General features: G+C 43.5%; 1 protein-coding gene across 1 annotated transcript; it reads left to right on the forward strand.

Annotated features, from left to right (window-relative positions):
- The first annotated feature begins 47798 nt into the window (after nt 1-47798).
- On the forward strand, nt 47799-49016 carry LOC130042612 (transmembrane protein 184C-like). The gene has a single exon (XM_056134768.1). It carries the CDS (start codon nt 47799-47801, stop codon nt 49014-49016), a length of 1218 nt encoding a protein of 405 aa, XP_055990743.1.
- Nucleotides 49017-62578: the final 13562 nt, after the last annotated feature.

Below are 62578 nucleotides of genomic sequence, written 5' to 3' on the forward strand. Positions count from 1 at the left end.
TTCTGTTCACACTTCTTTCATGGTGATCTTCAGCATGAAATAAGCCAGATCTAAGTCAGCCCCTTAATTCATATCTGACAATGGAGGACAAAAACATGCATAAAAAAGAAATATAAAAAACCCCTACCCCAGCAAAACTCCTATGGATGCAGACTGTTAAATAAGCATAGATCACCTGACTGCAATGAATGCAGAATTATTGGTGTGGATAAGATACCTTGAAACTAGGATTTTGATGGAGGCCCTCTTCCTGAGTCTCTAGCCCTGCGGCGTCTCCCGTCCTGTGTGCACACACATTTCTCTTCGAGAGCCAACAGGCATTAGGATGCTGTCTGGAGTATAAAACAGCAGAAGGAACTGTTTATTTTAAATACCTAAGTGGGGGCCTGAAGAAATAGTACAGCACTTAGGACACTTACCGTGCACATGGTCAACCCAGGCTCCACTCCAGGTATCCTATGTGGCTCCCTGAGCACTGTCAGGAGTGACCTCTGAGCCAGGAGTAAACTCTGAGAACAACTGAGTGTGACTCCAAAACAAAACAAACAGTAAGAAATCGCCATTTATGTGAGTCTGAATCTGCACTCAGGGCAAGACTTTCATTCTTGGTGGGGCCTGGCTTGAGCCACTGCTTCTGGAGTCTCTTGAGAAACTGTGTTCTAAATCAGGCAGGTGATGGGGCTGCTTCCAGGGGGAAGTTCCCTAACAGCTCTGAGTAGGCATGTTCCAGCAGGCTGAATCATCAGTGTTTAAAGGTGTGTGCTTGGTGAGGAAGGGCTCTCTGCAAGGAGACAGCAAAGACCTTCTGAGGAAATAAAGAATCCTAATATAATCATGTATGAAAAAACATCAACGGCTAAGACCCAGAGACTATAAAAACCCAGCTCCCAGAAGCACATGGCCACAATCTTATTATCTCGTTCTTACTTCTGAGAACCTGGTAGGCTACTGAGGGTGTCCTGCTCGCATGGCAGAGTCTGGCAAACTTCCCGTGTCATGCTCAATATACCAAATCCCAGTAACAATGATAGGTCTCATTCTTCTAACACTAAAAGAGCATTGAATATGGCTCTTTTAAAATCTCAGGGCTAGAAAGAAGGAGACATTACTGGTGCCTGCTCGAGGCAATCGACGAGCAACAGGCTGATCATGATCCTGATCGTGATGGTCCTGGTACCTGTAGAACGGGTGTCTGAAAGCCATTCTTTATTTTCAGTGACAAGATATTTGAAACTCGGGATCTTATAGATTCTCAGGGAATTAAACTACTACATCACTGTATCACTGTCCTCCCGTTGTTCATGGATTTGCTCAAGCGGGCCCAGTAACGTCTTCATTGGAGACTTTGTTGTTACTGTGTTTGGCATATCAGTACAGTACGTCACGGGTAGCTTGCCAGGCTCTGGGTGCGCGTGAGATGCTCTAGGTAGCTTGCCGGGCTCTCGGGGAGGGGCAGAGGAATCGAACTCGGGTCGGCCATGTTGGCTGCGTGCAAGGCAAACGCCCTACCGCTGTGCTATCGCTCCAGACCAGACTACTACATAGTTTTTCAAAACTACTTACAACTCTAATAATTGAGAAACAGTAGGAAAACAACTCTTCAGTGTTAAACATTTTAATTATTTGCACTTATTACTATCAATGAGGGCTGGAGCGATAGCACAGCGGGTACGGTGTTTGCCTTGCATGCGGGCGACCCAGGTTTGATTCCTCTGCCCCTCTAGGAGAGCCCAACAAGCTACTGAGAGTATCTCGCCCTCACGGCAAAGCCTGGAAAGCTACCCGTGATGTGTTCAACATGCCAAAAACAGTAACAACAAACCTCACAATTAGTTATGAGACATTACTGGTGCCCACTCGAGCAAATCAATGAACAACGGGAGGACAGTGCTATAGTGCTACTATTTATGAAAAGTTAAGCATAAAATGTGTTTCTTAAAATATTTAGTGAATTTAAATTTATATAAAATTGCAAAGAGGGAAGGGACAGACGAGACAGGACAAAAATCAGTGGCGGAGGTGTTTGGACACATTAGTGTCGATGCAAGTGAATAACATATACCCCCATAGCAGAAATATTAAAACAATTTGGGGGCAGTCGAGTCACACCCAGAAGTGCTTGGGCTCCTCATGGCTCTGTACTGAGGAGTTACTCTTGACTGCTCCAGTGAACGTACACTGTGCCGGGGACCAAGCCTGTGAGATTACCCTACACTGCTGCTAAACCCTGGGAGACATCTGGAGCCTCCTGGGGCCTTATTGCCTCAGAAGGTGCCTGTCTGCTGCCCCATACAGGACTGCCCCTCTGGGGTGCTGCACCTGGGCAGAGGCCCGGGGCACCTCTGCTATGTTCCCCAGGAAGGCTATGTTGGCTGCTGGGCCTGCAAGAGGACAGGACACCCGCTGGCAGTGGTGCTGGGCTGGGCATGTGTCTGGCAGCACATGGCCTTTGCGCCCCTCAGTACGCATGTGCGACCACTGGGCTGGTTCCAGGGTCTCTCTTGAGGTTGGGGAGACTCCCCCATGGGATGCTCAGGAGATCTGGGGGCACCATGAGTGATTCTTTATATTTCTAAAAGATTTGGTACCATGATTTCTAATGCTATTGCGATAGGTTTCCATGGACAGAATGTCACTCTAGCACACCAGCACCAGAGTATCCACTGCACTCTGCTATAGTGATAGGGGCCCATAGACACAGACTCCTACACACCAGCACCAGAGCACCCACTGCCCACTGCTCACTGTCCACTGCTACAGTGAGAAGGGAACATGGACACAGTGTCCTACACACCAGACCAGAGCACCTGTCTGTCTGTCTGTATGTCTGTCTACCCCACCCCCTCTCATTTCCCTTGTAGGAAGTGTGGTTTGCAATACTGTTACTGAAAGGGTATCATACATATCCCTTTACCTCCTTTCAGCACTGCCCACTGCTACAGTGGTAGCGGTCCATGGACACAGTGTCCCTCCACCACACCAGCACCAGAGGGTCCACTGCCCACCCCAGAATTGACTCCAGTCCCCTCTCCCCAGCCAGTTCCTCTCCCCCAGATTCTCTTCCCCTGCCACCCAGGAAACTCCACTCTGTAGGTTAGTTCTTACTTTTTATAGTGTCTGGCATTTATTATTTCCTTATTATGTCTCTTTATATGTCACATATGAGGGATAGATCTATGCACACCTATGTAAACTTCATCAGTGGCAAGATTACAGCTGTCGAGGAACCGACCACAGGGGGATGGGGGCAGAATGTAGACACAACTGGGTGTGGGAATCGAAGAAACAACGGGTGAGGAGGAGGAGACCTAAAAAAGGTAGACAGAGAGAGGGAGGCAGCAGACCAGACACTGTACCTGCGCATCTGCTCTTGGCAAGGAAAGAGTGTTGTGAAGACTGAGGTGGAGAGCCTTTGTTCACCCAGATCAGACCACAGCAGTGGGGCACTGTGGGGGCGTGGAGAGAGGAAGATGCAGGGGTGAGGGGAGCAGAGATGAGGATATGAACATCAGTGACTGCCATCCCACTGCTCTGTGTTCTCAAGAAGAGGCAGCAAGCTCTCCAGATGAAAGGGAGAGGAGGAAGTGGATGTGCCTCTTTTCTAAATGGAATCACCATGAGATACTGTTACAAAACTTTCATGTTTGAGTTTCAGTCATACAATGATCGAACACCCATCCCTCCAGCAGTGCACATTTTCCACCACCAATGTCCCCATTATTCCCCGAGCCCAGCCTCCCCCTGCCACTTTGGCAGACAATTTCCCCCATACTCTCTCTCTAGTTCTGGGCATTATAGTTTAAAATATAAATACTGAGAAGCTATCACATTCGGTCCTTTATCTACCTTCAGCATTCCGATCGACCTCTCCAACCATCATTGACCTATTGATCCCTCCTCTATTCCAATTGCCTTCTCCCCCAGCTCACAAGTCAGGTTTCCAACTGTGGAGCAATACTTCCTGGCCCTTGTGTCTACTCTCCTTGGGTGTCAGCCTTGACGGAGCACACAACCTGAATAAGATGGTGCAAACAATGTGACAATGTAAGCATCGCCATCCCTGCACCAAGGGACACATACTTATCATGGCAAAGGGACTCCATGATGGAATTGAGGACCGGGAAATTGGAGATGTTCCTGGATCATGTCAGTGGGTCCTGTATCATCAAAGGGTCCTTCAACTGGAAGGAGGCAGGGGACTTAGGTGAGAGAACAGATGTAGTGAGAAAGACTCAGATATGTTCCCTGAGTGTGCCAGAAGGGGTACTGGGCCAGCAATGGGGGAAGCATCTGGAAGCTGGAATAGCCAAAGCGACCATGTGGCATACATCATCAAAAGAAACCAGAGGCTGCACCTCGATATCAGACTTTTACTTCCAGTGACATCATAATGCATTTTCAGGGGCTGGAGCGATAGTACAGCAGGTAGGGCTTTTGCCTTGCATGTGGCCAATCCGGGTTCGATTCCCACATACCATATCGTCCCATCAACACTGCCAGGAGTAATTCCTGAGTGCATTAGCCAAGAGTATCCCCAGTGCATCGCTGGGTGTGACCCAAAAAACATAATGAATTTCCACTATGTTAGTCACCTAATTTGAAGTGAGCTGTCACACCTTCCCTGGTGCCTGAGAGCTGGGCTAATCTTGGAGAGTGGGAATGTGCCAATCATACTTTTCCCTAAAAATCCCACCAGGAGTCCTTGTAACCTCCAACTCACTACCAGTCTCCGGCTCTCAAAGGACAGAGGAGGTTTTCGGCATTTCAGTTACTCCCCACCTCACTCTGCCACTCTCTAGCACTCCCAAAGAACAAGGTTTTTCAGCCCAGCTGAGCCTCAAGCACTGCCTCAGTCCCCTACCCACCAGCAAGAAAAGCCTCCTCCTATTTCCCTATGCCTCCTAAATTATCTTACTTTGTCTATCTCTCTCCCATAAATAAATATTCAACCCTCTTATTACACACACAAAAAGGCAAATTCCGCACCAACGCATTCAACTCACAGGGCAGAACCACTCACCAGCAGATATCCCCTTTCAGGATCCATTCATTCTCCAAAAGTCAGTTTTCTCCCATTCTTCCAGATCAGCAGTCACCCTTCCATTGGCCTCTCTCTCCTCATGTACATTCACTCACACACCCTCCTATCACTTGATTATTCATTCACCTTTGTCCATCTATTCATCCATTCTCCCATCATTCTCATAGAAATCCCCGATCAGCCAATATATCTTCCCGTTCCACCATCCAATGACAGACCCACCATCTTTCCTGTTACCCTCCCACCTGACTTCCAGTACCCATCTGCCATCGCAATAATACCTTTAGACAACAAAAATTCAGGAGAATATATTTAGTTCAGAGATAAAACGGTAAGAGAAATAAAGAGAATTATTTTAGAGCTAGACCTAATAAGTAATGTGAAGAAAACTCAGTAGGGAGATGAAATTATAGGGGGGAATATATTTAGCTGATATGAAAATTCAAGCTTCTTAGGAAAGGAGGAAAATGACAAACTCAAAGGAATGATGCACTATTTCTTGAATAAACAACAACTCAGGAACTTCGTAGACTCAAAACCAATCTTAAAAGGACTAAAGGGGCTACTGTAAGACAAGACAAATCCCTACAAGCACAACACACCTCTACAGAAAGATGGCACAAAACCTCATACGATAATCTCTCAATGTCAATTAAGAGACACAGAGTGGCAAAATGAATTAAAAACCTGAACCAATCATTCTGCTACCTACAGGAAACATATCTGAACAGCCAGAGCAAACACAGACTCAAAGTCAAAAGATAGAAAAGAATCCTTCAAGCAAACAAATCCCTCAAAGAAGCCACGGTGGCCATACTAATATCCAACAACAAAGATTTTAGGCTGAAAAAGATTATAGGGGACAACAAAGGACATTTTTTTAAGTAATCAAGGGATATGTACAGCAGGAAGAAAATCACACTCCTAAACATATACGCACCCAATGAGGGACCACCAAAACACTTAAAACAAATTCTAAGAAACTTCGAGGAGGATATTGGTAGCAAAACAATAGTAGTTAGAGAATTCAACACCATCTTATCACCTCTGGATAGATCAACAAAATTAAAACTTAGAAGGAAGTCATGGAAGAATGCCTTTGGAAGAAGAATGGCTTTGAAGAATGGCTTTGAAGGAAGAAATGGAAAAGAGAGATCTAATAGATGTATACAGGCCTTTCCATCCCCCCAAAATCTGAATACACATACTTTTCTGCAAATGTGCACATGGAACATTTTTCAAGATAGACTATGTGCTGGGTCCCAAAACATACCTCAATAGAATCAGGAAGATAGATAGATGTATACAGGCCTTTCCATCCCCCAAAATATGAATACACATACTTTTCTGCAAATGTGCACATGGAACATTTTTCAAGATAGACTATGTGCTGGGTCCCAAAACATACCTCAATAGAATCAGGAAGATAAAATTGTATCCACTAACTTTTCAGACCATGATGCATTGAAGTCTTACAGCAAACCTTCATAAAGTTGTGTGGACACTAAATCATATACAGCATGGGGCTGGGAGAACTGTCTGGAGATATTGCCTGTACATAAGGTTCTTGGGTCAGAGAGATTGTTGGGTCAAAGAGCTGAGCATATGTTCTGCATGCAGGAGTAAATATCACTATCCGACACTGCAGGTCCCCTTAATGCTGAAGGAGTGACAAACTCACCCCCAGAGTCAGAAATTTCCCTGAACACCTCTTGGTGTGGCCCAAACACACAGAGAAACACATACAGAGAGATGTTGTCTATAACATCATAAAACACACAGAAGAAAAGTTAGGGGTTATGTTCTGGGATTTCAACATTAGGGATACATTCAGACACATGTCCAATGGGGAGGGAAAAGCAATCAAGAATACATGAATAGTGTGAGTTTCCAAATAAAGGAGTGGGCACACATATGGGACTCAAGTGTTTGGTGGCCGAGAGCCACCTTTCAGGCTAGATAACAGCAAGAGATGGACAAAGGATTGAGGGAACAGGAGAACTGGACCCCAAACTTGTCAGTAGCCAGTTTCTCTCTCCTCCCCAATGTAGTCTGATCTCTCTCCTTACTGCACAACCATCGTTGTACTTTTGCTCGTAGTCCCAGTCATCATAGTTCCGTCATCCTAGTCTCGTCATAGATCTCAAAGTCCTCTACTTCCAGGCATTGTTCTTATATTCCTTGTCATCCTCCTAGTCCCCTCTTTCCCCTTACAGTATAGTAATATAGAAATCATGAAGGGCAGGGGTACCCATAGGTGGGGTTGAACAATATCAGAACAACAAACAGAGATAAAGCTAGTCATTCAGGGGAGGTTCTAGGAGATTAACTCAAGGACAAAATCTCATCTGAGGGTTCAGCACTCCAGATAACTAGGAGCACTCCAGATTACTAGGAGATCTGTACAAGGGCAGGATTGCATTTAGGGTGTATTGCTTTCTCCTTTCCTCAGCTAGTAAGTAATCCATTTGAACAGTCATAGTAACTTCTTATACAATTTCTAGTCATTTTTGTATGAACACAGTAAGAACTATATTAAGCTTAAAGGTTGGCTCTTCCTGGGACATCTTGCTATATATTCCAAACCACAGTCCTCAGGCCAGGCTAGTTGATCCTAACCTCAGCAGGGTCCTTATTCAGTAACTTCTTCTTGGGTCATGACAGAGTCTGTTCCATGATGATGCTCTTAACTTATTATACTTCATACACTTAGCTTGTCCCTTTCCGATGCCAGGATAGTTTTCAGCTTACCCTGGGCCTATTCAGTCCCTTCGTCAGGACCCTGCTTTTGGAGAGCTAGGAACTAAGGGAAACTGAGGCTTAAGTCAAGTAAATATGGATGCCCAGGAGTAAATATTATTTTGGAGCGAATTAACTTCCATGTTACAAAGCATAGCATCAACTGTCTTTCTTTGTCTATACAAAAAGGACAATGCTAAATAAGCTATGAAAATAACATAAAGGAAAGAGGAAAATAATATAGGATTATTAGTGCTTGATGGAATTGGGTGTGCTTCAGGGGCACTGTTGTGGGAGCAACTCAATAAACCTAAGCCTCTGCGGGAGGAGCAAGGAGAACCCATTGTTATCCAACGGATTGGGACAACATAAAATTAAAATGCATTTACAAAGAAAAGGAAACCACCATGGAAGCAAACAAACAAACGCAACTGAGTAACAGGCAAAAGCTATTTGATCATCTTTCAAAAGGAAGGATTAATATCCAGAATATATTAACTCATAAAACAAAAAAAGGAAAAAAACAACACAATAAAAATTATTCAAAATACATAAACAGACACTTCCTCAAAGATGGCGCACAGACACATTAAAAAAGTCAAAATTACTTATAATTAGGGAAATGGCTCATAGTTGGGAAAATGGTTCAAGAAGAAATGAGTGTTGGCAAGGATGTGGAGAAAAGGGCTCTGTTAGTGGGAATGAAATTAGTGTAGTTGCTAGGGATAATGATATGCAGTCCTTAAAAAAATTTACGGAAATTCTATATGATTCAAAAGTACCACTACTAATTAGTTATCCAAAGACAACAAATTTTGCTCAGATGTACGAGATGATTTATTAAAGCAAGCAATCACCAAGGAATGACAACACTAACTTGTAGACCCAGTGAAAACAAGGAAGCTTCTAGAGAGAAAGGAGAAGGGGAGAGGAAGTAATGGGCAGAAGGATGTTTGTGGAGGCGAGCTGGCATGGGAGCACTGGTCACATCTAAGCCCATAAAAGTCAGAAGATGATTGTCTGAAATTCTATAGGGTGACTAATGATAAGTCTGCTCCTGGACCTCAAGACAAACACAGTATAAGCTTGTATGAGTGTGTCTGTGCGTGTGTGTTTGTGTGTGTGTATGTGTGCATGTGCATGTATAGTTGGGGGCTGGTTATGAGGAAGGAAGTGTTCCTGCCACTGAGTCAGGCAAGAATATGGAATGCTGCTGTACCCCATTTCCAGAAGATATGGTCTCTCTGAAATGCCTGTAGCACCTTTGAAGAGAAACAGTGTACCAAATAATGACCTTAGAAATAAAGGCAGTTGGGGGGCTGGAGCAATAGCACAGCAGGTAAGGCGTTTATCTTCCATGTGGCCAACCCACGTTCGATTCCCAGCATCCCATATGGTCCCCCGGGCATCGCCAGGAATAATTCCTGAGTGCAGAGCCAGGAGCAGCCCCCTGAGAATTGCTGGGTGCGACCCAAAAAGCAAAAACCAAAAAAAGTAAGAAAGTAAGAGAAAAAGACAGAAAGACAGGAAGGAAGGGAGGAAGGAAGGAAGGAAGGAAGGAAGGAAGGAAGGAAGGAAGGAAGGAAGGAAGTTGGGGAAATTCAAAATAATGGTAGTGGGAAGGTGTATGGTGGTGGGATTGGTGTTGGAATCACTATCACTATCACCCCTTTGTTCATCGATTCGCTCGAGTGGGCCCAGTAACATCTCCATTTGTCCCTGTCACGTGCTAGTGTAGCCCGATGACATATTGGGGACTCTTTCCAGATCAGGGGAATGAGGACAATTCATTGTTACTGTTTTTGACATATTGAGTACACCACAGTTAGCTTGTCAGGCTCTGCTGTGCGGGCGGGATACTCTCAGTAGCTTGCCGGGCTCTCCAAGAGGGTGGAAGCTTTGGGGGCAGCCTCTAATCACTTTTACAGGTGTTCCTAGTCAGGCATATAGGCAAGTATGATATTCTCAGTAGCCTGCCAGGTTCTCTGAGAGTGAGAACTAGAGAATAAGAGGTCGTGCAGCTGGGAGCTTGGTTTGAGAGTCTCTGGATCCTGGCCATTGATGGGGTTACATGGCAGTTGGTGGCTGTCAACTGTCTAGCTACTTGAAGGTGGGGGAGCTGGGTGTAGGAAGCCCAGTCCCGAACTGAGCAGGCTTGGAGATCTCAGCCCCGGGTCCCGCATACCTGGGTTTCTCTGCCGGTTCCTCATCCAAGCGTGTGGAGAGTGGTCTCAGCATGGCTTTGGATGGGTCCCGGAGGTCTTCAGCTGTTGGGACTCTGCTCAGGGTGGAGAGAAAAACTCAATCCGCCACCCTCCAAGGGGCCCCGGTGAGGATGGTCAGACACGGGAGCAGGAGACTCAAGTGTTGGAATACTAAATGTAATAAATTATTGTGAACAACTTTATAAAAATAAAAAAATTAAAGGAAAATAAAATATTTTCTTTTCCCTAATCATTATGCCATCAACATTTCACTAAAGTATAAACACACTTCTCTGAACAAGTTCATGTTTATACTCAATGTTTATACTTCTCCTCATTTTACTGAAAACATCCACAAAGTTTTGCCCTGTATTCACCCTATTACTCCATTCACTTAACAAATCCAAGAGGTAGATAGGAGATACAGGTTAGGAGAAAAACAAAACTTAGGTAATGGAGCTGAGATCATTTCAGGCCATGATTGTTCTTCCCCAGGGTTCTCCAAGAGCGTTTTTCTTTCTTTTACGTGTTCCTTCTATGGCCATGGAAAAATCAAGGTATTTCAAAGTAGAAAGAGAAACACTCAGACAAATTGAGTTGACAAAGTCATGTCTGATCTACATCAAGTTGAAATATTAGAACCAAGGGGTTAGAAGAGAACAGAAGTGTGAAATACATGCTTCTCCCAAAATCGTTGCTAGTTATATCTCTGGCATGACATGTTCCCTAAGCATCAAGATAAAGACCTACAGGCCCTTGAGCACAACCAGATGTGGCCGAGAGGTTTCCCCAGCAGCACTGGGGTGGCATGGTTAACCCTGTCACTGCAGGACCTAACAACACTGTATCCTCAAACTGAGCAGGTGATCCATACTTCACTGAGAGGAGTTCTCAGGCCACCTAAACAGCATTTTTGAGAAACCCTACATCAATTCACTTAGTAGTTAAATTTTTACACCCAAGACAGAGAAACTTTGAGATCCAGATTCCTGACTCCAAAAAGCAAACGACCCCAGAATTTCAGTGTCTTTGACTTGAGTTACTTTGAAGCTTTCAGAAGGACACATTTTTTCACAAGAGAAACTAGAAGAGTCCAGTTCTCTGGAAATAAGGCACAGAGGCACAAGGTCCATAGGCCTCCACGCTAACTAGAGATTTTGATGAGCTAGAATCCCATTCCCCGTCTCCCACCCACACCCACACCATAGCCACTCACTGTCCTCAGTGAGCTTTCGCCAGCCAGTTATCCAACAAGATGTGCCAAGGGGAAGCTCCATGCCAGGGGTTGGAAAGTAGACAGGGATGATATAGGAGCTGAAGTTCACAGGTTGGTGCAGTTGTAACACTGCTGCAAAACGGTGGAGCTTCTTAAAGTCTGGATGTATGATAATGCAGCTCACAGCCACCCTCCTGGCCTATTGGGTGTCCTGGTAGAGCTGGGTACTTCCCCCAAACACCCAGTAATCCTCAGGGGTATGAGACTTCCTGCAGGAGGGAAGGTGACAGTCATCATCCATCTTCTGCATATGCCAGCTTGCGCCTCTCCATCATCATCTGACCCCCAGCACTGCCTTGTCTGCACCACCGCACAGAACTCTCCCTTTCTGTCATCCCTTCTCTCTGAAGACCAGGGGCGGTTTTAGTCACAGCTCAGCACACACCCACTATTAAAGGAAAGGATCACGGAGGGCTGGAGGCCCCTTGGGGCTGGACAATCCTGACTTTACATCGGCACATGCAGAGAGCTCTGGCTCCATCTTGGCTCTTGACAAGCCTTATGACCAAACTGCTCTCGCACCACTCCTTTCTCTCACTCCTTCTTGGTACTCACCTGTTCTAAAATGGCACAAAATCATTGGTCAAAAGAGACGATGCATGCAAAATGTCCTGTGTTCTGACCATGAGGGATGAAACATCCCACTTTCCCACTCACTCACCTGGAAATTCCTCCCCACACAGCCGGTGACCAAAATCTTGCTTTCACAAGCTGACCCATGCCCATGGGAGCCTGCCCATCTGACTTCCCCAATCCAATGGTGTCAGCCCTGCTCACCCACAGGGGAAACTTCTGCTCTGACTTAATGGAGACACAGTGAGGTTGGTCAAGCCAACCTAATCCACAGTGGGTCTCCAGTGGGACACAGCACAGAGCAGGTGCTTGTGGTCCTCTGTGTGTACCAAAGATCCAGCTCCTGGTTACTGCCCCCCAAAACCTCTCGGAACACCCAACCAGACCCAGGACAGAGTGCAACTCTGTTCTTCTTCAAGGTCAGGGACTCCATATCTAGTGTCCATGCAGCTGACCAATAGACATGTGGTGAGCAGAGACCCCAGGCCAGAGATGTGCAGAACACCAGCATCTGCCACTGCATCCCAGGTTCCAGCCTCCCTCTGACAACCAGGATTTCAGGGACATTGAGAGAAGCCGTGGTGTGAGGTGACACAGAACCAGCTGGAATTGCACCTGGGAGGCAGGATGAACACTGCCATCTCGGGTGCATACCTGTGTCTGGGAAATGCATAGGGATGAGGATGGAAGATGAGCAAAATCAGGTGAGGAGAGAGGACAATACAGGAGAGGACAGGTCACAGGCAGAAAGACTTGGACTAGAAGGACACAGATTGTCCCAGCACACAGCGTGAGGATGCAGGGGCTCTAATCTTTTAACCCTCTCCCCCTGCCAGCCCAGCTGCTAGGACCTGAGAAACAACTCACTTTGTAAAGCAGTGGGCGGTAGAGAACACCCAGTGGGAATGAACGAGCACAGCTCCACAGGGATGAATGCTCTGGTACTGCAGGCTGACCTGCCATGGCCACTGGCCTTCCACGGCCTCCTGGCCCCCAGAGATCATCCCTATGCACCTGGGCTTCCCACACACTGTGATGACCAGCCCGATGCCATGTGGTAAACAGGAGATCCCCGTTTCCTCTCCCATAGACCCTTGAGCACCTCTCAGTGGAAAAGCAGAAGCAGGGATCAACCAGTCCCAGAGCGACAGGGCAGCTTGGTGTCTGATGTCCCTGTCTGCTGCTAGGGAGCAAGAACTTGGACAGCAGAGAGCATGTGAGCAAGACCCGTGGGGTGACGTGGAAGTGATATGATTGCCACAGTTGGTCACAGCTGCATCCCGGCAACCCCATGACCGCAGCGCGCGCCACCACCACCCCTGGCCCAGAAACCAGCTTTGTGTGCAGGGCTGTACTAATATCCTGCCTCCACCTCCCCTCTGTCTCCAGGAGGGGTGGTGGGCCATGTGGCCTGGACAGGGTGGGCCAGGTGCCCCAACTGTGTGGACGCTGTGACCCTGTGACCGGCTGCCAGCATGAATACAGGGGAACACAGAGAGGAAAAAAGAGAAGATGGCTGGGCCAGTCCACCCCAGGCTGTTCCCCGCCCACACCCCATCTGCTCCTCTGTGCCTAGGATGCCCCAGGCACCTGCTGGGCACGAGGGCTCCGGGGGCGGGATTTCCTGCCAGGGGCTCTCAGGCTCATTGGCCAGGGCCAGAGTGTTATCAGCCCTGGCCCTGCCCCTCTGACCTCTGACCCCACCCTCTCACTGCCCCCTGACCCTAGTACATGACCTCTCTAATCCCATCCTCCCCATTGGACACAGCTCTCTCCTGAGCCCTCCTTGACCTAGGGCCTGCCCCTATGCTGTGCCTGCCCTGACCCTGCCCTGACCCTGCCCTGACCCCCTCTGACCCCAGCTCTCATACACCACGTTGGCCACACTCTGACCTGGTCAGGCCTTGGAGAGTTGGAGCAGGGTCCACAGAGCAGCTGAGTGCTTCTACTCACTCAAGGGAGGGACCTAGGAACTCCACTTGGCTTTTGGAAGTGATTTGGGCTGGAGAGGTCTACATCAGAGTTAAGTAAGGGCCGAAGGCGCAGCTGGAGCTCGGGGAGTGGATCTGTCCTTAGATGAGAACGTTGGAGCAGAACGGGAGACCCAAGGAGCCAGCCGAGAGGAGGGACCCAGGGAGGCAGGATAGTACCGGGGATGCTTAAACCCAGAGGCCTTACCCAGTTTAGGGAAGACAGATTGTAGAGTAGGTATATCTGCAGTGGCTTCTTGCAGCTCTGTCTTATTTCATTTCATTTCATTTATTTTGAGTTTGGGGTCACACGGTAGGGCTCAGGAACTACTCCCAGGGATCCATATGGTGCCATGATCAATCAGATCCTCACGGATGCAAAACGGAAGTATGAGCACCAGCCCTGTGAGCCAACTCCATTCTCCTGTAGCCCTCTTTTATGGGGGAGCGGGTGTTCTATCAAGTGGTACTCAAGAGGCCCTCGTGGTCCTCTTGGCAATTCTCCACCAACCATGCAGGACATCCAATGTAAGGGACCGTGGATGTGGTGCTTGCTGCTGGCTAGGGTGTGGGATGACCTAGGCCCCTGCACTTGTACTTGGGCCCTCCAGAGCTCCACCTGTAGAGTCTTGGGGCCACTTGGTGCCTGGGATCAAGCTGGGATCAACTATCTAAACCCTATACTAAATCTTTGGCTTCTACAGCCCTGTTTTAAAATTACTCCAGTTATATTACTCGTCACACCTCCCAGATACTACGGAAAGGTAGGGGGATATCTGTACAAGCAAAGGAAATCCCTTCACTAGCGCTGAACAAAGCCAAACACAAGTTGTCATTTCTTTTGTGTTTCTTTGGTTTTGGATCTCTTCCTGGGTTACTCCTGGAAGTAAGCTCAGGGGTTGCTCCTGGTGGTTCTGAGGATCAAACTGGGATCAGCCCTTGTGAGGTAAGAGTCTTATTATCTTCTCTGGCTAGCTGACATTTCTTTCAATGTTCATATTATAGACACACATATGTATATATATGGTCATTTCCTGAAGCTGCCTGGTCCCCAGGGAAAGGATAATTTTTATTTCTAGATTTCATGGTCGTTCCTCCTGTCTCCAATATACTCTTACCCACAGTTAACTGACTGAAACAACTGAGGAGCATGAGATGAACTTTAGAGTCAGGAGTAAACGCTGAGCACTTCCAGGTGTGGTGAGAAAGAGAAAGTAGAGAGAGCAAAAGGAGAGATGATGCTAACTCAAGAATAGAGAGGAGAGAAGAGAAGGGTGTGAGTGAAGAGGAATAGGGAGGGAGAGAGAGCAGAGAGGAAGAGGGAAAGAAAAGAAAGAGGATGGGGGAGAGACTGTGAGAGCGAGAGAGAAGTATAAAAGGTTAACTCCATGTGAAAGTGCTTCCACCTCTGCTTGACTCACCTTGGTCACCAGTGCTCATGGAAATGCCTGGTCTAGGTCAGGCCAGTTCCATTATCAGCATGGAAGTTCTGGGTCCATCACTTTTCTCTCACAGAAAAGAATTTCATGAGGAGGTTAAATGTGAAGCATGACAGTTTTTATTGAAACTTATCTAGAAAGATGTGAGGGTACAGATAGAGAGAAGTACACGTTCTAAAGAAAATGGGCTTCTCCAGAGTGGAAATAAACAAAGAGACAACTTAGTCAGGCATGTGCTCTAGGGCTTGAAGTATAAGCTCCCGTTGACTTTTAAACTTGTAAGTTTGTTCCCTTAAATGCCACCATTAGTGCTCTCCCATCTCCTAAGCACTCCCTTATTGTTTGCACATTATTTACAGTAGACAAGATAAGAAAACAACTGTGTCTATAACAGAGGAATGACTTTTGAACAATATAGATGAAGATCTAGGGTCTCATGTGAGGTAAAATAAGCCAGATAGAAAGAGACAAATACTGTTTGATGCCACTTACAAATGGAATCAGAAACAGCCAATCTCATAGAAATGGAACCTACAATGGTGGTTTCTAAGGGGTTGAAAATTGGGGAGACTTTTTTAGGGGTACACCCTCACTTGCAACTCATAGCTAAGTTTATTCTAGAGATCTAGTGCATAGTTTAGTGATTAAAGACAATATTGTTTTATAAATCTCAAAGTTATGAAGAGTTAATAGTTCTCAACACAAAAATGATACTTTTGTAGAGGGATAAAGCTATGTTGGCATTCACATTAATAATATTTCAATGTATTAAGCCAGGGTGCTATAAACCTAAATGTACACAGTCTTACATGTCAAGCACATTAAATTTTGTTTGTTTGGTTTTGAACCACACCAGACTTGTGATGAGGGATCACTCTTGGTGAGATCAGGGGACCATATGTCGTGCTGGCGATCAAACTTGGGTTGGCTGCCTGCAAGATAAGCACCCTGCCCACTCTACAGTCTCTCTAGCTCCACAATTTTTGTAAAGTCAATTTTAATAAAAACACTGTGATTTGCAAGGTTATCCATTATACCAAGTCCTGTTCCTTTGTCACTCTGCTTGCTGATGGCAGGGAATTTCTTGGACCTTGAGCACTTGATAAAGAAACAAAGAGAACTGAGGAGGAAAACCACTGCCCGTGGTGTTCCTCTTCTAGTAGCTGGTGGGGGTCATCCCCAGGGCAGGCGTGGCATTTCTGCTGTGCCTGGCGTAGAAGGCGAGCTGGAGGAGGTGGGTACAGAGGACAGGCAATGCACTGTGCCTCAGAAGAGCCTTCACTCAACTGTTTTCAGGTGCAGTATAAGGATGTGATGTGGGGTAAAAGTGAAGTGGAGTATGAAAGTGCCCGTGTCACCTGATGTGACACACACTAAAACTTGAGCTTCACCCAGTGTTGATAAAGACATGTTGATCGAAAAAAGCCAAAACCTAACTCTAGTGCATTTGCAAAAAAAAGCCAAGTGAGAGCCATGAATTAAACTGATCTTTCCTTCTCTCTTCACCAACCTCAGGTTAGAAGTAGCCATAGAAAGAATCATGGCAGCAGAAACTTTTTCCTTTTTGTTGTAGGCAGACTGGTAAGAGAATTTGGGAATGTGCTTTGGGCGAATAATACATTTTAAAATGAAGAGATCATCTAGCCCTGAAGGAACCCATGGACAGGAAGACCTCTTTGAAATACAAACCCTGAGCTCTTTGAAGAAGAGAAACTGAGACACTATAGGAGATGGAGAAATCCAAGGTTCCATCCAGAGAAGGGTGGAGCCCTCAGAAAAGGGGCAGCTGCAGAGGAATCTGTGAGATTAAAAAGACACTGTCAGCAGTTCAAAGGCCACAATTTCCAGATGATTAACAGTGCAAGGCTTTTCTGTGACAGCACTGAGGTTGGCCGCCTGCAAGATAAGCACCCTACTCAGTGTATTATTGCTCTAGCTCCAAAATTTTTTAAAAATAAATTATTAAATGCACCGTGATCTACAAAGTTGTTCATTATACAGTTGTTTCAAATATTTAGTGTTTCGTCACCACCAGTGTGTTCTTCCTCCACAAATATCCCTAGTTTCTCTCCCAATTTTTCCCCTTAGGCACATAACAAATTTACATTATGTTGCTTATTCCAAATAAAAAAACTTAACAGATGGCAAATAGAATGATCAGAAAATAAAACAGTAAGAACTAATTTGTGATTACTGTATGAATTTGACCTATGTAAATACAAGAATCAAAATCATTTAATACAATGTAATAAAATGCCTATTCTCATTTCCATGTGTCTGTTTCCAACTATGGAATCTACAGTATCACTGTATCACTATATTACTGTCCTCCCGTTGTTTATTGATTTGCTCAAGCAGGTGCCAGTAATGTCTCCATTCGTCTCTGACATGTGCTAGTGTAGCCCGATGGCATACTGGGGCTCTTTCAGGGTCAGGGGTATGAGGACCATCATTGCTACTATTTTTGACATATGGAGTATGCCACAGGTAGCTTGCCAGTCTCTGCCATGGGGGTAGGATTCTCTCAGTAGCTTGCCGGGCTCTCTGAGAGGGATGGAGACTTTTGGGTTAGCCTCTAATCACCTTTACAAGTGTTCCCAGTCAGGCATGTATGCGGGAAGGATACATACTTTCAGTAGCTCACTGGGTTCTCTGAGAGCGAAAACTAAACAATAAAAGGTCTAGCATCCGTGGCTGCACGCTTCTGGGAGCTTGGTTTTATAGTCTCCAGATCTTGGCCGTTGGTGGGACTACACAGCAGTTGGTGGGCACAACTGTCTAGCTACTGGAAGATGGGGGATCTGGGTGGACGAGGCCCAGTTCTGATCTGAGCAGGCTTGGAGATTGCATCCCCAGGTCCTATACACCTGGGTTCCTCTGCCAGTTCCTTCATGCATGAGGCTCAACCGAGCATGTGGAGAGTGGTCTCAGCATGGCTATGGCTGGGCCCTGGAGGTCTTCAGTTGCCAGGGCTCTGCTCGGGCCGGTAGGGAAACTCAAACCGCCCCACTCCAAAGGGCCCCGGTGATGATAGCCAGGTGCGGGGGCAGGAGAGTCTGCATTGTTCTCTTCCAGAAGCTTGGTTTTATAGTCTCTGGATCTTAACCGTTGGTGGGATTACAGGACAGTTGGTGAGCGAAACTGTCTAGCTACTGGAATCTAAAGTATATTACATTAAATTTCACTTTTTAACATGGATCTCACTATGGTAATAATCATCTCTCACCTGTCATTAATAAAACCTTTCATGTAATTCTGTATTAATATATTTTGGAGTTCGCGTGGAATATGTAAAGCCTACATATGTAAATTTTCCCCTACACTTTATGTAAACACTGTAGTTTACAAAGTTGTTCATGTTGGTTCGTTACAGGCATTGAACATTCCAACACAATACCATCACCATTATACTTTTCCTCCACCACTGTCTCCAATTTTCCCAACCACCCCTTAAGCCTGTCCCCATAGCAGGCCCTCAACGATTTATTTTATATTGCCTTTTATCAATAATTTGCTAACAATGATAACAAATATTTCTTTAGCAGAAAATTAGTATAAATTGTTGTATCTCATCATGGAGACATTAAGTCCTTGTATGAGAGATTATTAAGATGTTATTTCAGCTTAAGTCTTTTATGTTTATGTTTTATTAATTGAGATTGATTGCCTTCTATGTTACATCCCATCCAATCTGGTGGGCTACTACTGGTTAATCTGTGTTGTGGAGTTTGAGATGTCATTTGCATTCAAGGCTGCTCACTCCAGGAAGTTGGGAATTTTTAATAGGGTGGTGCGACTGGAGTTAAATTTTTAACTGGGTGGTGGCTTTAGGGTGTGTAAGTGACTTCTGGGGCTTATGGAAGTACAGGAAGCGGGGCAGAAGTAGCCCATCCTGACTCTGAGAAAACCTGGAAGATCTCAGTCACAAAACCCGCATGCCTGAGTTTTTCAGCAGACTAATTTCTCTATGAGGTTGAGTCCCAAGACAATGAAGTCCCGTAGGGAGCATGGTGGCTATTTTGAAGTGTGGGAGCAAGTGCGGGCTAGGGTTCTGTTTGGGTGGGTCAGCCCAGGACCCACCCCTCCTTCCAGGGTACCATGGACATCTCAATCATGTGTGAGTGTCTGGAAAAAATATCTTTTGTGTCTTGTTGTTCTCTTGAGATTTACTTATGAATCTCTGGAGCATGGTCTTACACGAGCTTACCTCTTGTTTTAGCTAATTGTTTTACCTACTTATTTTAGTTTTACCATTTACATTTAAATTTGTCACATAGGTAAGCTATGATTATTGTTTGAATTTATTGCTTTCAAAACATGCACCCAGAATAATATGCGTGGAATCTGTTATAAATTTTAATGTTACTGAGAATTAATTGGACATACTTGTGTGATTTCCTTTAAATAAAGCTGAGTTGTATAACTTAGAAATGCTGTGTGGTCCAAATATTCTCTGTTAAAAAGTCTGTGAAATTATACAGCTTATTAGGGGTTTAAAGGTACTTGAGAGCAGAAATGTTATCTCTCAGTTTCTTAAGTTTCTGACCAGATTTTTTTTTAATTGAATCACTGTGAGCTACAGTTACAAAGCTTTCACGTTTGAGTTCTGGTCATACAATGATCAAATACCCATCTCTCCACCAGTGCACATTTTCCACCACCAATGTCCCCAGTATCCCCCACGTGCCTCTATGGCAATTTCTCCCACACTCTCTACTTTTCGGCATTATGGTTTTCTTGAGTTTTTCCACCACCATTCAAGCCTGCCTGCCAGCGGCAGATGCTAGATACTTTATTTTCTATTGCTTATTATGAATAACACGAGCGGTCACATGACCACAAAAGCAACCACACACTTCTGGAATTCTAAAATTGTAAATGGTTGGGTCCAGAGACATCTCTGTAGGGAGCTAATACATTTTGAGATTCATTTGGGAGTCTCTGAATCAAGACTGTCCATGCACTGAGATGGCGCCTGGAGGCAAATCGTGGGCATGACAGCCAGGATCCCAAGCAGGCAGGGAGACTGGGAGGGACAGCCCATCTCAGCTACTGCCATGTGGCCTGGAGTCTTAGTCCTGGAATCCGCATACCTGGGTTTTGATTCTGGAAACTCGTGGCCGTAGGGGTTTCATCTGGAGCAGGCAGAGAGGGCACGTCTCTTCTGTCTGAAGTGCCCCAGTAGAATTGGCTCAGTAAGAGGTCCGGAAAGATCTCCGGTGACCTGTTGCCTGACCAGTTCTTTCTGTAGTCTAGGAGACCATGTCATGTAAAGAAGTAGGCTTTGGTCAGTCCAGGCTAGGGACCTATAAAAGGAAATAGATATCTCTTAAAAGAAAACTACAGAGAAATTAGAAGTATAGAAACAAAACAAAAATTAAGCTGACAAAGGTATAAAAAGAATTAAGAATAATAAGAGAAATATAGGAGATCTAAATATCACAGTCAAATACTATTTTCCTTTGGAAGCATCAAGATTACACAAAAATACTGTAGGCTATATATATATACATACATATATATATATATCTCAGCACACAAGTCTCAACCTTTAACAACATGCTACTAATCTCTAACAGAAGGGCTTAATGGCTCCTGGGTGAAATACAACAATCTTCACACATTTTTCTCTAAGAAAACTTTTTTTGGATCATTTTTAGTGGATTATTCATAACAAGAAATACAAAATAAATTACTTAGGTTCTGCTTTGGGGGCAGGGTTTGGGGTTTGGGATGTAAACACTTGAAATATGGCTATGGCAAGGTGTAATTGTGGTGAAATTGATGTTCAAATATTATATATCACTGCGGGGGGCCCCGCCAGACCACTCTCCGGCCTGCGGAGGTGGCCCTAGGATCCGTAGGTGCTGGGAAGGACTGACCGAATGAACACGAGACACAAGAGACAGAATGCAGCTCAGAAACAGAGAGAAAGAGGGACAGGACTTTATTGGGGGCAATCAGGGTATATATCCATTAGTGAGGCAGCTACACAAAAGGTCGTGCCCATATATGGTTAGGAAGATTTGTTTTCACCTATCATGCATTACAAGGTTTATGTGTATCTGGTACCAGACACGAGGTGATTACACAAAGGGCCATGTCCATATGATTTACCAGACATGAGGTAGATACACAAAGAGCCATGTCCATATGATTTATAAAATTTACATGCATCACGTACCAGACATGAGATAGTTACTTCTTGTTATTACTGACAGCCATGACAGATGTTCTCTCAGGATAACCATACATCAAGATAACCATACATAGCACTGGTTTTGCCTGTTGCGGGGTCACGTAGGTCAAGATGACCATACATAGCACAGGCTGTGCCTGCCGTGGGGTCGTAGGTCAGGATGACCATACAGGCACTTAGGCCTTGGTCAGTTAAAGGGCCAGCTTCCCACATCTCCCCCTTCCTTTATTATAAAAGACGCCAGCTAGGGGAAGCATTGACTGGGTCCCTCCAAAATATCCAGAATACCTCTGTTTTGCGGAGGGGAGGAGAGTGGAAAAAGCCCGTTTTCCCCTGATCACCCTATTAGTGGAGGGGAGCCGCGGAAAGGGCCAGCGCTAGGCAGAGGAAACCTCCGTGCAGGCCCAGTGTACTCCACAGGGAGTCGGAAGCAGCCATGAGGCCTCCCTTGCAGTGCTTTGTGGTGGAGGGGAGCCGCGGAAAAGGGCCAGCGCTAGGCAGAGGAAACCTCCATGCAGGCCCAGTGTACTCCACAGGGAGTCGGAAGCAGCCATGAGGCCTCCCTTGCAGTGCTTTGCCAGACACCTAGCGGCTGAAAAAAATGGAATAGGGTAAAGTCCGACTCTTTCATACCCAGAGTGTCAGATCAGAGAGGGGCGGGGGAGCTGGCCAAGAACAACTCAAGGATGGGTCCAATCAACTACAACCCGCGAGCTGTCCTCTGCAGCAGCAGATTTTGCGGCCGCACAGTCCAGGGAAGCATCTTCCATTGCCAGGCGGTGGTAATGTACTTGTATGGGGTTGGCAGATAGAGAAACTATCTGTTGTCTAACAAAAGCGGTAATTCGATTAAAAATGCAGGGGCCCACAGTAGCAATCAATAAAAGGGCAGTCAGGGGACCCGAGAGTGGCAATGAGTAAAGGAGTAGAGAGTGCAGGGTCCACCCAGAGCTAGGAGACTCACGTTCCTGTTGTCTCAGCTCCAAACCTTCCCTTAGTTCTCCATGGAGTTTTTAATCACTCCACTGTGGTTAACATAAAAGCAACACTCCTCCCCTAAGGCAGCACACAATCCTCCCTCTTTCATAAAGAGCAAGTCCAGTCCAGGCCCTCCTGAAGTCCCGTATAGAACCCCTGATGACCCCACTATGATTGACATAGAAACAGCACTCTTCCCCCAATGCAGCACACAATCACCCCTCTCTCATAAAGAACAAGTCCAGTCCTCGGTGGTTTGAAGAGCAACCTCCGAAAGAGACATCAGCGAATCCTCGAGGTGAGAGATGGATTGTTCAAGGCGCTCTAAATTGGCATCCACGGTGGCATGAAGTGTAGCTAGACCGGAGTGCTGTGAGGTCAGGGCTTTGATGCTCATACCAGAGCCCGCAAGGCCGAGGGTGAACAGGGCGGCGACGGTGAGGGCGGTGACAGGCTCGTGGTAGAGTTGGCGGGGTGAGGCAGCATCACAGGGGGATCCGTAATCATAAAGGGTGGAAGTTGGGTGGTACAAAATACGGGGGACCACCAAATGAGGGAGAGACACCATAGGAAGCATTGTGGCCAATGGCATCAAAAAATGGAGGGACTGGCTGAAGGCAAAGTCAGCGACCACTAGAACCCCGAGGGTGTCTACAGAGCCAGACGGGAGAGGGGTAGGAATGGCAGGGGGAGGAGGGGAAGGAAAGGGGGAAATGTTATCTTAATCTCACTTAACAAAAACTGTACTCTACAATGCTTCCATAGGTATTCAAATAGCCTTAAAAAATGCTCAATTAAAGCTCTTACAAGGTATATTCACTGGGCAAAAGATCACTTTACATTAGAAATCAACCAGAAGACATCTTAAAATTCTGATTTCCAGGAAAATACAACTACAAAAGATTAAAGCACTCAGATTATTATGAAACATTAAGTATTTCACACTTGAGTACAAAGCTTTCTGAAGAGCAGGGCCAGGTTGATACCTGGTGACAAGGCTTTGCATGAAATAAAGTTATCAAAATAATAGCATGTACTTTCAAACACTGGACAGGTTGATTAACAATGTAGTTAGTAAAATTTCCCACATTTTCCATGAAATTCTCCATTCTCAGAGACCATTACAGAAGGCTGACATCTGAGATTATTCCACTTTATAACTCTTAGAACTTCTAGAAATTTTTGTTACGAAGAGTCTCAGAGATCAGATAGAGCACTGGTAAGACAAATTTTGCAACCAATTTTATAACTCTAGAAACTCATGTTTAAACTAAACCATTACTTTTTGAACCTGTTTTCATGTGTCATAGTTATTTTAACTCCTTCTAGATCAAATATTCTAATCCAAGGCAGATACAAACATGTACATTAACATAACAACATAAGACCTATGATCAATTTTTATAAAACATGATAAAAACTTCTTTGGATTAATTTCAATAGTTCTTGTACCTTAATTATTTAAAATCATGAGCTTTCTACACCAGATATTTTTAACAATTCCACAAGAATACAAACATGCTTTCAGACACAGAAAAAGCCCTTTGGATTTTTTACCAAACTTTGATATTAGCATAAGAAAATATTTGAATTCCTGTGTGAACACAAAAAGGATGGCAGCAATCTATCTCTCCCACCGCCCGCGTTAGGTAGTTTCCCCCACTCCAGGGAGGTGGATGGCGATGGGCAGGAAAAGGAAGCAAACCTTATGGCCAGGCTGCTTGGCCTTAGTTGCAGTTTATTCCAATCCTCTCTCCATTCACTCTCGTATCTCTTCTGTCTCTCCCAGCCCATTCTTACAGTCTCATTATATCCCATAAAAGAAACTCAGGTTCTCTCAAGCATGTTTTCCCCTGTTCTCTCAGACCTCCTAGTAGAGAGCCCTGAAATCTCCTCATATAGATCCTGGTACCTCTAAAGGGGCAATACAGTGTTGTCATCAAAAGGAGAAAAAACATTGAGGCAGCAAAACATACATTGCTTCTTTACATCTGCTGGCCAGTAATTTTGGCCTCACCTTTTACAAGCACTTGGATTAGCACATCAAAGACCAATCTACATCCCAAAGATCAGGCCTGGCTAGCAACTGAGATCTGCTCCATGAGATAAGAGAAGCTGCCTCGCAGTATACTGAAATTATTTACTTAAGACCATTTGAAAGGGAAAAATGTTTAACCTCATCCAAACTAGTCAGGACATTCTTCTAGGACAGATTCTCACTTAGCAGATCGACTCACAATTTACAGTACAAGTTCAGTGTCCTAGAAGGATCTGATCTTACAAATTAACAGATTCTGACTAGGGGGAAAGCTGATTAACTGGTTGGGGAGGAGAGCATAGAGAAGTGGTTACAGGAAAACAAAGGAATGGAAGTGACTCAGGAGCACTGTGATGGGTGTAGCCTGATAAACCTTAGCTCCTTGTGTCAAGGGAGAATGGACAAATCCAATTGTTATCCTATAAATTGCCACTGTTTAGGAAAATAAGGAAACTTCATTTTAATGGCTTCTGTACCTCTGTAGTTTGTAAAAGCGGCCTAATTTTTCATTAAAGTTAGCTGAGGATTATAAGATAAAGTCTTGCTTTCTCTGAACTATTATTTCCCTTTAGTTTCAGGCTCTAGTTCCATAGCTCTTCTATATAGTACAAGATTCTTAAGTTCGAAAGGATTTCAACTGTTAATCACATAATCATTAATGTTATTCTACAAAGAAATTTAGATTGAGAATTCTGCTTTCTCTGTAGGCTCAACCTTCTGATAAGGATTCACCCTTGTCTGACAGGTTCCAAAAACAACTGCATTTCTTAAATCACTGGGTTGCATGTCACTAACTTCTCTAAAATTTCTACTTCTGATTTCAGCCTGGTTCCAACACTCGAGTGTTCCACATAGATAGACAGACAGGCAGACAGACAGACAGACAGACAATGAACTGACTAAAACACCAAACATACATGTGCACACATCTGCAATTGATCGATCAATCTGACCCTTCAAAAAATGACAGGGAGAAACTGATGGTCTGAGAAAGGAAGGGACAGTCCCCAGGGCGGAGAAACACTGCTCCCCATTTCCCAGCCTGACCAGTCAGTCTCCTGCTTGTTAAAAATGGGTCAGGAAAGCGCTTTTGTTGATATAAGCCAGCAAAATAGACTATGACAAAGATGTTACCATTTTTTAGCCAAGGCTAATTCTGAGGCAGGGAGATTCTTATCAGACATGGGGACTGGCTCCTTAGTGACATACTTCTTTGTTTCTGATGTCAAACAGTTAATCATAAGATCTTGCATTTTCCTGCCTCCTCTGCTTTGATACTCCTATTTCTTTAGTTTACCTGCAAAGATCTGACTCTAAAATAATCTGGTAATGCAAACTGCCATTTACTGGCTATCTTTCCCCCACTATACTCAGGCCACAAGGTGTTACAGAGATCAACAAGATACTCTTTATCTAAACTACCTAGTTGGAGGCTCCTAGGATGTTTTTCTAATTGCAAGCAATAATCTATATAAAAAAAGGATGGTTCCTTGGCAAAACTTTTTTCTAGGTCTGTCACTTTGGCCTCTCCAAGGGGATTCTAACCCCCTGTAAATTGGCCTTTACTTTGGCCTTTTACCCTTTTTTTTTTGAACTGTCTTCATTAGCATTTCAATTGACCTCTATCTTCTAGTTAGAACTGGGTGGGGAAAAGGATCTTATGCCTGGAAATTGGCCTGCCTTAGTTTCCCAGAGTCTTTCTCACTAGTGGGCTTCCTCCTAGTGGAGGGTGATGCAAAGCAGACAAAGGAGGGGTGCCTCTTTGCAGAGACCATTCACATAGAGGTTATCACATTCCTTCCCCGTGCCCCCTAGAGATTTCCAGGGGAGTATACCTTCACAGCAGATTTTCTACAGACTACCTCTTTTACTGGAACCACATGATTTGTTGAGAAAGAACCTTGTGGGGGCCAATCCACACCAAAGGAAGGTCATTCTGATGAACAATAAATGCCAAACTTACCTTTCTTTACCCTCAAGCCCAGATCCTGAGCTTTCCTGTGGATCTCAGAGAAGTGATTAGGAATTAAAACCTTGGGGGTCGATCGATTCTGACCCATGTTAAACAATCTTAATAAACAGAACTAGGAGAAAGATATTAAGACAATACACACACTGGGAACACACGCACAGATCACACTCCTACACTCGCTCGGACCGGTCCTCCACTTACACGGGTGCGCACCACACTCACCAGTCACACAGAGATTTCCGAATTTGCCCAAAGGGCGTGTACGTGATTTTCACCTTCGAGGTTTCAGTTCTTCCAAGCCTTCTCCTGGCGCCAGGTTTTCCAGATCAAGTTACTAATTAGCAGTACATAACTCGAATTCTGCAGCCAAAGAGAGGTCAATTTTCTCTTGCAAATACATTTTAGGGTTGTAAGGGGGAGGTCAGGAAGAAAAGGTAGGGAGGTGTGGGGGCCATTTGGGCTCTAGATATCGGGCAGTCTCCTGCTGGAGGTCTGCCTCATCTCTGGGGATAGGACAGAAGGGAAGTCATGGTGGGGAGCAAAGGGTGGATCTGTGGGATTGTCCTTAAGAACTGGGTATAAATGAGGAACATTAGCCTCAGAAACAGGCATGAGGATAGTAACCGAGGGGCACTGGGACATGGGCTTCTTCATGGGAGAGGAGACCCGAGAGGCTTTTCTCTCATAAGAAGGCCTCTGAATCTTTCACAGCATCCTCTACATCTGATTCAAAAATGCCCTACAATCCACAAGGCTCCGGGAAGCTCTCCTGGGCTGAGGGTCAGATAGAAATCATTCAGGCACTCCCAAGTTTTTGTTTTTTTTTTTTTGTTTTTTGTTTTTTTTTTTTTACAATCTCATTTAACATGACAAAGCTACTCTGTAGTGCTAGTGACTGGAACCCAGAGAGAGTCCTTAAGACCCACAACAAAGAGTTCCCTTTTGCTAAGTGAATTTCCCAAGGTCCTAAGAAAGGAGGGTGGAGGGAGAGGGAAAGAGAAAGGCGGCATTTTCAAATCTGGGTACATGGATAAATTACTTAGGTTCTGCTTTGGGGGCAGGGTTTGGGGTTTGGGATGTAAACACTTGAAATATGGCTATGGCAAGGTGTAATTGTGGTGAAATTGATGTTCAAATATTATATATCACTGCGGTGATATATAATAGGTGATATATAATAGGTTTGTTTTCACCTATCATGCATTACAAGGTTTATGTGTATCTGGTACCAGACACGAGGTGATTACACAAAGGGCCATGTCCATATGATTTACCAGACATGAGGTAGATACACAAAGAGCCATGTCCATATGATTTATAAAATTTACATGCATCACGTACCAGACATGAGATAGTTACTTCTTGTTATTACTGACAGCCATGACAGATGTTCTCTCAGGATAACCATACATCAAGATAACCATACATAGCACTGGTTTTGCCTGTTGCGGGGTCACGTAGGTCAAGATGACCATACATAGCACAGGCTGTGCCTGCCGTGGGGTCGTAGGTCAGGATGACCATACAGGCACTTAGGCCTTGGTCAGTTAAAGGGCCAGCTTCCCACATATCACGGTATATATATATATATTACAGTCCCCCTGTTGTTCACCGATTTTGCTCGAGCGGGCCCAGTAACGCCTCCATCATGAGACTTGTTGTTACTGTGTTTGGCATATCGAGTACGTCACGGGTAGCTTGCCAGGCTCTGCCGTGCACGGTTCAAATATTAAATGTAATCAATTATTGTGAACAACTTTATAAAAATAAAATTAAAAATACTGTAGGACCTCAATATGTGGATTACGTTTTTATGCTAATAATTTTCTTAGGTAATTAATTTTAAGTAAAGGTAAAGGTAAAGGCCCTCCCGCTGATTGTCGATTTGCTCGAGCGGGCCCAGGAACGTCTCCATTGGAGACTTTGTTGTTACTGTGTTTGGCATATCGAATACTCTCGGTAGCTTGCCGGGCTCTCCAAGAGGGACTGAGGAATCGAACTCGGGTCGGCCATGTTGGCAGCTTGTAAGGCGAAAGCCCTACCGCTGTGCTATCGCTCCAGCCCCATTCAACATAGTAATATCCATTCACTAAACAAACTTAGCAGTTTACAAAGAAACAATCTTTAATCTGATAAGCAACTATAAAAAGCAGTGAGATAGTATCATAAAAATAATATTCAATGAAATCATTTGAGGAAAAGGGTACCAATGTAAAATTAAAATGTCCACCATTCAGGAAAAAATCTGTACTCAGAAGCTAATATAATGTACAAAATAATCTTGTACAAGAAAGTGATTCAACTAGATATGGGGCCCAAGAACTCAATATAGTAATTACTTTTTAAATTATTCTAACATTGTTGCTATATTTAAACTTGTAATCATATACTTTATATGTATTCTAGCCTCTGACTTAACAGTTTGCTTAGACAAATGTATTCACCCATGTCTGTTTGTGAATATAGAAAAGATTTCTTTTAGCTTGCATCAGACAGAAATATTTATCTCAGAGGACTGAACTCACCTTGCTGGTGAAATCGGCCATTTCTACATTCAGACTCCTTCACCAGACAACCGAACGGCAGCTGTCATTTGAGAAAATGAAGGTTTTCTCAAATATTCAAATTTAGTGGGGTGACACAAAAGCAGACTTCTGAGTAGATGGTTACTATTTTTTACTGTTTTTGAACCATTCCTGGTGGTAGTTTATGATAACAGTAATAAATTCTTCAGGAATGTCTTCTTACCTTTCAATCTTTTCTAATTTTCTTTCTTTTCTATTTGGAGATATTCAATCCTGTATTATCTATTATATGTGCCATAAATACGTATTTATGCACTGTACTTTTGTCTTTAGTAATTTTACTCATCCCTGGCTTCACATGTTTTTCTCCACAGAATAAGCAAATTAGTCCTCCACTCCACCTCTTTATTTTGTCTCCGGAAGAGATCCCTGCAGAATTTAATTCCTTTTCACTAGATAACTGATCTACTTCCCAAGCTTTAAAAAGGTTTGTATTGTGACATATATAAAAGATAAAATTGACATCTTCAGGGGCTGGAGCGATAGCACAGTGGGTACAGCATTTGCCTTGCACGTGACTGACCCAGGTTGGATTCCCAGCATCCCATATGGTCCCCTGGAGCACCACCAGAGTAATTCCTGAGTGTAAAGCCAGGAATAACCCCTGAATATCACCAAATGTGATCCAAAAAGCAAAAAAAAAAAAAAATTGGCATCTTTGTTCTTATGTGTTCAGCGATGTTAACTACATTGATGATGTCGTGCAACCAACTGCCTTTCATCTTCCTCTCCCCTTCCTTCTGCAGGGTAGAGACTGCTCTGTAAATAATGCACATGCTTTTCCCCCTTCTCTCCAGGAACCTGCAACCACAACTCTGTTCTGTTTCTAAGATTCCAGCTACTTATTAGAGTTCCTGTCTAAGCTGATTCAATATGTGTTTCTCTGTTTCTCACTGATTTGTTCACTTAGCAGCATGTCTTTAGTGTTCACCGTGTGTCAGAATTTTCTGAGAAGCTCAGTAGTGCTCTGTTTTATGTCTATACAGCATTCTGCTACTTCCTCTTCTACCACTAGACACTTGTGTTGCTTCTTCTATGCTTCTGCTATTGTGATTAATGCTGTGTGCTTGGTTGTAATATCTCTTTTTGACTCTTTTCAGTCTTTTGGGCATCTAACCTGAAGTCAAACAGCTGTACTATATGATAATCTTATTCTAATTTTTGTTTTTAGAATTTCATTTTTAATTACCACTATTATTATTATTATCATTATATTGTATTTGGGAGATATGGGTCCTGGAAGGAAGTCAGACCAGAAGGGTCCGTATTTAGAGGAGATGCAGAAACACTGACAGATATGGTGTCAGAGTATGTAGCTGGTCTGGTATGTTTTCTACTGAATAAACCTTCCTTACGTGGGAGTCAACAGGATCAGTGCTTAATGGTGTGTCTGGACATCAAGTCGTGGGCATGTGTCAGGATGGAGGTGCCTGCAATTCTTGGTTATGCCGTGACCTGGAAGTACTGTGTCACCTGCTCCCAGGCTGCTGTCTTTCCCATCGGATTTGTGAGGGTCCAGCTCTGACTCCAGGCTTTCTGTTTGTTCCCTTTTGACTTACTTGTGCTTTATTGACCTCTCCACCTATGAGCCCTTGGGGCTAATATTTTCCCCTCTCTCTTTGTTTATGAGCACTGAGGCTAGTAATGTGTATGGATTTGGTTTTATACATAATTAGGTGGTGGTGGCAGGAGTGGAAAGGGGGGTTGGACTACACCTGGTGGTGCTTAGGGCTTATTGCTGGCTCTGTGCTCAAGGATCACTCCAGGAAGTACTCTGGGGGACCATATGCGATGCTGGAGAACAAACTCGGGTCAGCTACACAGCCTTATCCTGGTTCTATCTCTCTGATCGTACAAATTTGGGTTTAAGATAAACTGCTCTTTAGTCATCGTATGACCGTTAACAAATGAACTTTTCTTGGGTCCATTTATTTAAAAATGCAAATTATTTCATAAGAGGTAAGTAAAAGGGATGCTGCTGTGTGTGTGTGTGTGTGTGTGTGTGTGTGTGTGTGTGTGTGTGTGTGTGTTTTATGATTAAAATCAGTTCTTTTATTGAGGGAGAGAAGTTACTCCAGTGTTCCCTGGTGGAGAGAAAGGGGGAAAGTGGGAAGTCAAGTTTGCTGGTGAGAACTGAAGGCTCTGCAAACATTGTCAGAATCCAGGCTTTTCTGGATCTTTCCATGCCTTGTGTCTACGGATCGGCAAAGGGTTCTAGAGGCCAAATGAGAGGATTCTTTCAGCTGTCAACCAAGAGGCTTTAGGTCTTCTCTCAGCCAAGGCAACCAGTGAAAATAGAATTTATTTTTCAGAATCCTCTGGGGAATTAAATAGTATCTTTCGCATCGCATTACCATGCTCCCTGCTCTTGATCCTCTTTTCCGTGCACTCTTTCTTCAAGCATTTTTCTCATCTCTCAATCAAGCTCATTGCAATGACCAAAACATTTCAGAGAGCCGTGATTTTTGTGACATTCCTCAAGCAAGTTTATCAAGATGTTGCACTCTTCAGTTGTGCAAGTGTGGAGATAAGTCGGGATGCATCCTTAGGAGGAGGTGACGGACCCCAGCAGAACAACCCGGACGGCGGCCCGCCCAGGAGCCTGCAGCAGAGTCGGGGCGACTCGCCCAGCCTGGCCGAGAGGAGGCTCAGGGCGCATGCGCGGGCGTGCCCAAGTACGGCGGCCGCGAGTGCCCGCGGCGGCTCCGCTGGAACATAGTTTTGAGAAAATTAAATGTGGGGAACGTTAGCCAATTAAAAATTATTATGATAATTCAGATGATATGCTTATAATAGTGTAAATACCATTTATGGTTTTAATGGATAGTTAGAACAGTTCCCTGGAAGCCACTGCCCAGTCCCCACCTCATATGCTACTTCTAGTCTGTCGCTTGGTTCCCCCCCTACATCCCTTGCCTGGTGATTGCAGTATAATACTTATAAACATGTATATGTATATGCATATATGTATATGTATATGTATATGTATATGTATATGTATATGTATATGTATATGTATATGTATATTCCACAATTGTTAAGTAGATTGAGTAAATGATAGAACTTTGTAGACCAGCATTACTCAACAAGGGATCAAATAACTCCTAGGGGCCCCTCCAGGATGTTACAAGGGGAACACAGGTTAAAATCATATAAATGGGTGATTTTTGCCTCTAGACTTGTGACAAGGTTAGAATACCATCTGATAGAACGGGGTGCCACAAGAAGAAACAAGGTCCGAAGGGAGTTGTAGTCAGTGAAAGGGTGAGAAACAATGATTTGGGCCACTGGTTTTGTTCACTCGTTCTGGAGATTACTAAGGTAGTTCAAGTGTCAGCTCTGGATATTAAAGTATTTTTCTCTTCCATCAAATTTTACTCATATTGAGATACTATATTTGTGGTTATATATATGTATAAACATATGCATACATATGTTGCATTTTGATTATTAATGATTTGTGATTATTAATGGTTTTCTCTCTCCTTGGTGATTCTTCTTATTTTGAAGTTCATCCTAGTAGCATTCTAGCTAATTTAGATTCCATTTTTTGGGGGTCACACATGGCGATGCACAGGGGTTATTCCTGTCTCTGCACTAAGGAATCTTGGAAAATGTTCCCTGTGCATTGGAGAAGAATGTGTATTCTGCTTTTGAGGGGATGAAAAGCCCTGTGAATATCTACTAGCCCTTTCTCTTCCATTTCTTCCTTCAGCACCAGTAGTTCCTTTTTTAGTTTTAGTCTCATTGATCTATCAAGAGGTGATAAGGCAGTGCTGAAGTTTCTGACTACGATTTTGTTGCTAACAGTGTCCTCCTTGAAGTCTATTAGCAGTTGTTTTAAGCATTTTGCTGACCCCTCTTGGGCACGTGTAAATTTAGGAGTGTAATTTCTTCCTGATGTACATATTTCTTGATTATTGTGAAATTAAATAAATAAATAAATAAATAAATAAAATAAAACCAAGCTCCCGAAAGCGTGCGGCCGCATTTGTGGCCTTGCGACCTCTTACTCTCAAGTTCTTGCTCTCAGAGAACCCAGCAGGCTACTGAGAGTATCATTCTCGCATATATTACTGACTCGGAACACCTGTAAAGGTGATTAGAGGCTGCCCCCAAAGCATCCATTGCTCTCGGAGAGCCTGGCAAGCTACTGAGAGTATCCCGTATGGCAGAGCCTGGCAAGCCACCTGTGGCATACTCAATATGCCAAAAACAATAACAATGATGGTCCTCATTCCTCTGACCCTGAAAGAGCCCCCAATATGTCATTGGGCTACACTAGCATGTGACAGAGATGAATGGAGACGATACTGGGACTGCTCGAGCAAATTGATGAACAATGGGGTGATAGTGATTGTGAAATGGCCTTTATTGTCACTTCTTATCTTTTTCATCCTAAAATTTATGTTGTCAGATGCTAGTATGGCTACCCTGGCTTTTTTGAAGAGATTGGTTGCTTGAAATTTCGTTTTCCTTCCTTGACCTTGAGTCTATTTTTACTACGACTGTTTGTGTTTTGCTTATAGACAGCAGAATGATAGATTTAGATTTTTAATCCATTTTTCAGCTCTGTGACTCTTTATTGGTGCACTTAAATCATTGACGATGAGAGAGAATATTTTCATTGGGTTTTGTGTCAACATTCTGTAGAAGATTGTTGTATTTTGGGGTTTTATTTTGTGTTACACTAGCCCCTTCAGTTTTTCATTTAAGGTTTAAATCTACAAAATTCCTGAGCTGTTATTAATTCATGAAGTAGTATATCATTCAAATCTGAATGAGAGTCTAGCTGGATACAGTATTCTGAGGAAATCATTTCATTGAGTTTTTTTTAACTATATCCCAATATCTTTGGACCCGGAGGGTTTCGTCTGATAAGTCTGCTGAAAATCTAAAAAGTTCTCCTTTGTATGTGATTTCTTCTTTGATCTTGCTGCTTTCAGTATTGTGTCTCTATCTTTGCTATTTGTCATTCTCATTATGTTTCTTTGATTCATTTTATTAGGGTCTTTTTTAGCTGGTACCCTTCCGGCTTCTTGGATCTGGAAGCCTGCATTCTCCAGCTCTGGGAACTTCTCAGTAGTGATGTCATTAACAGTTACTACCAATATTGGTAGTAATTGGGCTTGCCTCCCTGTTCTGGTACTCAGATGATTTTTATGTTATGCCTCTTGAACTCATTCCATATATCTCTTACTCACCATTGAGCTATTTTGAAGTCTTTTTACCATATTCTGTTATTGCCTTTATGTTTTCTGGAGCACATCTTCAAGCTCACTGATTCTGTCTTCAACAGTTGCCATTCTACTGTTGAGGGCATCCCCTGAGTTTTTTATTTCATCTACCAAAATTTTTATTAGTGACTATTCTTTTTGTAGCTTTTTTTAAATTTATGCTCTCATTTCTTTCTGTATTATATTGACTGCCCCTTCCACCATTTCTTTCATATCCTCTCTATTTTATTGGATGTCCATTCCACTGTTTCTTTGAGCTCAATAACATCCTCTTAGCTTCACCTCAGAATTCTTTATCAGAGAGATTCTTAATGTGGGTATTCCCTGTTGAGGCTTCAGCTTGGTCAATAGTGTTCTCTTCTTCCCCCTTCAAGTATAGTATCTTCCTCTTTCAAGTATAGTACTTTGGTGCTCCTGTGCGAATTCTGTGGGACCTCTAACACTGATCCAGGCAATATTTTCTTTTAAATTAGGTTTGTACAGATTCTTGTGTTCACAGTTATTTTGTTGAATTTTGATTGGAATAGAATGGCAGACTACTGGCTTTATGCAGCTGAGGTAGCCAGGCTTTAGTCATAAGAGTTCTGTAAAGGAAGCTGAGATATGGGTCCAGTGCAGCATGAAAGGGAAACTAATTGTCAGATGCATGATCTGCAGCAACCCAAGAGGTCATGCCCCCTGCCACAGGTATACCTGGAGGGAAGGGTCCCTGTGTTGGTGCAGATCCTGGTTTACAATTCAAGTCTCATTTCTAGAACACTTGTAAAACCGCAGGTGTCTGCTCTCACATAGTTGCTCATTTGGGCCATGACATGTTTTTTAAAACTATTTTTGACAAGAAACTCGTGTGGAAATTTGAGTCAGATTAGGAGCGTTGAACGGGTTCTGAGATACTGTTTTCATTAGCACAGTGCTGCTGCACATTCCTTCAGTGCAACGTGAATATTAAGATGGAGCTTTGTTGCTGAAATTCTGCTCGGAGCTCTACTTCTCACTGTTTTCCTACTCACTGCTGTACCTGAAAAATTTTTCTTCCTACACTCTGGGCTCCCGGTGTGTGCTTGTTTCTGCTGCTGCTTGTTAGCTGTGAGTATGCAGCGGTCTGTGCACAGGTGAGATGTCCAAGTAGGATCCAAGCTCCCCACACCTGTTTTCTCAGAGTATCAGGACTTGTTGTCCTTGTGATCCTTCTTTCCTCTGCGTGCCCTTAGATTCTACCTTTCCCTGCCCCGGTAAGTGGGTAAACGGTGAGACCTAGAGTTTCTTCCCTCAAGTCAGTTTAGCCGTGTTCTCTTGTTTTTACCCTTTGGTATTGTGTCTTAGTCTACATCCCTGTGGCGCTGGTTAGGACCTTTCTCCAGTTCGATGTCATGAAGAGAGAATATTCCTGGTAGGACTCTGTAGTGAAGGTGGCTGCCCTTACCAGAGTTTCGAAAAAGAAAGATTTCATTGGGGCTGCCCAGATTTCTTAAGAGTTCCCAGCAAAGGACACCACGAAGTGTTTGTAGTTGAGGGTGAACTGAACTTGCATTTGTATCTCTAACACTATTTCTATCTTGCATTACTATTATAATCCTTGCAATTTTAGTGTCCTATTCTACCTACCTTATATCTCTCTGATCCCTCATTACACAGGCGAGTAGTTTTATGCTCTTTCCTTCTGAAAGTAGCTTTTGGGAGAGATGGGGAGCTGCTGGTTACCCCAGATTTCTCATTGCTTGAATAAACTTTAAGACTTTGTAGATCATATAGATATTTTTTGTTTTGTTAAGGTTTTGAATGACTCTCTGTCTCCAGCATTTTTTTCACAGTAGAGGTAAGTAGAACTCCTATAGTCTCAATTTGAATCTTTTATTATACTTCAAACTTCAATGTCCATGTTCCCTGAGGTTTGCTGATTTGTAGAAGAAGTTACTAGCTTTATTAATTAATGATTCTTCGGGCTCGCCACTATACCACCAGTGCAGTGGTAGGGCATCTGTCTTGCATGTGGCCAGCACGGCCGAGTCCGGTTCGATTCCTCTGCCCCTCTCGGAGAGCCCGGCAAGCTACCGAGGGTATCTCGCCTGCATGGCAAAGCCTGGCAAGCTACCCATGACATATTCAATATGCCACAAAACAGTAACAACAAGTTTCACAATGGAGACTTTACTGGGCCTGCTCTAGCAAATTGATGAACAATGGGAGGACAGTGATTCTTCAGGCCTCTGTTTTTCATCTCGCATCTATAAAAGTCAAAAGTAAAAACGTGAATTAAGTTTGTGCATATTCTGCTCTGCTTATCTGAAGTATTTTTAACCTTTTACTTTTGATTTTGTTTATACCTTTTTTTAAAAGTAATTTTTATTAGTGAGACACCATGAGGTACAGTTGTAGACTTACAAATTTTTGTGCTTGGGTTTCAATTATACAATGATCAAGCGGCAGATAAACTGACCTGGGTGGGGGAGACCAGCTTAGCTTAGGGGATGACGAAAAGGAAGAGTCAGAGGCTCAGGGTTGCTTTGTCTCCCAAGGTCTGAGAGGATGCCTGGGGGGCTTGCAGGGAGAAATCCAAGTCCCAGGTTCGAGAAGCAGCAGATAAACTGACCTGGGTGGGGGAGAAGACCAGCTCAGCTGGGTGGAGGAGAAGACCAATTTAGCTTGGGGGATGAAAATGAAGAGCTGTTTACACCTTTTAAGAAGAAGCTTTCTTTAGTATATATTCATATATAAACCAAGAGGTACTTAGACTTACTCCTGACCTTGAACTCAAAAGTCTGCTTCTTTGGGATCCCAGAGAGATAGAACCTAGGTTGGTAGTGTCCTAGGTAAGTGCTTGATGTTCTACCTTTTTGGCTTCTACCATTTTAAACTTGCATCACACATGGTGTTTGACAAACGAGTACACAAATAGGACACTCCTTTAAAGAATCTGATAAATTACAAGACCTATTTAGTTAAGTTTATGACTAAAGAGGGATATGCCACCGCCCTTTATAAAATTACCTTGGAGATTCTAGTAAAGGTGTTCAAATTGTTTCCTTATTTTGTAGGATTAAGTTGTAGAAAGATCCTTTGCATCTGAGTGGTTGGGGGAAGGGATTGCTTTATTTTGCCCTTGACATACTTTTATAAATGGATTTTGAGAATTGAAATTTCTCTTATAAGTCATTTATATCACTAAAATTATTTTCAACTTCAAAATTCTTTTTAATGTGAATGCAATAGTTGGTGCTTCATACACACACACAAAAAGAATGTGGTTGACCTTCAACTAATTTCAAAATTGAAGCTGCAATTTAATCCTTACATACCATATTTCCTCTTTTATTTCTTGTGCATATCAAATCATTGTTACCATTTTCCATTAACATGATAGAATTATAATGATTTCATATACACACCAATGTTACCGATGAAATTAGTTGGTTAACAAACTTAATAAGCAATGAAAAATATAGGTTGAATCAAAAACCCAAGCAAAGGAAATAAGTGTCCTGCTAATCCAGTCATCACCAATTGAATTTAGCATACCAAAGAAGTGAGGCCACTAATGAGATCTTTTTTATTCAGTTCCAATCTTCAAGGGCACTGGCCACCATTTCTATGTGGTAGCAGCAGGGCTAATTGCAGCAGCCAAAGTCACTGCAGAGTTGATGAGGTACCAAACTGCAACTTCTGGTCCATTCTGCATTCCTCAAGCTAATAAACCCAGATAATGTGGAACTGGACTGTGCGGCTGTGCGACACATTATAAGACACTTCCTACCCATTTTCCACTATTACTACACCATGTCTGATGGGTAGGCAACAAATCATAGAGAAAAACATAAATATATGCCTCTCAGAGAGCCCGGCAAGCTACCAAGAGTATCCAGCCCACAGAGGCAGAGCCCTGCAAGCTCCCTGTGACGTATTTGATATGTCAAAAACAGTAACGACAACAGGTCTCATTTCCCTGACCCTCTAATCATTGAGAAAAGACAAGTAAGAAGAGGCTGCTAAAATCTCAGGGCTCGGAGGAACAGAGATGTTACTGGCACTTGCTTGAGTAATTCGATGATCAATGGGATGACAGTGATACAGTGATAGCACAGTTGATAGGGCGTTTGCCTTGCACGCGGCTGACCTGGGTTCGATTCCTCCGTCCATCTCGGAAAGCCCGGCAAGCTACTCAGAGTATCCCGCCCTCATGGCAGAGCCTGGCAATATCCCCATGGCATATCTGAAATGCCAAAAACAGTAACAACAAGTCTCACAATGGAGAAGTTATTGGTGCCCACTTGAGCAAATCGATGAACAATGGGAGGACAGTGCTACAGTGCAATTTAATATTTGATGGCGATATTAAATGTTAGATTGAAATGTACAGCAAAATAGCTGGCTACTTCTTTTCAACAAGACTGCTTTAAGGGTTTAAGATAACTTTTACCTTATATTTATGTCACATAAAGGAGTAGATTTGGACAGTCCAGGTGGAGGCTAGGGACCAACATGAAACCTGCATTCCTGAAGCTTTCAGAAAACATTGGGCTCTTTCTAGTTCTTAGAGATTTTGAAAATATGTTATTATTTAATTTTTTAACTTTTCTGTGAAGAATTTTAGCATATTGTAAATGTAATGAGTTTGAAACTTTGTGGTTAAATTGCAGGTTTATTTATTTTATTATCATATTGAAAATACTAAAACTTTTATATTCACAACTATTGTGTATTTGGTTTCTAAGATTAAATTGAAGTTTACTGATTAAATATTCTTTTTTGAAAAACTAGGTCATCATGGTTTGAAATTTCATCAATAAATATTTTCTCTTTTGTTTCTGATAGCATTTTTATTTTTGATTGTATCTTCAGATTCTGGATAAATTTTCTGAGATACTTTTGTATTTTAATATGGTATGGAGTGATAGCACAGCGGTAAGGCGTTTGCCTTGCACGCAGCCAACATGGCCGACCCACGTTCGATTCCTCCGCCCCTCTCGGAGAGCCCGGCAAGCTACCAAGAGTATCTCACCCGCACGGCAGAGCCTGGCAAGCTACCCGTGAGGTATTCGATATGCCAAACACAGTAACAACAAAGTCTCCAATGGAGACGTTACTGGGCCCGCTCGAGCAAATCGACGAACAATGGGAGGGCCTTTACCTTTTTTTACCTTATGGTATTTGGTGAAGATGATGTTCACTTAAACTTTTTGTAGACTTTGAATGTTTTATTATTATCAACCATTTTTTTGACCTGAGAATATTTACAGTGGATGTAATTTTCATTCCTTTAATGCTTACAAGGCAGAGTCTCCTGCCCCCATACCTCGTTGTCCTCATTGGGGCCCCTTGGAGGTGGGAGGGTTGAGTTTCCCTCTATGCTCTGAGCCGAGCCCCGGCAGCTGAAGACCTCCGGGACCCAGCCACAGCCATGCTGAGACCACTCTCCACACACTAGGACAGGTGTCAATCATGAAGGAATCGGCAGAGAAACCCAGGTGTGCAGAACCTGGGGCTGAGATTTGCAAGGCTGCTCGGTTTGGGACTGGGCCTCCTCCACCCAGATCTCCCATCTTCCAGTAGCTAGACAATTACACCCACCAACTGCCGTGTAACCCCATCAACAGCCAAGATCCAGAGACTATAAAACCAAGCTCCCAGAAGAGAACAACACAGAACCTCCTGCTTCCGTGCCTGGCAGTCCTCACCGGGGCCCCTTGGAGGGGGGAGGAAGGTTGAGTTTCCCTCTCTGCCCTGAGCAGAGCCCCGGCAGCTGAAGACCTCCGGGACCCAGCCACAGCCATGCTGAGACCACTATCTACACACTAGGACTGGCCTCAAGCATGAAGGAACCGGCAGAGGAACCCAGGTGTGCGGGACCCGGGGCTGAGATCTCCAAGCCTGCTGGTTCGGGACTGGGCCTCCTCCATCTAGATCCCCCATCTTCTAGTAGCTAGACAGTTATACCCACCAACTGTCGTGCAAACCCATCAACAGCCAACATCCAGAGACTATAAAACCAAGCTCCTGGAAGTGCACGGCTGCATTTGCAACTGTGCAACCTCTTATTGTCTAGTTCTCACTCTCAGAGAACCCAACAGGCTACTGAGAGTCTCTTTCTTGCATGTATGCCTGACTGGGAACACCTGTAAAGGTGGTTAGAGTCTGCCCTAAAAGCCTCCATCGCTCTTGGAGAGCCTGGCAAGCTACCGAGAGTATCCCGCCCCAAGGGCAGAACCTGGAAAGCTACCTGTGGCATACTAGATATGCCAAAAACAGTAACAATGATGGTCCTCATTCCCCTGACCTTGAAAGAGCCCCCAATATGTCATCAGGCTACACTAGCACGTGACAGAGATGAATGGAGATGTTTCTGGTACCCGCTCGAGCAAATTGATGAACAATGGGGTGATAGTGATAGTGATAGAATGCTTACAATGGTCCTAAAATATCATTCTATAGAAGAATAAAAAATAACTTGCAAAATATAGAGAAAAAAAAGTATTGATAATGAAATTAAAAATTAAGCTGAAAAAGTTATGGAAACAATAAGAGAAGTGCAAGATACCCAAAAATCATTTTTGGTCCATTATCTACTTTCAGCACACATCTCCTATTCCTACTGGTTCCTCAAGCCATCATTTTTTTTTCTTTTTTCTTTTATTTATTAATTAAAAAATTTTATTAGTGAAACACCATGAGGTATAGTTGTAGACTTACAAATTTTTGTGCTTGGGTTTCAATTATACAATGATCAAGTACCCATCCCTCCACCAGTGCCCATTTTCCACCACCACAGATCCCAGTATCCCTCCCACCACCCATCCCTCCCATCCCACCCTGCCTCTATGGCAGGGCATTCCCCTTTGTTCTCTCTCTCCTTTTCGGTGCTGTGGTTTGGAAAAGAGGCATTGAGTGGCAATCATGTTTGGTCTACAGTCTACTTTCAGCATGCTTCTCCCATCCTGGGAGGGTACTCCCAACACCCTTTATTTGGTGCTCCTTTCACTCTCTGAGCTCCCTTTGCCCCTAGCATGTGTGGCTGGCCTCCAAGCCATGGAGCAAAACTCCTGGTACTAATCTTGGTCACTCTTGGGCGTCAGTCTCCTATTTTGTTACTTTTTGTTCCCCAGATGAATGCAATCTTTCTATGTCTATCCCTCTCTTTCTGATTCATTTCACTTAACATGATACTTTCCATGTAGTACCACTTGTATGTAAATTTTATGACTTCATCTTTCCTAACAGCTACATAGTACTCCATTGTGTAGATGTACCAAAGCTTCTTTAACCAGTCATCTGTTCTCGGGCACTCAGGTTTTTTGCAGATTCTGGCTATTGTAAAGAGTGCTGCAATGAGCAAACAAGTGCAGATGTCACTTTGACGATACTTTTTTGCCTTTCTGGGATATATTCCCAGGATTGGTATTGCTGGGTCAAATGGGAGCTCAATTTCTAATTTTTGGAGAATCGTCCATACTGTTTTCCAAAAGTCAAGCCATCATTTTCTTAGTGATCCCTTCTCTATTCCAGCTGTCTTCTCCCCTTTGCTCATGAGGCTGGCTTCCAGCTATGGAGCAATCTTCCCGTCCCGTGTATCTACTATTCTTAGGTGTCAACTTCATGTTATGTGGTTTTATACTCCACAAATGAGTGCAGTTCCTCTATGTCTGTCCCTCTCTTTCTGACTCATTTCACTTAGCATGATACTCTCCTTATCTATCCACTTATTACAAATTTCATGACTTCATCGTTCCTAACAGCTGCATTGCAAGCCATAGTGCCTCAAAGTAGAGAGAGAGTATGGTTAATATTGTCTGCCACGGAGGCAGAGGGAGGGTAGGAAAGGAGGGATATACTGAGGATATTGGTGGTGGGGAATGTGCACTCGTGGAGGGATGGGGGTTTGATCATTGTGTGATTGTAACCCAAACATAAAAGCTCGTAACTATCTCACAATGATTCAATAAAATTAAAAAAAAATCTAAATATGACAGTCAAATATTTTTTTCTCTGGAAGCATTGAGATTACAAAACAAACACTGTAGGAGCTTAATACATGGATTATGTTTTTTAATGTTAATAAAATTTTCCCTTAAGTAGTTATGTAACTAGTTACATCTTGTTCCTTTGAATCTACATTTCAAACCATCTCTCTATCAATCAAGACAGAATGAATCTTCTAGCAATGTGGAGTTTCTGTCCACATAATTCATTATGATAAAAGAGTTTTATGTTCACATGATTGTATGCAGAAAGATTATTCGACATAATAATCCTCATTCAGTATACAAATTTCACAGTTTAAGAAGAAATAATCTTTAATCTGATAAAAAGCAACTATAAAAAAGCAGTGAGATAGTATCGTAAAAATGCTATACTGTAAGAATAATTCTGTACTCAGAAGCTAGAATAATGTACAAAATAATCTAGTAAAGTAAGGGATTCAACAAGATATGGGACCAAAGAAATCAAAATAGAAATTACTTTTTAAATTATCCTCATAATGTTGCTACATTTAAATTTGTATTCAGAGCTTCATATGTATTTTAGCCTCCAATTTAACAGTTTACTTAGAAAAACGTATTCACCCATGTCTGTTTGTGAATATAGAAAAGACTTCTTTTAGCTTACATCAGACAGAAATGTTTATCACCAAGGACTGAGCTCACCCTGCGGCGAAATCGGTCATGTGCACACCCAGACTCCATCATCAGACAAACAAACAGCAGCTTTCATTGGAGAAAATGCAGCCGTTTTGTCAAATGTGGCTTTTTTTGAATGCAGCGGGTGGGGGTGGGATAGTGGTACAGAAGCAGCCCCTGGAATACAGACTTCTGAGTAGACAGATACTTTTTTTTTACGCTGTTTCTGGACCATTCCTGGTGGTAGTTTGTAATAACAGACTTCATCAGGAAAGTCTTCTTACCTTTCAAGTCTTTTCTAATTTCTTTCTTGTTCTTCTAACCATTTGGAGATACTTGTTATCGTTGTATCTATTACATGTGCCATAAATATGTGTGTAGGCATTTTAATTTTGTCTTTAATAATTTTTATTTATTCCTGGCTTCTCTGGTTTACATGTTTTCCTACACAGAATAAGCCAATTAGTCCTCCACTCTGCCTCTTATTTTGTCTCCAGAAGAGATCCCTGCAGAATTTCATTCCTTTCCACTTGATGACTGATCTACTTCCCAAGTTTTAAAAAGGTTTGTATTGTGACATATATGAAAGAGAAAGTTGGCATCTTTGTTCTTAGTGTGCAGCGATGTTAACTACAGTGATGATACTGTGCAACCTTCTGCCTTCCATCTTCCTCTCCCCTTCCCTCTGCAGGTGGAGACTGCTCTGAAAATAAGCACACGCTCCTCCCTCTTCTCACCAGGAACCTGCAACTCTTCATTCTGTCTTCAAGATTCCAACTCATTAGAGTACCTGTCTAGGCTGAATCAACATAGCATTTCTGTTTCTTGCTGGTTTATTCACTTGGTGGCATATGTTTAGGATTGACCATGTGTCAGAAGTTCCTGAAAAACACAGGGGTTTTTTTGGTCTTTTTAATTTTTATTAGTGAAACACCATGAGGTACAGTTGTAGACGTACACATTTTTGTGCTTGGGTTTCAGTTATACAATGATCGAATACCCATCCTTCCACCAGTGCCCATTCTCCACCACAACTGATTCCAGTATCCCTCCCACTCCCCTTACCCCCCATCCCACCCTGCCTCTGTGGCAGGGCATTCCCTTTTGTTCTCTCTCTCCTTTTGGGTGCTGTGGTTTGCAAAAGAGGCATTGAGTGGCAATCATGTTCAGTCTATAGTCTACTCTCAGCATGCATCTTCCATCCTGGGAGGATCCTCCCAACACCCTTGATTTGGTGCTCCCTTCTCTATCTGAGCTGCCTTTTCCCCCAACACGTGTGACTGGCCTCCAAGCCATGGAGTAAACCTCCTGATACTTATCTCAGCTATTCCTGGGTGTTAGTCTCTTATTTTGTTACTTCATGTTCCCCAGATGAATGCAGTCTTTCTATGTCTGTCCCTCTCTTTCTGACTCATTTCGCTTAACATGATACTTTCCATGTAGTACCAATTGTATGTAAATTTCTTGACTTCATCTTTTCTAATAGCTACACAGTACTCCATTGTGTAGATGTACCAAAGTTTATTTAACCAGTCATCTGTTTTCGGGCACTCAGGTTTTTTCCAGATTCTAGCTATTGTAATCAGCGCTGCAATGAACAAACAAGTGCAGATGTCACTTTGACTGTACGTTTTTGCCTCTCTGGGATATATTCCCAGGAGTGGTATTGCTGGGTCAAATGGGAGCTCAATTTCTAATTTTTGGAGAATCGTCCGTACTGTTTTCGAAAAGAGTTGAACCAATTGGCATTCCCACCAGAAGTGAAGGAGGATCCCTTTCTCTCCACATCTGCGCCAACACCGGTTGCTTTTGTTCTTTTGGATGTGCGCCAGTCTCTGTGGTGTGAAATGATATCTCATTGTTATTTTGCTCTGCATCTCCCTGATGATTAATGGTGTAGAGCATTTTCTCGTGTGCCTTTTAGGCATTCGAATTTCTTCTTTGAGAAAGTTTCTGTTCATTTCGTCGCCCCATTTTTGATGGGGTTGGATGTTTTCTTCTTGTGGAAGAGTTAAAGGGGTCAGTGCTTAATGATGTGCCCAGAGGAGGGAGGTGTCTGCACGTCTCTGGCCATGCCATGACCTGGGGTTACTGTGTCACCTGCTCCGGGCTGCTGTCCTTCCTGCTTTCTCAAGGTCCAGCTCTGTCTCCAGGCTTTTTGTTCCCATTTGACTTGCTTGTGCTTTATTGACTTCTCCACCCAGGAGCCCTTGGGACTAATATTTTCCCCTCTCTCTTTGTTCATGAGCACTGAGACTAGTCATGTGTATGGATTTGGCTTTTTACATAATGAGGTGTTGGTGGTAGGAGTGGGGAGCGGGGGTTGGGTCACACCTGGTGGTGCTTAGGGCTAATTGCTGGCTCTGTGCTCAGGGATCACTCCAGGCAGTGCTCAGGGGGACCATATGTGGAGCTGGAGATCAAACTGTGTTCAGCTACACAGCTTTACTCTTGTTATCTCTCTCTGAACTTACAAAATTGGGTTTAAGATAAACTGCTCCTTTGTAATTGTAATAGCAAATGAACTTTCCCTGTGTCTGTTTCCGTAAAAATGAAAACTAAGTATTTATTAAGAGGTAAGTAAATTGGTTATTGCTGGAGCATAGTTTTGAGAAAATTAAAAGTGGGGAACACTAGTGAAATTTTAAAAAATATGACATTTTAGGTGATATGCTTATAATAGTTTTAATACCAGCTATGGTTTTGACATACAGTTAGAACAGTTCCCTGGCCAACAATTGCCATGTCCCCACCTCCAGAACCATGTTATACTTTTAGTCCATCCCTTCACTATGCCACCACAACCCTTGCTAGGTAATTGCAGTATTATGCATAGAAGCATACATATTTTAATAACTTTTTGTATCTTGAAATGCTGTAAACTTGTGCCTGTTTCTTGTTTTCACAAAGAGTTTGAAATCAGGTTGAATATGGAAGCTATTTTTTGAAAGTAATTTATTCATATGATGCTTACTTGTATAGCCTTTATGTCTATTACATAGAGTAGGTAGGGATTGAAGGAGATTTTGTTACTGGGTTTAGGTTTGTAACATTCTTTAACTGTTATGGAATTGGAGAGTTACAGTTAAACCAGAGCCCTTAGGTAAGATTTTCAGTTGTAACTGTAGTCTGACAGTGTATGAGATGAGTTTCTAGTTCTCATCTGACAGGGTAGGAGATAAGTTTCTGTTGTTCTCGGTGAGTCTGTCTTGAGATTTCTCAATTGTGTTAATATTTCAAAGAACTGCCTTCTGTGTCAGCTGAATCATGTCTTTATTTCTTATTTCCTTCATCTACTTTTGATATGGTAGTTCTTCATGGCTTACTTTCTTACTTTTGCTGGGTTCTCCTCAGAAATTCTCCAGAGTCACTCCTGTAGTACTCAGGGCCTCTGGATGGTGCTGGGCACCATGTGGTTGTTAAGGATTAAGCCCAGGCCGTGCCCATACAAGTCATGCCTTCCATCTTGTGTAGCTCACGCCCAGCCCTTTCTCTAGCTTTTAAGGGTAGAAACTTTGGGGATGTATTTGAAGACTTGCCCTTTGGGCTCAGAGAGTCCACAAGTTCCTGGTGGTACTTATTGACTACTCCTGCCTCAGTCTGTGTGTGTTGCTGCTGGCATTTCTGGGGGGCATATGTGGTGCTGGGGGTCAAACTAGGGTTGGACATGTGCAAGGCCAGTCTCTTAACCCCTGTGATATATCTCTACACCTCACTAGAAGTGCATTAATAAGGTTTTTTTTTTTTCCTGGAGAGACTGCATTAATCACACTAATTTGTTTCACATGTTTATGCAACTAAAAATGCTGATTTGAATTTTGTATTCCACATGCCTATGCTTCTTTGGAAGTTTACTGTTTAACTTACAAGTATATTGATGCTTTTCCAACATCTGTCTTTTCCTAATTTCTACTTTAAGCCAGGTTTTTCAGAGGATAAATTTTTGAAATCTTTTCAATCTTGTTACATTTTATCAGCATTCATTATGAGCTTTGGAGAACAAAATCAGTTTTTTTTTTTTTGTCCCATCTGAAAGTGCTCTGGGTGTACTGCAATCCATATGATCAGGCATCATTCCTGGTGGAGGTCAGAGCAGCCATACTGTGTATCGGGGATCTAAGCCAGGTCAGCTATCTACAAGGTAAGAACACTTTTGCTGTTCTATCAATCCAGCCCTTGAAATCAGTATTTATATTGGACTGTTGCTGGGTTTTATGTTCCAAACTAGGCTTCTGCAGCGATCACACATTCAGGACATACCACAATCATTAAGAATGCCAGGATGATCAGCTTTAGGGGAAGGATTAACTCCCTCCACTTATTTAATTGCTTAATGTGCTTAATGAGACAGGAACACTGTATGTAGTAGATGATTCCACAAAAACCTGAGGCCGGGAAAGCAGATCTGCCCGGGAATGAGGCAACCAGGGCGCTCTGCTCTGATGAACTGGACTCGGGGTTTGCGGCTCCAGGCAGATTTCCTTAGAGCCCTGCAGAAGCAGCTCCAGAGCCTACAAACAGTCCGGGGAGTTCCCAGGGAGTGAGGGACCCTCTTGGGCCTCACCCCTGTACATCATCAGCAAGATTGGACCAGGAGAGCCAGGGTGGAAGCTTGGCCCCGAGAGAAGGGGCCGGGACCGTCTCAATGTAGGCCACTGCTCTCCTTTAGAGGCCAGACAGAGTGCAGGGGTTCAGGGGCAAGGGGTCGCGCCAGGGGTCCCAGGACTTTGTAAGGGGCCAGATGCAGGCAAGCAGCGAGGATGCTGCCCGCAGCGCCCCCGGCGGCCATCAGTGGTACAGCGGGGGCGGCGCCCAGCGGTACCTCTGACATCACACTGCTGCTTTGTTACATGGAATGTGCATCCACCTATATAACCTTGGACCTCAGCGCAGGGGCCTCAGAGACTTTCTGCGCTCTTTGCCTTCAACCATTGAGAAATGCTTGACGCTTGCGTGCCTAAACTTAAGAACTGGAGGCGTTGGATCCGGCCCTTAGTCCTGATCCTCTATCTGCTGGCCGTGGTCGTGACCATCCCCCTGGGTGTGTGGCACCTGCGGAAGCTGGAAGTCAGTATCCACACCAAGGTGTGGTTTATCCCCGGGATCTTTGTGCTGTTCACCATCCCCGTGACCTTCTGGGAGATTCTGCAGCACTTGGTGCACTACACGAGGCCCGAACTCCAGAAACCCATCATTAGGATCCTCTGCATGGTGCCCGTGTACAGCATAGACAGCTGGGTGGCTCTTAAGTATCCGTCCATCGCCATCTACGTGGACACCATGCGGGAGTGTTACGAAGCGTATGTCCTCTACAACTTTATGAACTTCCTATTCAACTACTTGAAGAGCCAGTACCCCAACCTGGAAGCTATGATAGAAGGCAAAGAGAAGACGCAGCCCCCCATACCCTTCTGCTGCTGCCCGCCCTGCCCCGTGGGAGAGGTGTTGCTGTACCGGTGCAAGCTGGGAGTGCTGCAGTACATCGTGATCAGATTGATTACCACCTACGCTGCCGTGATCTGTGAGATATTCGAGGTGTACAGTGAAGGAATCTTCAACTTGAACAGAGCCTGGATGTACTTGGTCATCATCAACAACGTGTCCCAGTCCTTTGCCGTGTATAGCCTCCTGCTATTTTGTAAAGCCCTGAAAGAGGAGCTGAGGCCCATCCAGGCAATGGGAAAGTTCCTTTGTGTGAAGCTTGTCGTTTTTGTCACATTCTGGCAAGCAGTGTTGATTGCTTTGCTGGTGCAATTTGGTGTAATTTCCAAGAACTCCACCTGGGAGTGGCAGACAGAAGAGACAGTGGCCACGGGGCTGCAGGACTTCATCATCTGCATAGAAATGTTCATTGCCGCCATAGTGCACCACTACACCTTCTCTTATACCCCTTATATGGGAGAAGAAGAACGAGGAACATGTTGCTCTTTGTTCCTAGAAATATGGGATGTCTCTGACATCAAAAGTGACATTTCTAAGCAGGCGAAGAACATTAGCAAAACGTTAAGGGGGAATCCAAAAAGTAAAAGTGTTCCAATGGAGGAAGATGAGCAATTCAACCTGTTGTCTTCATCACCAGACACTTCAGTCACTTCTTCCACATCACTGCCACACATTGATAGTCACCAAGAGCTTGAAGAAGTCCTGGTAGAATAGAATGTGCCTAGTACAGTTACATATACGTAAGTCATGTAAAATGACACAGAAGAACACATGGAAGAAGCTGAGACTTCAGAATCCATAAGCCATAATCCATAATCCAGTGCTGTACTTAATCCTTTTTATTTCTCTGTATTCCTCTTTCTTCCCTTCTTCATTTCCTCCTACCATACTCCCCTCTCCCTTTCTCCTTTTTCTTTTATTCTTTTTCCTCCGTCCCATCCTAGAGCAATGCAGAGGACCATCGCTTGGACAGCCAATCTATGGAGAAGACATCAGACATAAGGACGTTCGGTCCAGGTACAAGTTCCAGTTCTGCACAGACTCATTAGGCTCACCTTGACCTGCCTCCAGTGAGGCTCCCACAATCCCACAGGCAGAGAGGGAGTGTCCCAGTGTCTGCCCACAGGAACTGGGGAGGGGGGTGTTTTTTTCTTTCTTTTCCTCCTTCCTTCCTTCTCCCTCCCTCCCTCCCTCCCTCACCTCCTTGCCTCCTTCCCTCCTTCCTTCCCTCCCTTCCTCTCTCCCTTCCTCCCTCCCTCCGTCCCTCCCTCCCCTCCTCCTATCCTTCCTTTGTTCCTTCCTTCTTCCCTCCCTCCCTCCCTCCCTCCTTCCCTCCTTCCCTCCTTCCCTCCCTCCTTCCCTCCCTTCCTCCCTCCCTCCCTCCTTCCCTCCTTCCCTCCCTTCCTCCATTCCTCCCTCCCTCTGTCCCCTCCTCCTATCCTTTGTTCCTTCCTTCTTCCCTCCCTCCCTCCCTCTCTCCCCTCCTTCCCTCCTTCCCTCCCTCCTTCCCTCCCTTCCTCCCTCCCTCCCTACGTCCCCTCCTCCTATCCTTCCTTTGTTCCTTCCTTCCCTCCCTCCTTCCCTCCTTCCCTGCATCCTTCCCTCCCTTCCTCCCACTCTCCCCTCCTTCCCTCCTTCCCTCCCTCCTGCCCTCCCTCCTTCCCTCCCTTCTTCCCTTCCTCCCTCCCTCCCTCACTTCCTTCCTTCTTTCCTCCCTCCCTCCCTCCCTCCCTCCCTCCCTCCCTCCCCTCCTATCCTTCCTTTGTTCCTTCCTTCCCTCCCTCCTTCCCTTCCGCCCTTCCTCCCTTCCTTCCTTCCTTCCTCCCTCCCTCCCTCCCTCCCTCCCTCCCTCCCTCCCTCCCTCCCTCCCCTCCTATCCTTCCTTTGTTCCTTCCTTCCCTCCCTCCTTCCCTTCTTCCCTCCCTCCTTCCCTTCCGCCCTTCCTCCCTTCCTTCCTTCCTTCCTCCCTCCCTCCCCCCTCCCTCCCTCCCTCCCTTCCTTCCTTCCTTCCTTCCTTCCTTTTTTCCTTCCTTCCTCCCTCTCTCCCTCCCCCCTTGCTCCCTCCCTCCCCTCCCTCTTATCCTTCCTTTGTTCCTTCCTTCCCTCCTTCCTTCCTCCCTCTGTCCCTCCCCCTCCCTCCCTCCCTCCCTCCCTCCTTCCCTCCTTCCTTCCTTTCATCCTTCCTTCCTTCCTTCCTTCCTCCCTCTCTCCCTCCCCCTTCCTCCTTCCCTTCCTTCCCTCCTTCTATCCTTCCTTTGTCCCTTCCCTTCCTCCCTCCCTCCTTCCTTCCACCCTTCCTTTCTTCCTCCCCTCTTTCCCTTTTCCTTCCTTTCTTCCTTCCTTCTTTCCTTCCTTCCTTCCTTCCTTCTTTCCTTCCTGCCTTCCTTCCCTCCTCCCTCCCTCCCTCCCTCCCTCCCTCCTTCCATCCTTCCTTCCTTCCTTCCTTCCTTCCTTCCTTCCTTCCTTCCTTCCTTCCTCCTTTCCCGCTTTTCGTCCTTCCTTTCTTTCTTCCCTTTCTCCTTCACTCCTTTCCCTCCTTCCCTCCCTTCCCTCCCTCCTCTCCCTCCCTCCCTCCTCCCACTCTTCCTTCCTGCCTTCCTGCCTTCCTTTTTCCTCCCTTCCTTTTTTCCTCCCCTCCCTCCCTCCCCTCTCCCTTCCCTCCCTCCCCTCTCCCCTCCCTCCCTCCCTCCCTTGCTTCCTTCCTTCCTTCCTTCCCTCCCTCCCTCCCTCCCTCCCTGTCTTCCTGTCTTCCTTCCTTTTTCCTTCCTTCCTTTTTCCTCCCTCCCTCCCTCCCTCCCTCCCTCACTCCTTTCCTTCATTCCTTCCTTCATTCCTTCCTTCCTTCCTTCCCTCCCTCCTCTTCCTCCTTCCTTCCTTCCTTCCTTCCTTCCTTCCTTCCTTCCTTCCTTCCTTCCCTCCTTCCCTTTTCCTTCCTTCTCCTTCATACCATCTTTCTTTTCTATTTCTTTCTCTTTTGTTTTGTTCCTTTATTTTTTCTTATTCCTCTGTCCCTTTCTCTCCTTCCCTCTTTTCCTAGTCCTTCCTTCAGCTTTCTCTTTTTCTTCCTTCCCCTCTTTTTTCTTTCTCCCTTTTCTTTTCTCTCTCTATACCTTCCTTCCTCTTTTATTAACTCTTCCTTCTTTCTCTTTCATTTCTTTCTTTACTTAGTTCCTTCATTCCTTCATTCCATCCTCGTTTCTTTTTCTTCCTTTTATTTTTCTTCCTTCCTTTCTTCACTCCTTTATTCCCTCCTTCCTCACTTCCTCCCCATTTCTTTTTCTTTCTTTTGTCTTTCTTTTATTCTATTTTATTTCTTCCTTTATTTCTCTACCTTCCTTTTTCTTCCATTCTTTATTCCCTCCTATCATACTCCCCTCTCCATTTACCCCCTTTTATTAATACGTTCGTTCTTTTTTCTTCCTTCCATCCTATTTCTTTCTCTCCCTCCCTTCCTTCAGTCCTGGAATCCTCCAATTTTCTTCTTCTTTCCTTCCTTCTGGCTTTTCCTTCCTTCCTTCCTTCCTTCCTTCCTTCCTTCCTTCCTTCCTCTTTCTCCTCTTCCTTCCATTCTTTCCTTTCTTACATTTCATAATTGCTTCTTTTGGTTTTTCTTTCCCTTATTTCTAACTTTCTTTCTTTCATTTCTTTCTTTCATTCTTCCTTATTCCCTTCTCTCCTTCAATTCTGTCTTCTTTCGGCCTTTCCTCCCTCCATTCTTTTCCTTCATTCTTTTTCACCAATTCTTTCTATCCTTTCTTTATCTTCTTTTCTCGGGGCTTACTCCACAGTCCCCGCTTAGGGAACACTCCTATTGGTGATTAGGGGACCACATAAATTGCCAGGGATCCAATCTGTGTTGGCTGTGTAGAAAACAAATGCCCTACTGTAATAATAGTACAGCAGGTGGGAAATTTTCCCTGAACAAGACCGACCTGGCTTAGATCTGAAGTATCCTGTATGGTGCCCCGAGAACTGCCAAGAGTAATTAGAGTGCCAGGAGTAACCCATGAGAATTGCCAGGTGTGACCCAAAGAGCTAAAGAATGGCAAATGCCATACCTGCTGTACTCTCGTTAGCAAGAAAGCGGTGGTGGGTTTGGGAGAATTGTATGAAATATTTGCACCTAAAACTCAGAAGATTGAAAGTTAGTTTCTTGTACAGAAAAAAATGGTTCCAGGTCCTTCCCTAGATGTCCAGGCCTCACCTTTACTTGCGAATGATAACCATGTCCTGTCCATGACACTTTCTGGACCCCTGGACGACTTCCCTGTCCTGTCCCAAGCTGTCTACTTGCCCTCCACGAACAATGCCTGGGTCCTGTCCCTGTGTTGCTCTCTATCTCATCTAAACTTTCCTCTGTCTCCAGCACAGCTGCCCAGGCAGATTAGATCCTATGTTCTGTACCATCCAAAGGGCCTCACGGCTCAATCCCAGCAGTTCCTGTCATGCAGACCTTGCTTTCCTACTCTCTGGCCGTGTTCATGTGTGTGTGGGTGAGAGTCCTGTGCTCAGTGCCTTGTCACTACAGGGCATCTTGAGCCCTGCCTGGGTCTGAGCCCCATGTCTAGGAAAGAACTGATCCACGGAGAGAGGAGAGAGTCCAGAGAATGTGTGCTCAGAGACAGAGGGCGGGGGGGCTTCCTTTTATCTACTGCCGAGTCCCACCCCGAGCCATCCTATTCTACGTTCTGATTGCCTGGTCCATAGGCAGAGATTGAAAGTGACCTAGCAGTCTACACCTCAGCTTCTGCTGAAGCATTCCCCTAAATTATTAATTTATCCCCTAGAGCATTAACTCCTAATGTCAGGACTGATTACCCTAAATTTATTTTAGGGATTGGGCCAAAGGCCCATCTTCTGAAATGACTTCCTGTTGACATGTGGGTGCTGGTCTTTCTTTGGACCCCTAGAATACAACTCTTGTTCCCTAACTGGAGCTGTGGTGAAGCTGTGGTTAGTTTCTATGATGGTGGTCGACTGATCATTGGGGTTTCAAGACTCTAGTGTGACAGACATGGTTAGACATGTGGCAACTAAAGCCCATTTCAGTAAAACCAAAGAACATTAGAGCAAATATTCTAATATGAAGAAATAGAAAGTATAAAGTACTCCCTTGCCCCTATAGAAAGACATAGAACTATTTCCAAGAGACGAAAACAATTATTAACCTTGAAAATATATATCTATTTTGTAGATGCTGTGCTTCAAACTTCTTGTCCCTGTGGTTTGCAGTGTTGTAATCTAGAGCAACTATTTCTGGGACCTAGGACTTGGTGGGTAGTCCTGTAACCAGTGCTTGTTATTATTATGGACAGGGTCTCTGCAGAAGTTTCTCCTATTTGGACATTAACTTTTCCAGTGCCCGTCCTGATGGCAGAAATGACATATCCCTTTTGAGTTTCTGTTGAAGTCCTCACATGCAAAACCACTCTTGGGCTCTATTTCTTCCTGTGCCCTCTTGTTCTCTGTTGCAATAGATTGCCAAAGCCCCTTTCAATAGTTCTCCAAGGACAACCTCCAGACCCACACCTATCTTCTGAAACTTTCTCCGTGTATCTGGGGCAGCCTGCATAAACATTTTTTCCATAAGATTAATTCACCTTGCATAGGATCAGGATTTAGGTAGTGTATTTTCTAATTGCCTCCCTGACACTCTAAAAATATTGTGGGTGTTTTCTCTGGTTCCTGCTCAATAATGATCAACAAAGCATAATTAAGGGGTCAGTCTCTGCTTCTTGTTATTTTCTCTACTCTGTAACTCACAGTGTCTAGGCACCAAGCAGCAGTTGGCTGGTTGTAATTCCATCCTGAGTCTACATGAGAGACTGCCACTGCCCTGTGGAACATATATTATTTATCAAAGGATTCTGAATTCTCCAGAAATGATTATATGACTCAGATAAGTACATAATCAAGTTATGTACTTTTGTACAGTACTCTTTTGTTTGTTTTTAAGTTTTGATATAAGATGAGTATTATAACTTTCCATGCCATTTCACACACTTGCAGAAAGCCCTGGAACTTCATTATGTACTTCTCAGGGTCATTCGAGAATCTCCCTAGATCTGGCTTTATCTGGCCTATAACTTTCAAGGAGAAAGGCACATGGATCCTGGATATTTCCTGCATCCCTGGGGAGCCTCCTGAAGTGGGCACAAAGCCATAAATCCTAAGTCTCCTGCTTTCCCGATGGTCAACAGATCCATTTGTGGGTATGGATAAGGGAGAAACAACTCTGGGGCTATGAGCACTGCAGGAAGAGGGCTCTTAGGGGTTGTCCATTGTTCTAGTCTCATGGCATTTGGCAAGAAAAGAGGGTTCCAATTTACAATTCCAACAAAGTCCAGGTTTTTCTCATAAAGCATAAAGCAGGTGAACATAAGGTGAACAATGTGCTTATCCATATTTTTACAAAACTAATAGAGTTCCCAGACAGCACTATGGTTTATACTTCCTTGTGCTGGCCATACTTGACCTCCAAAATTGTTTGTGGCCAGACTTGGTACAGAAGTGGCTGAGTCCTTCCTTATGGAGAAACTTCAAATCAAACTTTCCCCAGTTGTTCATAGGACATCCCGATCATGTGTCATCTGGAACCATTTGGTGGTTTCTCCATCTGAAAACATACAAGTAGAAGAAATATTTCGGTGGCTGCTGTGTCACCATCCAGTGAACTACACAAGCCTGAGGATATAGCCTTCCTGAGTTCCTCAAGTCAGTCTAGGAGACATTTTCTTGTACTGTCTTAAGTCTCTTTGCTCACTTTTCAGTGCTCTCTGGTTTCATATTGGCTAGGCCTGGAACTCACAGCTTGCATTAGAAGCTTTTTCCTTATATCAAAGGTAAGCTGTCTGATAACTGTACATACACAGGAGCAAATTATCCAAATGACAATACCTTCCTTCCCTCACCAGACTCAGCATCCTTAATGTCTGATGGTGAGTACCCATGAATGAGGCGTGTCTGTGCCTACTGGCAGCATAGACTGCCCTGGACATTCAGAGAAAGTTTCAAATATTAGCCTTGGTTTCAAAGGTTAGCCTTGGAGAACTACTGAAAGTGAGATAGAAAGTCGATTGAAATAGGGAACAGAGGACACAGGAAAGAATCGAGCCCGAACTGCTGTTGCATTTGAGAACTTTAAAACCAGCTCCAAAGGGAGATGTTATTGCTGCCTCAGGAAGGGCATTGGAAAAATAAATGTCCAAATAGACAGAGAAAACTTCTGCAGAAACCCATTTCCATGATAATAATAGTCACTGATTAGAAGACTACCCACTAAAACACAGGTCACAGAAATAATTATTTTAGATTCCAACACAAACTACAAGGACAAGAACTGTGAAGCACATAATCTAGAAGATGCAAAATATCTCTTCAAGGCTAATAGTTAAATGTGTTCTTCACTTGTAAATGGTTCTATATGTTTCTATGGGTGTTAAGGGATGTTTTTATATTTTCTGTTTCTTCATATGGGAATATTCTCTCCAAAGTTCCCTGGTCTTAGTGAAATAATTTTTAGTTGTCACAGATCTGAGCATGTCTGTCTCTCGAGTCTTGGAGCCCCACTAATTATCTGACCAGCCATCAGGGACACTGGCTCCTACCCCACTGTTCCAGTTAGGGAACAAGTGTGGCACCTAGGAGTCCCAAGCAAAACGAGCGTCCACATGCCGACAGGAAGGAGTTTTAGAAGACAGGCCTTTGCCACACTCCCTAAAAGAATCTAAGGTAACCACTACTCAGGGGGGGAAAGACACAGCAGGAGCTGAGGTGTAGAGTCCCAGGAACAGGGAGCCAATCTCAGCCCATGGAACAGGGAGCCAATCTGAACACAGAATTGGAATGCTGAGGGTAGGATTTGGCAGCAGATTAAAGGAAGTCCCGAGTTGGGGTGCTCTCTCTATCTGTCTGTCTCTATCTCTCTTTCTCTGTCTTTCTCTGTCTATATCTCTGTCTCTGTCTCTGTCTCTGACTGTCTCTCTGTCTCTCTCTCTGAGAACATGCATTCTGGATACTGTCCTCCCAATAGATCAGGTAGTGTGGTGTACCCTGACACGAGGCACAGTATCACTCGTGCCCAGATTCTGGCAGTTAGAGGCAAGGCTCTGATGCTCAGGATAGCTCAGGTACAGGCAGGGCTCAGACATCCAGATAGTTACAAGGTACTGAGCACAGGACTCTCACCAGCAGACAGATGGCCCTGGCCAGAGAGTAGCAAAACCAGGACTAAAAGACAAACTGCTGGGGCACAGCTGGCAGGTCCAGTGATGGTGCGAAAAACCTAGGGATCTTGTCCCCGTGGGTCGCGGTGGCACCATGTGAGGATAGAGAGCAGCTCCTGCTGCTCGACTATCAATTGGTTCCTTTGCCAAATGCAGCATCTCTTTGGCCCATCTCAGTTTTGAGGGGATACCTCAGTGCTCAGGGGTTACTCCTGGATCTGCCCTCATTACTTACTTCTGGCGATGATCAGGGAACCTTACAGGATGCTGAGGATTAAACTCGGGTTGGCTGTGGTAAAGTAAATACCCTACCTCCTATACTATCGCTCAGTCCTTTCCTCCGTCCACTTCTTGATAAGGTCTTTGGATATTTTTCTTTGATCTTTTTAAGTAGTTTAAATATCCTGGAGATCAACCCTTTATGATGTGTTGAATGCAAGATTTTTTCACATTTCGTTGGCTGTCTTTTAGTTTCAGCCTTTCATTTTTCCATGCAGAAACATTTTAATATAGTCCCATTTGCTTATTTTTAATTCTGTTTCCTTTGCCAATCATATCATTGAAGACATCTTTGAGGTTGAAATCTCAGACTATTCTGCCTATATTTTCCTAAATGTACTTTAGTTTCCAGTTAGATCTCAAGATCTTTTATTCACTTTGATTTGACTTTTGGATGTGGATCCAGCTTTAATGTTCTACCTGTGGTTATCCAATTTTCTCAGCAACATTTCTTGAAGAGGCTATCTTTACTCCTTTTCATGTTCTCACCTCCTTTTATCAACGTTATGTCTATAAACATTTTTTACCTTGAGTATTCAATTCTTAACATTGATCATAAAACCAAACTTTATTCCAGTACCTTGCAGTACCTTTATTCCAGTAACTTGAATAAAACCTAATTTTAGGCCAGTACCCTGCAGTTTTGATCTGTATAGTTTTATAAATATAGTTTCAAATTATAGGTACTGAGATACCTACAAATCTCTTCTTTTTCAGTATGGATTTGACTTTTTGTGGTTTCTTGTGATTCCGTACAAACTATATTGCTGACTTTTCTAGGTCTTTGCAGAATGTCATCTGAATTTGGATGGGAATTATGTTGAATATATGAGCTAAGGTAGATTAATAATTTTAATAAATTTAGTCTTTCTGTCTGTAATTGTGCATGGAATTGTTTTTTATTTCCTAAGGTCTTCTATGTCTTTATTAAGTGGTTGAAAGTTTTCATGATGTAGATCTACATCTTTTGTTAGGTTTAATCAGAGATACTTGATATTTTGGAAACTGATATATTTATTTTGAACACTAATTTAAATGGGATAGACTCCTTGGTGGCTTACTCCTCTCATTCACTGATTTGTATATAAGAATGACTCCAATGTTTGTGCATTGGGTTTTTTACAGCGAGTTTTACTGTATTGATTTATTAATTTTAGTAGCATTTGGTTGACTCTTTAGGGTCTTCTAAATATACTATCACGTCATGATCAAATAGTAATGATTGGACTTCTTTCACAATTTTGATCCCTTGATTCATTTTTCTTGCCTTGTTGCTGTAGCCAGGACTTTTAATAAAATATTGAATAAAGGTGGAGGATGAAAGGATAGTGGACATCCTTGTACCTTATCTGAGAAGAAATATTTTGCATTTTTTATTATTAAGAATGATACTGGCTGTTGGGCTGGATGGATAACACAGTGAGTAAGGTGCTTGTCTTGCATGTGGCTGACCCGGGTTTAATCCCTAGCATTCAATATGGTCCCTGAATCAGTCAGGAGAGTGACTCCTGAGTTTGGTGAGAAAACTGAAGGGTGTTATCAAAAATCATGAAAATAAAATAAAAACAATTAAAAAAAACAAAGATCTTGGCCTTGGGCTTGTTACAGATGGTCATTACTGCCTTGAAAAGGGTTTCTTCCACCCCTATTTTAATAAAGTTCTTTTGTTCAACATGAATGGATTCTGAAACTTGTCAGAAGTTATCTCTGCATTCACCAATATGATCTATGATTCTTTTCTTCCATATTAGTAAAAACCTTCTTTGAAAGTCAGATAGAACTTTCCAGTAACCCCATTGGACCTGGAATGTTGTTCTTGATGAGACTACTTAGTCATGATTGGTCTATTAATAAACACTACATCCTTCTCATTCAGATTTTTAAAATGATATAATTCTAAGAGGGCTGGAGCGATAGCTCAGTGGGTAGGGTGTTTGCTTTGCACGCAGCCAACCAGGCCGACCTGGGTTCAATTCTTCCGCCCCTCTTGGAGAGCCTGGCAAGCTACCAAGAGTATCTTACCTGCATGGCAAAGCCTGGCAAACTACCCATGATGCATTCGATATGCCAAACACAGTAACAATTAGTCTCACAATGGAGACGTTACTGGGCCCGCTCGAGCAAATCAATTTACAATAGGAGGACAGACAGTGCTGATTCTAAGAATCTGTTCATTTCTTCCAGATTCTTCAACTTAATATCATAAAGTTTTTCATTGTGACCTCTTACATACTGAAATTCCAAGGGATCTGTTATAATCTACACTTTTGGTCTCTGATTTATTTTATTTGAACATTTTTTTCTTTTCTCTTGATTGTGAGTGTAGTGAAAGGTTTGTCTCTCTTGCTTATCATTTGAGGAAGCAGCTGCTAGTTTTATTTATTCTTTGAATTTCTTTTGTGCTTTCTATATTATTGATTTCCTCTCTTGACTTAAATTTTATCCTTTCACTCTTTGTATTTTATTTGTGGGCTGGAGCGATAGTACAGCGGGCAGGGTGTTTGCCTTGCATGTGGCTGACCTGGAATCACTTCCTCCGTCCCTCTTTGAGAGCCAGACAAGCTACCGAGAGTATCCCACCCACACGGCAGAGCCTGGAGAGCTCCCCATGGCGTATTCGGTATGCCAAGCACAGTAACAACAAGTCTCACAATGGAGACGTTACTGGTGCCCGCTTGAGCAAATAGATGAACAATGGTAGGACAGTGCTACAGTGCTATTTTATTTGTAGTTCCTTCTCCAGATTTTGAGACATGTATTTAGGTTGTTGATTTGAAGTTTTGGGTGTGTAGGGACACCTGGTCCTGTTCCCCAAACTACAGGCTTCAGGCCAATTTGTTTTCATTTTCCCAACCCCTTAGTTTCCTTGTCAGTTGCTTCCTTAAGCCTGTTCCAAAGAAGAGCCATTATCCAGTTATAATTCATGTGGGCCCTGACACACTCCCTTGTAGAAGTCAGGCTAGTATAGAGCTTGTCTCAGGGCCATCCAAGGAAGTATTAGGATTTAAGACCAATGTAAGGCAACTCAAGCTTAAAATAAGTGAATGTGATGAGTGCCCAGGTTCTTTAATCAGAGTCCACCTGCATTGCTAGTATTTTAGAATTAATCCACTCACACATTGATTTATAGAAAAAGCATAGCTTTATAAGTATTCCTTGTCCAACACAACAAGAAATTGACATGAGCAAAACACACAAAAGGCATTAAGGAAAGATACAAGCAAATATCTCACTAACATCCTGATGTGTAATACTCAGGTAATTAAATGAAAGAACACAATGTTTCTAAATTCATTTCAAACAAACATATGGTATGATCATGCACCAAATTATTTAATTTTATGCTCATCTTCAATATTTTGTTACACGCATAACAACTCTATTTTTCCTTTTCTTTGACTTTCTCTTTTTCTCTTCTTTACTTCAGTTAAAGGTTGGGAGTGAGGAAGCTGAGGTCTTGTGCCTGGCTCTGTGCTCAGGGATCCTGGCAGGACTCAGGGGACCATATAGGGATCAAACTGGTCTGTCACATGCAAGGCAAACACTCTACTTGCTGTAATATCGCTTGGGCCTCCTCTATATCTTTTAAGCTTTAAAATTGTGTAAAAACATTCTATTTGATGTAATATTTAGCTTAACCACATTTTCCCCATCTGCAGTACACAGTTTAGATAATGTTAGACACTGTTCATATTTATATCTTTAAAACAGTGCTTGAAAATTAACACAATTTTATGAAAGGGGACAATATTTAAAATCAGTTATATCTACCTTAGTTTGAAGTCAAATATTTCTTCTAGCTTTCTATTTTTCCTCCTTTTTATTAAAGGCCATTTTCCCACGAGACAATAACTTCTACTACAGTATTTAAAATCTTAAGTTCCCTTTACCCTAAGACATATTTTGTTTTCCTAAAATTCCCTATTCATAAAGCACTCAGAACTGTTCTTAAAAATATCATACTATCAAACCATCACCTGAGATGGTGATGTCTTCATAATCCCAGCTCTCAGTTTTGCAAAGAGGGATGGGGAGCTAACTGTCATCAGATTGTGCTCCTTTTTCTTTCTTCATTTTATTTCTTCAGGGGAACCTTTCTATGAAGAGCCCAAGTTGTGGTCTCACGTAGTAACAGAAAAGCATGGACACGTGGATTCTCATCCTATCACAGTTCTGAGTTAAAATACTGGAGACATTCGCAAACTTGGTTTAAGAGCCATCATTTCACAGCTTCTAACACATGCATAGACTAGACAATATTGGTACACTGAAAATTACAAAACTTTCAAGTGTAACAAAACCCAAACACAAACACATTATTCTATAAATAGCCAAAATCTTTAGAATACTTAACAGTTAACTATTACATACTACACTTTAGCTCCAGCAAAACTTTGCTACTGGGGCTGGAGCAATAGCACAGCGGGTAGGGCCTTTGCCTTGCACACGGCCGACCCGGGTTCGATTCCCAGCATCCCATATGGTCCCCTGAGCACCGCCAGGAGTAACACCTGAGTGCAGAGCCAGGAGTAACCCCTGTGCATCGCCAGGTGTGACCCAAAAAGAAAAAAAAAAACAAAACAAAAACAACTTTGCTCCTGTTATAAATTAACCTAGTTTTATTTTGCATCCTTAAAACCACAATTTCTAGGAAACAGATATTAAAGAGTTTTAAAAACTCACATATATTATCATATATCAAGAATTATTTAATTTAATCATATATTAAGCACTATAAAAATTTCATATTTATACTTAAGACTTAGGTCATGACTGTGTTTCAGACCAGGTGTCAAAACTACCATATAAGATGATTTGTGTTAATGAAATGCATTTTCATGTTCTATGCAAAATAATTAGCAGTATAGCCTAAAAATTCTTATTAGGGCTCTCTGGCTTTGCAGAATCCAATAAAAAATTCAGAAACAAACAAAAAATTCTTCTTATAACTGTATCCCATTTTTTAAAACTTAATCCTTCATTTTAGAAATCACCCAAAGTCACAGGGTAACCTAGCAGTTTGAAGTTTAAAACGGCCCCATTTCTCTTCCCTTTCATCTGTAATCCATAGTGAAGAAACAATAAATTCCTGAGCTGGAGACTTCCTCCAGTCTCTTCAGGAGCATCGAGGAATGGAGCTATTGCTAAGGTTACCAAATCAGCCTAACAATTTAAACTTACCAAAAATCTCAGAGATCAAATATTGCTAGGTATGTTAAATTATTGGCTTTTGTGAAGTTTTTTATTGAATCACTATGAGATACAGAGTTACAAAGCTTTCATGACCAGGTTTTCAGGCATACAATGTTCCAAAACCCACCCCTCCACCAGTGTCCATTTCCCACCACAAATGACCCGGGGAAAACTCCTGCCACTGCCCCTCCCCTAGCCTGCCTTTATGGCAGGCGCTTTCCTTCTCTCTCTCTTAATTTTGTAGTCAAATACTTAATTTAAATTATGTAGCACATAATAACTATTTGAGCCAGAGCGATAGCATAGCCGGTAGGGCGTTTGCCTGTACATGGCCAACCTGAGTTTGATTCTTCCACCCCTCTCAGAGAGCCCGGCCAACTACCAAGAGTATTCTGCCCGCATGGCAAAGCCTAGCAAGCTACCCATGATGTATTCGATATGCAAAAAAAAAAAAAAAACCCATAACAACAAGTCTCACAATGGAGATGTTACTGGTGCCCGCTCAAGAAAATTGATGAACACGATGAACAACGGGAGGACAGAGTTAAAGTGACAGTGCTATAATAATTATTTAATAAT

The sequence above is a fragment of the Sorex fumeus genome, unplaced genomic scaffold (genome assembly GCF_029834395.1).
Source record: "Sorex fumeus unplaced genomic scaffold, SorFum_2.1 ptg000106l, whole genome shotgun sequence".
Classification (NCBI taxonomy): domain Eukaryota; kingdom Metazoa; phylum Chordata; class Mammalia; order Eulipotyphla; family Soricidae; genus Sorex; species Sorex fumeus.

Bases quoted from the DNA above. Each gene is read 5' to 3' on its own strand.
- LOC130042612 (XM_056134768.1), top strand. From the start codon at position 47,799: ATGCTTGACGCTTGCGTGCCTAAACTTAAGAACTGGAGGCGTTGGATC.